This window comes from Elgaria multicarinata, chromosome 20, assembly GCF_023053635.1.
Source record: "Elgaria multicarinata webbii isolate HBS135686 ecotype San Diego chromosome 20, rElgMul1.1.pri, whole genome shotgun sequence".
In the NCBI taxonomy this organism is placed as follows: Eukaryota; Metazoa; Chordata; class Lepidosauria; order Squamata; family Anguidae; genus Elgaria; species Elgaria multicarinata.
This window is the reverse complement of record NC_086190.1, coordinates 17,653,428-17,723,884: the sequence shown is the minus strand read 5'-3', so window position 1 is coordinate 17,723,884 and position 70,457 is coordinate 17,653,428. Positions and strand designations below refer to the sequence as shown.

The 70,457-nt window shown below is 48.5% G+C and overlaps 3 protein-coding genes across 3 annotated transcripts in view; 2 read left to right on the top strand and 1 right to left on the bottom strand.

The window, feature by feature from the left end:
• The window catches only part of LOC134411622 (natriuretic peptides A-like), a 4,936-nt gene extending 2,089 nt beyond the window's left edge, over window positions 1–2,847 (top strand). Inside the window, exons 2-3 of the mRNA XM_063145491.1 lie at window positions 1,821–2,109; window positions 2,762–2,847. Of these exons, the coding sequence (XP_063001561.1) occupies window positions 1,821–2,109; window positions 2,762–2,778 (306 nt within the window). The 3' untranslated portion in view covers window positions 2,779–2,847. The remainder of the gene's footprint in view (window positions 1–1,820; window positions 2,110–2,761) is intronic.
• Window positions 2,848–9,264: 6,417 nt separating this feature from the next.
• LOC134411599 (natriuretic peptides A-like) lies at window positions 9,265–12,835 on the top strand. Its single transcript, XM_063145463.1, has 3 exons — window positions 9,265–9,369; window positions 11,866–12,113; window positions 12,757–12,835. The coding sequence occupies exons 1-3, from the start codon at window positions 9,265–9,267 to the stop codon at window positions 12,833–12,835; spliced, it is 432 nt and encodes a 143-aa protein (XP_063001533.1).
• A 5,471-nt stretch (window positions 12,836–18,306) lies between these two features.
• Window positions 18,307–53,672, bottom strand: CLCN6 (chloride voltage-gated channel 6). Its single transcript, XM_063145461.1, has 24 exons — window positions 53,623–53,672; window positions 53,259–53,478; window positions 50,644–50,703; window positions 49,285–49,350; window positions 48,147–48,212; window positions 46,378–46,444; window positions 45,909–46,015; window positions 45,297–45,423; window positions 44,608–44,675; window positions 43,770–43,828; window positions 42,148–42,280; window positions 40,567–40,680; window positions 38,238–38,404; window positions 37,180–37,306; window positions 36,453–36,585; window positions 35,391–35,544; window positions 35,117–35,276; window positions 33,049–33,155; window positions 31,913–32,099; window positions 30,958–31,115; window positions 29,581–29,737; window positions 28,285–28,392; window positions 27,537–27,662; window positions 18,307–24,733 (listed from the first exon to the last, which is right to left on the bottom strand). The coding sequence occupies exons 1-24, from the start codon at window positions 53,670–53,672 to the stop codon at window positions 24,653–24,655; spliced, it is 2,802 nt and encodes a 933-aa protein (XP_063001531.1). The 3' UTR covers window positions 18,307–24,652.
• Window positions 53,673–70,457: the final 16,785 nt, after the last annotated feature.

Below are 70,457 nucleotides of genomic sequence, written 5' to 3'. Positions count from 1 at the left end.
GCTCCTGGGAAGGTGTTGGGTATGAGCAGGGAGAAACTTCTGTGAGATGCTGAAGCCTCCATCTCTCTCTCTCTCTCTCTCTCTCTCTCTCACACACACACACACACACACCCTAGGAACACAATGGCCATGGACCATATTAGGAAAAAGAAAACGTGAAAACTGCAACGGCATTTTCTTGCAGTACTGAGAACTCCGTTGAAAATTCCACTCTACCAGCAAAACCCAGTTTTCAATTACCCTTCCCCACTACCAACCAGTCTATATCCTGCGTCCTTTGAGCATGCTCAGGAACACCCGGGGCTGTATTTTGGTGATGGTGGTGTGGCCGTTGCTCCTTCTGTTTTGATCTTTTTCCTAAAGAATTTTTGCACTACTGCTTACAGTTCTCTCGTGCATGGATGGTGGTGCTGCTTCAGTGCCTTGAACACCGGCTCTTGGAGGTTTGGACATCAGGTCTGGCTTCAGCCCTTAGATCTCACCCCAAAATGAGATTAAGCTTGTGTGCACCCACTTACCCGTTGAACTCAATGGGACTCACTTCTGATGTATAGGATTGCACTCTTAGTGCCAATAGCTGCATTTCTGCTAATTCATCCTCTTACAGCATTTCTTTCTTTCCTTCCTTTCATTTCTGCATTTATTTATCCTTCCATTTCTGCATATTCATCTTCTCTCATATGTCTTTTTTGTTCCTTCCTTCCCTCCTTTCTAATAGAATCATAGAATCATAGAATAGCAGAGTTGGAAGGGGCCTACAAGGCCATCGAGTCCAACCCCCTGCTCAATGCAGGAATCCACCCTAAAGCAGCCCTGACAGATGGTTGTCCAGCTGCCTCTTGAATGCCTCTAGTGTGGGAGAGCCCACAACTTCCCTAGGTAGCTGATTCCATTGTCGTACTGCTCTAACAGTCAGGACGTTTTTCCTGATGTCCAGCTGGAATCTGGCTTCCTGTAACTTGAGCCCGTTATTCCGTGTCCTGCACTCTGGGAGGATGGAGAAGAGATCCTGGCCCTCCTCTGTGTGACAACCTTTTAAGTCTTTGAAGAGTGCTCTCATGTCTCCCCTCAATCTTCTCTTCTCCAGGCTAAACATGCCCAGTTCTTTCAGTCTCTCTTCATAGGGCTTCGTTTCCAGACCCCTGATCATCCTGGTTGCCCTCCTCTGAACACGCTCCAGCTTGTCTGCGTCCTTCTTGAATTGTGGAGCCCAGAACTGGACGCAATACTCTTTTCTTCCATTAATCTATTATTCTCTATTTAAAACATTTATAATATATGGCACTTTGTTGCTGTAGCCTCTAAAGCTGGTCATTGTGGTTTGAAACTGCTGTTTAATACATATTATGATTCGTTATAACTATTTTTTTATTTCAAAGTATTTATATTCTGTCTGTCTTCCCATTTTTTTTTTTAAAAAAACACACACCCTTAAGGCAAAGTTTGCAACAGTGTAGTGTAGTGGTTAGAGTGTTGGACTGGGAGTCGGGAGATCCGAATTCTAGTCCCCACTTCGCCACGGAAACCTACTTTGAGCCAGTCACAGCCTCTCAGCTCAACCCACCTCACAGGGTTGTTGTGGTGAGGATAAAACGGCGGAGAAAGGAGGATTATGGACGCTGCCTTGGGTTCCTTGGAGGAAAAAAGGCAGGATATAAATGCAATAATAAATAAATAATAATACATATCAGGATTTCAAAAGGCAATAAAAATGCCCAGATTCAAAGGCAGGATTTGGAGAGCTGATAAAATAGCCTTAACAACATTCAAGGGATCAACGGAATCATTCTATCCTACGATGCATTTCCTTTTCATTCCAGGCTCTTCTGGAGAAGTTGGAGGAAAAAGTCTCCCTGATGGAAGACCTGCGGAACAGCGCTGAGTTCGAGGGACCCGAAACCCAGGGAGGGAGTCTGGTGGAGTTCTCCGACAACAGTGATGAACAGCAGCTGATGGATCCCAGGGTCGATTTTCCCCCTTTCCTGTCCGACAGGAGCTCTCTGCTGAAACGCATGCGGGGTCTTCAGGCTGCAAAGAGCATGCGAGACTCCGGCTGTTTCGGGAGGAGATTGGACAGGATCGGCTCCGTGAGCGGCATGGGATGCAAAGGTGAGCTCCTCTCCGGGTCATCTGGTCTGCAGAAGGCCTCCCCATGAAGGCAACAAGGCAGGATTTCCCCCAGTGCCTAATAACAGATATATATTTATTCCCCCCTGCCCCGAATTGCAATCGAAGGCACATTTCGTTCTCACTTCCTTGCAAAAGGGCCCACATAGGGAAAAGACAACCAAGGCCCACAACCCAATAGCAACATCCCCTTTCCAATTGATGGAGAGCAGAGAGCGCCAGAGTAGGGTACCAGACCAGGGATGGGCGGGGCAAAGGCAAAAGGGGAGGGCCTCAAATGCCAGTGCATTTACACTTAAAAGCTTTTAGTCGCCGGAGATGCATTTCAACCTTTCAGAACAGGGGGTGAAACGCTGTAGCAAAGACAGGAAACCACCAAATTGGTGGTTGGGAGGAAGTGGGAGGGGCCAGTGGAAGGAGGTGTGGCCATCTAGAAAACCTTGGTTGGGGGCTAGATTGACTTCACAGGGTGGTTGGATTTGGCCTGATCTTCAATGTCTCTGATCTGAGCTGATCATCAAGCAGCAAACCTTGGAGTCTCTAAAATCTATGAAACTGCGCAGCACAACTCTCAAAGTCAGGGCTTCCTCTGATTATGCTCTAATTTCCCCCCCCCTTTATTCCCCCCCCCCAGGTTCAAGAAGGCATTAAAAACCAGCTTCCTGTCGCCTCCTCCCCAAAAGGATTCTAACTTTTGATGGCACGCGGCTTCCCGAAGACACTCTGACCAACCAGCGTTTCTTCGAAATCTCTGGAACGGATGGAACGTTCCACCTATTTATTTATTTATTAATTTATTTATTACTTGACCTTTTGTTTGTTTGTGTTTGCTTTTTTTTTCTTTCTTTCTTAAAAAAACAAACCCCAAAGCCCTTTCTTACTCTCAAGCCCAGAGACCATTGCTTGAAATAATAGTAATAAAACTAATAAACAGAAACACCATAAGCTCTTTGTGTTGAGTTTACTCTTGCTGCTTTGTTTCGGGTTCTGTTGGATGAAAAAGAACGCTGATCATTCTTTTCCTGAATGATGGGGTTCATCTGCCAGCCCACGCAAGCCTCTAGTCCACATTTCAACGTTTCCCTGGGGCATGGCGGCCTGGGACCTTCACTAGCCTGGAAACAAAGTTTTAAGGTTTCCCTTGTGAAAATACTTCTGTTTCCTGAGTGGAAGAGCAGGAAGAAGAGACTGTTCAAGAAGTATCTACACATAGAATCATAGAACAGCAGAGTTGGAAGGGGCCTACAAGGCCATCGAGTCCAACCCCCTGCTCAATGCAGGAATCCACCCTAAAGCATCCCTGACAGAGGGTTGTCCAGCTGCCTCTTGAAGGCCTCTAGTGTGGGAGAGCCCACAACCTCCCTAGGTAACGGATTCCATTGTTGCACTACTCTAACAGTCAGGAAGTTTTTCCTGATGTCCAGCTGAAATCTGGCTTCCTTTAACTTGAGCCTGTTCTTCCGTGTCCTGCACTCTGGGAGGATCGAGAAGAGATCCTGGCCCTCCTCTGTGTGACAACCTTTCAAGTATTTGAAGAGTGCTCTCATGTCTCCCCTCCATCTTCTCTTCTCCAGGCTAAACCTGCCCAGTTCTTTCAGTCTCTCTTCATAGGGCTTTGTTTCCAGACCCCTGATCATCCTGGTTGCCCTCCTCTGAACACGCTCCAGCTTGTCTGCGTCCTTCTTGAATTGTGGAGCCCAGAACTGGATTGTATACAGTCCTGTTCTGTATACAAGATTGTGTACAAGTATACAAGATTGTGTACAATCTTGTATACAATCTTGTATACTGTATACAAGATTGTGTGCAATATCCTTTTCCCAAACACTTCCATAACTCCGTAACACAAACTGGCTCTCAAAACACACAAATGTGGCAATCTCCAGGGCTTTACTGCCTCATGGGGATGCTACTCTCTCAGATAAAACAGAGTGTGGTGTAGTGGCTAGAGTGTCTGCGAGTCGGGAGATCCGGGTTCTAGTCCCCACTTGTCCATGGAAACCCACTGGGTGACTTTGGGCCAGTCACAGCCCAACACACCTCACAGGGCTGTTGTGAGAATAAAGTGGGGAGGAGGAGGATTATGTATGCCGCTTTGAGTTCCTTGCAGGAAGAAAGGCGGGCTATAAATGCAATGAATAAATAATAATAAATATAATAATAAGGCAGGGGATAGGTTTTACTCAAATTAGCTAGCACAAAAACATTTACGATCATGTGTACATTCTCCTAGTTTAAATAGGAAATTGCCTTAAAGTAAGTCAGACCATTCCTCCAAATAGCTCAGTATTGCATGCACAGACTGGCAGCAACTGTAGGAGGTTTAAAACCCTACCAGGAGATGCCAGAAATCGTACCCGGGTCCTCTTGCATGCAAAGCAGGTGCCGTGCCATTGAAATATGTCAAGTAAGATTCCAGTCCTCGTGGTCCTGAATAAAAGGGCATATTTAAGCAGGAACGTAAGACGGTGCATTAGTCTTAGCTGAATATTGTCTCCAGCATGGGTGTGTATTTCATTATTTACAATATTTATATATGGCTCCATATCTAAAATAGATTCCAGAGCAGTGGACATAAAAAGTAAAACAGAAACAAAAATTAAAAGATGCATATTAAAATTATTCAATTTCAAAACAGGATACCAATAAAAAACATGGTTGTCAGTTAAGGGAGGCTTCCTGGAAAAGAGTTGTTTTCAGGAAGTGCCGGAAGCAGCACAATGTTGGCACCTGCCTGACCTCCAGTGGCGGGGAGTTCCACAGAGAAGGGGCCACCATGCTGAAGGCTCTTCTGGTGGGCTCCAATCAGGCCATGTGGAACCCCCAGCAGCATCTTGGACCATTTTCATCCCATTAGGAGAGGCATTTCAACTTCTCAGAAAAGGGGAAAAACTGCACATTAGCTGAGGATCCACCAAACGGTCAGTGGGTGTGGTGAAAGGGGTGTGGCCAGAGTCAAGGGGGTGGGGCCAGGGAAAAGTGGGCGGGGCCAGGGCATGACCATCTGAGAAATGCAGGATGTCAAAGTGGTAACCCAGGTCAGCTAGGTTTGGCCTCCAATACTATTCCCTTGATTTAAACTGACCAGCAGATGCTCTCCAGTGTTTCAGTAGGGGTCTTTCGCAGTCCTACTTGGAAATAATAATAATAATAATAATAATAATAATAATAATAATAATAATAGTAATAATAATTATTTCTTACCCGCCTCTCCACTTTGATCAAGACGGGGAACAACTATAAACAATAAAATACATAATACTCAATTAAAACATAATAGACATTGTTAAAAACATCCTAAAAAAATCCTAAAAACATTTTAAATACGTCTTAAAATTCCACTGGATAGGCCTGCCGGAAGAGCTTTCTTGAATGCTAGTAGACTGTCAAGCTGACGAGTCTCCTCCGGCCGGCCATTCCACAGTCTGGGAGCAGCAGAAGAGAAGGTCCTCTGGGTAACGTTTGTCAATCTAGTTTTTGCTAGCTGAAGTAGATTCTTCCCAGTGGACCTGAGTGTGCAGGGCGGATTGTACAGGAGAAGGCGATCCCGCAGGTAGCCCGGACCCAAACCATGTAGGGCTTTAAAGGTGCTCACCAACACTTTATACTTTGCCTGGAAACTAATCGGCAGCCAGTGAAGAGATTTTAAAACTGGTGTAATGTGACCACCCCTAGGTGTACCAGTGACCAGCCTGGCTGCTATATTTTAAACTAGTTGACGTTTCCGGACTAGGCACGAAGGTAGCCCTATGTAGAGTGCATTGCAGAAGTCGAGCCTTGAAGTTACCAGCGCGTGCACAACCGTCTTTAGGTCTTCTAACTCTACAAAGGGGCGCAGCTGGCGTATCAGCCAGGACTTGAACCCGGCACCATCTGCATGCAAAGCAGGAGCGACAACCCTCGTTAACATGCTTGCTAAGTTCACATTGAGAGACAGAGCTGGATTGTCATGATTTTAGCTAGGGAATGCAGTGTGTAAGGTAACACCGTTGCCTACAAATTCGTCAAGAAGTCTTAGAATTTGGGTCCAAAGAGCTTTTCACACTGCAGATTTTAAAAACAGCAAAATTGTCAAAATTGCGGTCTGCCAGAGGGCACCCGTCATTATAGCAATTTATAAAAGCAAATTAAATATACAGGCTGAGCAACCTAATCCATCAGCTTTCTCCAACGTGGTGTCCTCCAGGTATTTTGGACTTCATTTCATTTCATCTATTGTATTTATACACGGCCCGATCGCGGAAGCTCTCAGGGTGGCTTATTAAAAATTTAACCCTAAAAACACAATATAATAACGCAATATACGATCGTCTGCATAGAAAAATATAAAACCATTTTCAACAGACAACAATAAGAGTCCCAGGATGGGTTTTTTTTTTTATCATATGCTGTCAAAAACCTAAGAGTGGAGGAAAGTCTTAACCTGGCATGGGAAAAATCACAGTGGTGGTGCTGAACAGACCTCACTGGGGAAAGTGTTCCACAATTTAGGGGGCCACCACTGAGAAAGCCCTCTCCTTTCTTGCCAGCTTTTAAATCTCCCTCAGAAGAGGCACTTGGTGGAGGGCGTTGACTGATGATTGTAGTCCTGGAAGGGGGGGTATGATGTTCCCAGATTGGTAGGGTCGTGTATACGTGAGAACGGGCTCTGGCAAACTAGCCTGACCGACATTCTAGGGCGCCAGACGAGATCTCACATGTTGTGCTCTCTAACCATTGGAACACACAGCCCGACAAAATGCACATTGTCCACGGATCGGTGCACGGGTTTCCTCCAGGGCCAAATCGAGATAGACACAATTTCCATGAAGGAGAAAGGAGGCTGAGGGGGAAAGCGGCACAGCGCTAGCCAAGTTGAGCAGTTCATTATTTATTTATTTAGCACCATCAGTGTATATGGTGCTGTACAGAGTAAAACAATAAAATAGCATAGCAGTTCATGAATAAACCGAACCCTGCAAGGAAAGTTCCGTGGCCACCAATATACACAGATGCACAATATACACAGGGCCTTCTCCGCGAGTCCCTGCCAAAGGAAGTGAGGCCTTCCTGCTGTGGCACCCCAGCTGTGGAACGAGCTCCCTAAGGAGGTTCGCTTGGCACCTACATGATATGCTTTTAGACGCCAGGTGAAGACCTTTTTATTCTCCCAGCATTTTAACAGTCTATAAATACATTTTAACTTGGTGTTTTAAATCTGTAATTTTGCATTGCTGCTGTTTTTATCTGGTTGAGCTTTTAAGTTGTATTTTATATCATGGTTTTATACTGTCGTTTTATACTTTGAATGTTTTTAATTTTTGTGAACCGCCCAGAGAGCTCAGGCTATTGGGCGGTATAGAAATGTAATAAATAAATAAATAAAATTTATCTTCGAGGGGGCAAGGATAGGGAGTGCCATTTTACAGAGCCGCAGCATGGCAGTAACCAACCTGGCACCCATCAGATGAGATGGATTACAACTCCCATCATTATCCTCTTTTTCCTCCTGTTCCTCCTCCTCCTCCTCTTCCCCTTCCTCCTTTTACTCCCATGTCTCCTGCTCTTTTGCTCCTCCTCCTTTTTTCAACAGCAACAATTGTAATTTATTTATTTATTTATTACATTTTTATACCGCCCAATAGCCGAAGCTCTCTGGGCGGTTCACAACAATTATTTGTTGTTGTAAGAAGTTCTGCTTCAGCAATGTGGGATATGAATCTTTGAACAAACATTATTATCATCATTATTATCATGGCTGTTGCTGCTATCATTATTATTATTATTATTATTATTATTATTATTGAAACAACTTACAATTATTTTTGCAATTTATTTTTGCAATTATTTCCAATGTGGGATATAAATCTTTGAACAAACATTATTATTATCATCATAGCTGTTGCTGCTATCATTATTACTATTATTATTATTATTATTATTATTATTATTATTATTATTATTGAAACAACATATTACAATTATTTTTGCAATTTATTTTTGCAATTATTTCCAATGTGGGATATAAATCTTTGAACAAACATTATTATTATTATTATTATTATTAGTATTATCATCATCATCATCATCATCATGGTTGTTGCTATCATTATTATTATTGAAACAACATCTTACAACTATTTTTGCAATTTATTTTTGCAAATTATTTTTGCAATTATTTCAATGTGGGATATGAATCTTAGAACAAACATTATTATTATCATTATGGTTGTTGTTGCTATCATTATTATTATTATTATTATTGGAACTACAACTTACAATTATTGTTGCAATTTACATTAGGGTCCACTCAACAACCCGTATGCGCGTGAGTGATGTTGAATAATTGTGACCCCATCCATTCATGCCTATATATCCTACTATAAAAGAAGGCTCAATTATGCCGGATAGGACGGTATAGCAACGTGGCAAAGTGGGCTTCAAAAGCACTTCTTAAAAATGCTCTTCAGTGCTCCTCGCTCGACCTGTCCGCAGAAGATCAGAAAACCTTGCAAATTCGACCGATTCCGTAGGCGTAGATGTACAGCATTCGCCTGCTGCAGCAAAACTAACAAAAAGTGTGGCAGAGTGTTACATTTTTTTTAGTCTCCAGGGTTTCCACAAGACTCGGGTCGTTGTGAAATGTGACAGAGCTTGTAAAGGTAGCTCTGAACTTTCTTCCGTCACGGGGAAAACAGGAGCACATCAGTCTGGTGGCGATTGGCCCAAGGACATGGCGCTTGACAGCCAGCGATGGGTTGGTCATGATTTTCCACTGCTGAAGCAGCCGGAGAGTCTGCCTCCGCTAGAGATAACAAGGGGATGTTCGGGAGCTTCTTTCACACCTCCGAAGTGCGAAGCTTCTCCAGATGAGTCAACAGGAATGCATGTGTCACACGGGTGCCCAGGCTTGCCATTTCTGTTAACGGACGCCGAGCGGCGCATCTCCGGCACCGGAGATCACTTTAAAAGGGCATCTTCTGCCAGCCTCTGTATCTCCGATGCCTTATCAAGGATGGGTGATGGAATGCAGTGGGGTTCCATTCTTCAGGCATGAGCTTTGCAGGTCCCGCGGGTATAAAGATGGGGGAAGTCAGGCCTGACACGACAAAGGAGCGGCGAGGAAGAACTGGGGGAAGGCGGTACGTGGACGACACCATGGGATCAACCGTTCCTCTTCTGCTTCTTCTGTGGCTTGTGGGTCAACTTCAAGGCAGAACCAAAGCCCAACCTATCGACAGGGTGGAACTGGCTGACATCAAGGTAAGGCATTATAGACGGCGTCTCGGCGTTCGGTCAACTGATTCTTGCAGGGCTTCAGGTCCAGCTTGGGAATGCAAGATATCTCAGTGGGCTTCCAACGTCATCAAGTCTGTGTTCTCCCTGCTGCTATCACCCTTGGTCCACCTCCTCCTTCTTCTCCTTGCTTGCTCAGCAGGCAGACAGCCAGGGAGCCAGCAGGCCATGGGTCTCCTGACCCTTCTTCTCACCATCAACGTTCTCTGGGCCAGGGGAAGGAGCAGGTTGCAATGGTGAAGAGTCAGAGCTTTGTCCAAGGGGATCTTGACGCTTGGCCTGCATGGACAAATCTCTCAATTCCCATTTCTCCCCATTCTTCATTTCCCCTATTTGAATGGTGGAGGCTGGTGTGTGTTTTTTTTAATGCAAATCCGCACCCATTTTTGTGAACGTTTCAGCTGATACAGCCTTCCCCAATCCGGGGCCACCCAGATGTGTTGGATGACAACTCCCATGAGGCACAACTGGCATGGCCAATGGTTAGGAAAGCTGAGGGTTGTCACACAAAACATCAAAATTGTACCAGGTTGGGAGAGGTTATGAAATCATGGGCTCAAGTTACAGGAAGCCAGATTCTGGCTGGAGAGCAGGAAAAACTTCCTGACTGTTAGAGCAGTACGACAATGGAACCAGTTACCTAGGGAGGTTGTGGAGACCTCCCTAGGTAACTAGAGACCTTCAAGAGGTAGCTGGACAAGCATCTGTCAGGGATGCTTTAGGGTGGATTCCTGCACTGAGCAGGGGGTTGGACTCGATGGCCTTGTAGGCCCCTTCCAACTCTACTGTTCTATGATTCTAGGATTCCATCCTGTCCTCTCTTACTCGCCTCTTTGTAATTAAAAAATAAAACTTAGAGGAGCTTTAAAGCATGGATGGGGACCTTCTTGCTGTGGGACTAATATGGCCAGCTTTCCTGTCTTATTTCTGATCAGTGACAGGAGAGGTAATGGCTTCCCCGCCCCATGCTGCATTACGACTTTTTAAAAAGCCTTCGTTAGTGCCAACGGAGGTTTGTTGTCCTGTGAGATGTTAGTTTCACAGGTCGACAACGTGGTGCTCTCCGGAGTTCTTTGACTACAAACCCCCATGATCCCCGATCACGGGCCGGTTTGGCTGTGGCTTTTGGGACTTGTAGTCCAAACTATCTGCAGGGCGCCAGGTTCCCTACTGCTCCATCCATGCCCACCTGGTTCAAAGCTTGGACTCATTTAATTCACAGCACTTGTTCGATTCTCCCTCACACTGAAATGAATGAAAAAAGAAATCCTTAACCTGGCCTAGATCACGTTCTGTACGCGAATCTCTTTCAACAAGGGGGATGGGATTTTAACTCTGGAGAAGCTCTTGTGTGATGCATTCCAGGGATGGGTGGAGCCAAAAAGGCAATTTTTTTAAAAATACTAGCATATTTGAGCTTATACCTCTTAGTATTATTATTATTATTATTTATTTATATAGCAGTGGTCATTAAGCCCTAAAACAGACATTTCAACCTTTTGGATGCACAAAAGATCAGGAAACCAACCAAGGATTGATGTTTGGACATGTGGTGAACCTCGGTGCACCGGATTGGGACCTTAAGCGGGCTGAATTTGGCCCACAAAACCCATCATAGAATCATAGAATCATAGAATAGCAGAGTTGGAAGGGGTCCACAAGGCCATCAAGTCCAACCCCCTGCTCAATGCAGGAATCCACCCTAAAGCATCCCTGACAGATGCTTGTCCAGCTGCCTCTTGAAGGCCTCTAGGGTGGGAGAGCCCACAACCTCCCTAGGTAACGGATTCCACCGTCGCACTGCTCTAACAGTCAGGAAGTTTTTCCTGATGTCCAGCTGGAATCTGGCTTCCTTTAACTTGAGCCCGTTATTCCGTGTCCTGCACTCTGGGAGGATCGAGAAGAGATCCTGGCCCTCCTCTGTGGGACAACCTTTCAAGGATTTGAAGAGTGCTCTCATGTCTCCCCTCAATCTTCTCTTCTCCAGGCTAAACATGCCCAGTTCTTTCAGTCTCTCTTCATAGGGCTTTGTTTCCAGACCCCTGATCATCCTGGTTGCCCTCCTCTGAACCCGCTCCAGCTTTTCTGCGTCCTTCTTGAATTGTGGCGCCCAGAACTGGACGCAATACTCTAGATGAGGCCTAACCAGAGCCGAATAGAGAGGAACCATACCTCATGTGATTTGGAAGCTATACTTCAAAATATATCAAACTATATATCAAATACATAAACACACACACACACACACACACACAGAGGAGCTGACCTTCAGTGCTTTTTACAAATGCCAAATCTGCACTAAATCAACAGTGTTCTGTTTTTTTAATAGCCCAATACTTCATCGCATTTGTTTTACATTAATGGACGTCGGCTATAAGAAGACTTCCTCCCATGCAAACAAGCAGAGGGTGGGGCCCTCTCTCTTGCTGATCCCGTGACTTGGGTTCTCTCCCTCTGTCTCAGGCACTTCTGGAGCGTTTGGAAGAAAAACTCCAGCCGGAAGAAAGCGACACAGGGCTTGGCCGAGGCTTCGATGAACCGAATGGCGAAACGGCGGAAGACGCTTACGAAACTCTGCCTTCCTGGGAAGACGAATACGCACAGCCCCAAAGCGAAGGTGGCTTCGGCCATGGCAGGCGGCAGCCACCAGAGAGGATGCCGGCAGCCACGAGGAACAAATTGAGGGCACTTTTCAGTGCCCCCCGCAACAGGCAACAGTCCTCGAGTTGCTTCGGTCAACGGCTGGACAGAATAGGGACGACAAGTGGGATGGGCTGTAAGAAAAGGGTAAGAACTGGAGGAAATTCGGCAAGGGGAATGGGGCGAAAAGCAGGGGTGCAAAACCAGGGTGACTTTGTGGCATAAGAGCCGGAAAGCTGCTTTGCTTGAAAACCAGCAGAGAGGAAAGAACGGGACAGATTCCTAGTGGAATTTCTATCCTGCAATGTCGTTTCTTTAGGTTGTAGGGAGCAAAATGGTATTGGGCTGGATTCTGGTTCTGGACTCATATGGCAGGCTGGATGATATTGGGGGTGGGGTCCTCCCACTCCCTGCCAGGACCCCCTTCCCATTTCACCTCTCTTCATGCAGCGAGAGTGTGGAGAGGCATAAGGCCTGAAGGTTGGGCAGGGTTTATTTATTTATTTATTTATTCATTACATTTTTATACTGCCCAATAGCTGAAGCTTCAGTGGGGCGGATGACGAACCACAGAGGGCCACACGGTCCCCAATCCCTGCTTTCAATCCAAAACCACCAACCCTCCACAAATACCCCCTGGCAATAGACACCTTGAATGTAGCCCTGAGACCTCTACATCGTAACGCATCACATTTGTGCTTTCACCTTTTGCAGAACTGAAGCGAAACCTGAAATTAGCAACGATCTCCGTCTCCAGCAAGTAACCTCCAAGCCTTTCTTCGAAACCCCCTGATCCCTTTAAAGACCCTTACTGATAGACTCTTCAGCTGAAGAAGAAAACACAGCCCCCTGGGCGTGTGGAGGATTTGCTTCCGTATCCCGCTCAGCTACCTCACGCAGTCATCGTGAGGATAAAAGGAGATTCGGGATGCTTCTCTCCTGCTGGGATCTCTCGGAATGGGGTGGGGGGAGAGAGAGCTGCTATTTTCCCCAATGTAACATAAATGTAAAAGGCAAGAGTAAATGAATAAAGTTCCCTCCGTGGCACAAACGGTCATAGTACTCCTTTTTGCTGCAATCCCCAATCCTTTGCCTGCATCAGAAGTCTAATAGAGATTCAGCACCAGGGACAGAGACAGAACTCAATTCTGGCTCCCAGCGCATGGAACTTACTCCAGAATGCTCCCAATGAAAGAGGTTCTATATCAGGATCTTGAATATCCTTCCCCTTTAAACCACCATCCCCCCCCCAATGTAGATGTCAGGGTTTGAAGACCACAAATAACCCACCTTCTGGGGTATCTCCCAACAGAAAGTGCAATCCGCAATCTGGATTTGGGGCGGGGGGTGGTTTAGAGAGAAAAAGGGTGCAACCCCATGGACGTTAAGACGGAAAGAAGTTGTACAGTTCCTGGCGTTCCTGGAAGTTGTAGGACTTTTTTCCCCATCCGAACAGGTGTAGGATTGCGCCTTGAATGAAGAAAAGCTTCAGTGGTTAGCTGAAATGAGTGGTGTTGTAGAGGGAGAGACAGGGTTAAAGCCACAGAACCCATGAGAGGTCCGGAATATTTTGATCCTCGATTGCCGAAAGCCCCTGCCAGCATGCCCAATGGTCATGGCCCCATCATGGACCTAGCCATGCCCAGCATAGATGGATATTGCCAAACAGGGGAATAATTGTCTGTGACCATTGAGGTCACAACTTACCAAAGCGATGAAAAATACACCACACGCCTGTCCACCCTGGTGGATCATTGCCTTGTTCCGTTCCTTGTCCTTAGGAGGGGGAGAGAAATCTCGGTCTAATGAGGCATGTCACGTCCACTGCACAAAATAACTCCTGCCTGGTGCTTCTCAAAAGAAGGTCCTGTGCCTATTATAAAGAGGCATTGAGCTTATCAAAGCGATGTGGTTGGGAGGAACGACCAGGAAAGTTCACGCAAGCGTTACCTGGAACATTGAGCCAATGGCCTGGCAAGTGGTGGCCCTGCAGATGTTGTGATCCATGCTGGATCAGCCCAAGGGTCCATCTAGTCATAGAATCATAGTAGAGTTGGAAGGGGCCTATAAGGCCATCGAGTCCAACCCCCTGCTCAATGCAGGAATCCACCCTACAGCATCACCGACAGATGCTTGTCCAGCTGCCTCTTGAAGGCCTCTAGGGTGGGAGAGCCCACAACCTCCCTTGGTAACTGGTTCCATTGTCGTACTGCTCTAACAGTCAGGAAGTTTTCCCTGATGTCCAGCTGGAATCTGGCTTCCTTTAACTTGAGCCCGTTATTCCGTGTCCTGCACTCTGGGAGGACCGAGAAGAGATCCTGGCCCTCCTCTGTGTGACAACCTTTCAAGTATTTGAAGAATGCTCTCATGTCTTCTCTTCTCCAGGCTAAACATGCCCAGTTCTTTCAGCCTCTCCTCTTAGGGCTTCGTCCAGCAGTCGGATCACCCAGTGGCCGACCAGCTGCTGACGGAGAAGCCACAAGCAGGACATGAGTCCTTCACAAGCAGCACCCTCCCGCCCATGTTCCCCAGCACCATAAGAATCCTGCCTCTGATCCTGGACGTAGCATGTAGCTGTCAGGCCTCCCAAGGAGCTACCCAGGGGGCTGAGTCCTATCCCCAAAATAGATCCAAGCTCCCTGGAAAGCTGCTTTAGAGTTCTAGCTGGTTCTAACAAAAGCCCAGGACGGATTCACAGCCCCACTCAAACCAGAGCCACCAGCCTCCACTGGCCTTTCCTCCAAGGAGCCCAAAGCCGCTTACATGATCGTCCTCCTCGCCGTGTAATCCTGACGACAACCCTGTGAGGTGGGTTAGGCTGAGAATCCGTCCCCGGCCCGAACTCAACCAAGGAGCTCCAGGGGCCAAGTGGGGGGTTAGAACTCGGGTCTCCCCAGTCCCAGTCTCTGTAATCACTGCACCAGAACTGCCTCTAAGGAGAACATGAGGACCCTAATCTTCCTTCATCACAGCTGAGTGGAGATCAATGGGGCTGACAGGAGACGTGGCTGATTTGCTCCATTAATCATGAGCAAAGGCAGATATAAAGGGGGCGGCCAGAGCCCAATGGATTACTGCAGCCCCGGGGAGCCACACAGCCTCTCAGCCGGCCCAGGAAGGACGTCTAGTTTGGGATCCGTCATGAAACGGGCGGCGTTGCTTGCTCTAACGCTGCTGCTGTGGACCGTGGCAGCTGTGGAGGTGGAAGGAACAGGGGACACAGCTAGAAGATTGCTGGTGAGTGGAAGGGATGTTCCTTGTTCCAGGCACTGGGGACATCAGAGCCTGATTTGGACAGAGCCCAATAATGTTGACACTGACTGGCAGCAAGGGCTCTCCAGGGCTTTTTCTGGCCTCCTTGGAGATGCCAGGATTCGAACCTTTGGCCTCCTGGGTGCAAAGGCCTGTGGTTCTACAGGGAGTTGGGGGTGCACATGGCATGGAAAGGCCAGGCGTTGCCCAACAGAGGAGGCCACCCTGAGCGAGACGGACACGTCCCCTACGTGGACCTCTTTCAACGAGGGGGCGGATTTTAATTCTGGAGAAGCTCTTGCGTGGGGCATTCCAGGCATGGGTGGAGTCAAAAGCAAGACAGGGCGAAGCCAAAAAGGAGGGGAAAATACTAGCATATTTGAGCTCTTAGTAGTGGTCACGAAGCCTTAGAAGAGACATTCCAATCTTTCGGAGGCACAAAAGGTCAGGAGACCCACAAAGGATTGGTAGTTGGACATGTGAACCCAACGCACTGGATTGGGACCTCAAATGGGCTGAATTTGGCAAGCAATACCCATTCAATATCATAACCACACCCAGAAGAGCTGACGCTCAGTGCCTTTGACCAATGCCAAATCTGCACCAAATCAGCCGTGTTCTGTTTTTTAAAAGCCTAATGCTCTATCGAGCCTCGCGTGGCGCAGAGCAGTAAAGCAGCAGTTTCTGCAGCTGAAACTCTCCCCACGGCCTGAGTTCGATCCCAGCAGAAGCTGGTTCTCAGGCAGCCGGCTCGGGTCGACTCAGCCTTCCATCCTCCCAAGGTCGATAAAATGAGTACCCAGTTAGCTGGGGGAAAGGTAATCACGGCCGGGGAAGGCAACGGCAAACCACCCCGCTATAAGGCCTGCCAAGAAAACATCAGCGAAAGCTGGCGTCCCTCCAAGAGTCAGTAATGACTCAGTGCTGGCACGAGAGGTTCCTTTCCTTCCAATGCTTTATCGCGTTAGTTTCACATTAATGGACGTCGACCACAAGAGGACTTCCTCCTGTGCAAACAGGCAGAGGGTCAGACGCTTTCTCTCCCTCCGTCTCAGGGGCTTCGGAAGCGTTTGGAAGACGGATACGCACGGCCCCAAAGGGAAGCCGGCAGCCGGCAGAGGCCACCACCGGCAGCCAGGAGGACCAGACTGAGTGAACGTCTCAGGCACCCCACCCCACCCCCGACACTGGAGGCGACTTGTGTCGGTGGACGGCTGGACAAAATAGGGACGACAAGTGGGATGGGCTGCAGGACAAGGGTAAGAACTGGAGGAAATTCGGCAAAGAGAACCAAGCGAAAAGCCGGGGTGCAAAAACCAGGGTGACTTTGTGGCGTAAGAGCCGGAAAACGAGCAGAGAGGAAAGAACGGGACAGATTCCCAGCGGAATTTCTATCCTACAATGTCGTTTCTTTAGGTTGGAGGGAGCAAAATGGTACTGGGCTGGATTCTGGTTCTGGACCCATATGGCAGGCTGGTTGAGATTGGGGGTGGGGGTCCTCCCACTCCCCCCCCCAAAAACCCTACCCATTTCACCTTTCCTCATGCAGAGAGAGTTTGGAGAGGCAGAAGGCCTTTAGGAAGGAAATTTCAGTGGGGCGGATGACGAACCACAGTGGGCCACACGGTCCCCAAACCCTGCTTTCAATCCCAAACCGCCCCCCTCCACAACCACCCCTACGCAATAGACTCCTTGAATGTAGCACTGAGAACTCTTCATTGTAACACATCGCATTTGTTCTACAGCCGTTTGTAGAACTGAAGCGGCACCTGAAATTAGCAACGATCTCCGTCTCCAACGAGTAACCCCCAAGCCTTTCTCTGAAACCCCCTGATCCCTTTAAAGACCCTTACTGATAGACTCTTCGGCTGAAGATGAAAACACAACCTCCTGGGCATGTGGAGGATTCACTTCCGTTTCCCAGCTCGGCTACCTCACACGGTCATCGTGAGGATAAAAAGAACTTCAGGGTGCTGGGATCTCTCAGGGTGGGGAGAGAGAGCTGCTATTTTCCCCGATGTAACATGAAAGTAAAAGGCAAGAATAAATGAATAAAGTTCCCTCCTGTCATAAATAGTACTCCTTTTTGCATCTCTCCCGCTGGGATCTCTCGGAATGGGGTGGGGAGAGAGAGCTGCTATTTTTCCCAATGTAACATAAATGTAAAAGGCAAGAGTAAATGAATAAAGTTCCCTCCGGTCATAAATAGTACTCCTTTTTGCTGCAATGCCCAATCCTTTGCCTGCATCAGGAGTCTAATAAAGATTCAGCACCAGGGACAGAGACAGAACTCAATTCTGGCTCCCAGTGCATGGAACTTACTCCAGAATGCTCCCAATGAAAGAGATTCTATATCAGGATCCTGAATATCCTTCCCCTTTAAACCACCATCCCCCCAATGGGAGATGTCAGGGTTTGAAGACCACAAACAACCCACCTTCTGGGGTGTCTCCCAACAGAGGCATTGAGCAGGGGGTTGGACTCGATGGCCTTGCAAGCCCCTTCCAACTCTACTATTCTATGATTCTAAGGTCTCCAAAATGTGGCTGGTAAGATCAGGGACAAGGCGGGCGTGTTTGGGCATCAGCTCAGGGCCCAAATCCCAGCAGGCACCACTGGTGAAGGTCAGGTGCAGGAGAGGCCACGGTCTCCTTGCCCCCCGGCTCTCTGCCCATCAAGCCACCAAGTGGGAGCCATGATGAGGAAGAGGAGGAGGATGAAGAGCAGCTGGAGACCATGGCAGTGAGAAGAGAGGCCCAATGCGGGAGTGGGGCCCTTAGAGCAGCCTTTCTCAACCTGGGGTGCTCCAGATGTGTTGGACTACAACTCCCAGAATGCCCCAGCCAGCTCTGGAGCGCCCCAGGTTGAGAAAGGCTGCCTTAGAGGGTGATGAAACAACCTCATGAGACCCCCAATGTTGGGAAGTCCTGAGAAAGGGAGGAAAGAAGGAGACATCGCAAAAACGCAACGGACGAAAGAAGTCCACCGAGACACACGGGAGGAATTTATTTATTTTAAAGAGGACGATCGTGGCCATACCAACGCAAGGGGCTCGAATACAAATAAAAACCATTATCAACACGGGATTTTAAAAATAAAAAATGATAGACACAGCAGAGTTACTTTCCATGATCTGGGAACAGCAGAAAGTGCAATCCAGATTTTTTTTTGGGGGGGGGGAGATTAGAGAGATAAAGGGCACGACCCCATGCACGTTAAGACAGAAAGAAGTCTGGCTTTCCTGGGAGTTGCAGGACTTTTTTCCATCCAAACAGGCATAGGATTGTGCCTTGAATGAAGAAAAGTTCCAGTGGTTAATGGGAATAAATGGTGTTGTGGAGGGAGAGACAGGGATCTAGACACAGAACCCATGACAGCTCCAGATGATGTTGGACTACAATTCCCATCAGCCCAGTCACCATGGCCAAATGTCAGGCCGATGGGAGTTGGAGTATAACAATTTGGAGGGACACGGGTTCCCATATTATAGCATCGTATCACACGTTAACACTGCGTAAGAGAAGAGAGTCGGCATCTCAGGAACACCCTTCCCATGTTCCCCAAGGCTTCATTGAATACTGATGCGGGAATGTAGTGCGTATGCCGCCCATTCGAATCTCAAGCTAGCACCGAGCGCTCTGGTCAAACTGCCTTCACCTGGAGCAGGCCGGGACGACCACTTTGCAGAAATGGGGAAAAAACAAGGAAATGGGTTGAGTCAAGAGGGGAACGAGGATTGGCAGAAGGTCCCACCGCTGTGGACAGAGGGACACGGGCCTCGAGAAGTTTAATATCTCGCAACGTGAGAGATCAGCGCTGCATTCCAAGTGAACCCTTCCCCAGGCTCTGAGCGCTTGTTTTAAACTCCGCAAAACGAAGCGGTTGAGAAGGTCCGTCACTGCCCGTTTTTAGAAAGAGAACCACCAGCGGGATTACAAATTCTTGGAGATACACGTTGCAGAAAAACAGGAGCTTTCTGGTGCTAGGTTTGGGATAAGAGGCATGGGTGTGGGTGGGTGGAACGCCAAGTGTGCAGGTTGGCCTTTGCACGCTTAAAAGGCGAGGCTGTTCACACAAGGGGCAGGTTGCACCAGGAGCCAGAATGCCGCATCCCACAAGCAGGGTTTGGCAGAAGGCCCGTCTCCAGACGTTGAGGGCTTCAACCTCCAGAAGTCCCCACCATCATGGATGATAATCAGGAACGCTCAGCTTTGAACTCCAAAACATCTGGAGATCTGCCCACCCCCTGCTCTACAGCAGCGATTAAGAACCTTGAGTTTCTGGTGGACTGCAATCCCTGTAAGCCCTGACCACTGCGGACAATGGGAGTTGGAGTCCAGCAACACCAAGAGAGGCACAGTTTCCAAAACCCAGCGCCATCTGGAGCGCACGGAACTTGTGGCAGATAAAATCCATCGGGCCTCTCGCTAATCTCTTACACACAGACATCGATGGTCCTAAAACATAAAAAGAAGTTCAGGATGGCCCTCCAGGAGGGAAAAGGTAATGAAGGCAAGTGTCTTATCAGAGGAAAGCAAGGTGTGATCGATTCAAAGTCCTTTCCCCAAGTGTCAGCTTCGAAGATCGGTCGCTGTACGCTGCAACTGTCACGGTGTCGGGAATTTTAAAACCCCAGAGGTAACACACACACACAGAGCACCCAATCAAAGCATTGCAAGATGCAGTCCTTCTAAAAGAAAAAACTCAGTCGCCTCTGCAGGAACTGTCAAGGCAGGGGAAGGAGATTTGAGTCACGCTAATGAGGACCAGCTAGCTTACAGCTAGAGAGTCGTCGTTTCCCCCCCACACCCCCAGACAAAATAAAATAAAATAAAATAAATAACATCGCACGGGCGCAGCGACTAAGTGCCGTGTCAGCTGCCTCCTCTTAACAAGCCCCAGGTCGGTTTGAGCAAGGAAGGAGTTTGTCATTGTGAAGGGGAAGGAGGAAGATCGCGCACGGCACAGCGACAGCTTTGTCAACACAATTGACACCTGGTGACAGCCCTTCTTCGTGTTTTAATAAAGTGGAACTATTTGAGCTGGGTGGCACGGGGGGGAGGGGGGACGACACACACGAAACCTGGGCCTTCAAATTGGCTCAAGGCAAAAATAAATAAATGTTGCTTCCCTACAGCTCTGGAGAGGAAGGGCAGCAGGGAAAGGAGATGCCCCTTCATTTGGTTCAGCACCTTACAAGACGGCGGAAACCGGTCTGCGACGCTTTCCCGCCCACTGCTGAGGGATGTGCAGAAACAAGCCGGCTCATCTGGACGTGTCAGGTGGCAAAAGTTGTCGTTCCATGGCAAGGTGCTGGAATGCTGGGGAGAGAGCAGAAGCCTCCTCTTCGGGTTCAAACCCCTCTCAGACACAAATGCGCAAACAGAGACAGGCACAGAGAGAGAGACAGGCACAGAGAGAGAGAGACACAGGCAGACACACACACAGAGAAACAGGCACAGAGAAAGACAGAGACAGGCACACAGAGAGAGAGGGAGGGGGGAGGGAGGGAGACAGGTACACAGAGAGAGAGAAAGACAGGCAGACACATACACACAGAGACAGGCACAGAGAGAGACAGAGACAGGCACACAGAGAGAGGGAGGGAGGGAGGGAGACAGGTACACACACAGAGAGAAAGACAGGCAGACACATACACACAGAGAGACAGAGACAGGCACAGAGAAAGAGAGAGAGAGAGAGAGACAGACAGACAGACAGGGACACACACACACATGGAGACATAGAATGGCAACACAGACACAAGGAGTCGAAGAACCCTGGTTCGCATTTCATGACAGCCCGCCATGGCTTAATTTAGCCACGGGGGTACAAGCGGCCATTATTTTTCCGTGGCACCTGACTTAACCATGGTTTGTCGTGTTGTGTGAACCTGTACAGCGTGGCTTGCTGGAAGCAGACAGCAATCCAGCAACAGCTCAGGCGTCTTGGAAGGCTGCTGTTCACGCCAACGAGCCGGGCCACCTGAGTTCGTCCGACAAAGCAAGCCACGCTTAAACCAGGTTCTTGTGACAGCGCCCACAGCTAAATTAAGCCACGGTGGGTTATTGTGCCGTGCAAACACAAGGCGCTTACACAAAATGTGGATGACACCCCAATTACGCTCCTTCAGTGCAGAAATCTGGAAATCTACAGCATTAACCAGGGGTCCACATTTCAAGACCTCTCAGCCACTTTCAACAAGGTGCCAGAACAGGAGAGTGCTGATGGCAGGAAAATGGGCGGATTAAGAGGGGAGAGAAGAGACAGAGTTCTGGTCTGAATGCACCAGCCGGCCTCGAGAAAGACAGCTGTCAAAGTGATCAAGCCAGGCCAAGACAGGACCTGCTGCAACCAGAAACAGCCAGGCTTCAAGGAGGTTTGAGGCCGTCGATACCTCTGGAAGGGCTGCCCCCTCCCTATTTTTTTAAAGGGGGGGGGGTAAGAGCAGGCAAAGAAATAGCTGCAACCTGATAAAGAGAGGAAGGAAGGAAGGAAGGGGGAGGGGGAAAGGAGGAAGCTCAACTTTCGAAAAACAACAGCATCACAGTATCAGGGAGGTGAGCAAAGCATTCCTGCCTCAAGTAGATGAAACCAGAATTCAGAACTGCCCGCCTTTTTCCATTCCTGTCTCCCCCACCCTTAGGGGAAAAAAGTCTAAGCGAAGTGTTATTAGAAAACACAAAAGCCGAAGTTCACACTACAACCGAAACGGTGTGAGCCGCTGAGATCGTCAATGTTTTCTCTGCCTCCTTTTGGGTAGGGGCTCCATTTGAAAAGCGGGGCTGTCGTCGTCGTCCCCCCTCCTCTGTGCCCACGCATTGGATTCATCGTGAATGGGGGGGGGGGTTCTCGACCCATTTGTCCTAAATGAGATCCTGTCAGCCCTAGATTTTGCTTCCGCCTACGGAGAATCCCCTTCCCCCCCGTTGCCTCGCTTGGAACGTCACGACCAAACCGATGTGCGTCGTGCCTTCTGCCACACCCACGACCCACACGCGCCCCCCGCCCCGAGCGCAGGCGAGATCTGGGCGCTGGTGATTCGGACGTCACGGTATTAGGAAGACCGGAGCGCATGTCTGAACCAACCCTCGGCTGGGTCAAGCAAGACTCGTTGGTTTCTATGGGACAAGACAGTCGAAATAAGGGGAAAACTGACTGTAAGGTCTTAGAATCAATAAGATCAGGATTATAGGACATGGGGGGGGATCAATTCCTGGACGCCACAGCTGCTGTCTGTAGCACAGGATAGGTTGAAAGGCAGCCTGCTAGAGAAAGCGGAGGAGAGGACCCTGCAAGGACCCTTTCCTGGAATGCATCCCCTAATTGAGAAAACGCAAATCCTGTGCTGTGCTTTATCAAGCCCATCAGCATTACAGTTCATGCCCTTCGTAAGCACGGGCCTGACTTCCCCGGGGAGCGATTTATGCGAAGGCCAAAACCTACGACCGCAGGAGCCTGCCGGAATATTGCCAGGATGGGTCTTGTTAGAAACACCAGACCGGCTGCAGCCGGCTTGAGCCTTCAGAGGGGAGCTGGTGATTATTATGAGAAAGCTCCGAGTCTCTGCGGGCGGCCCCCTCCCTCCCCAGGCCCGGAATTATTCCAGTTCTGCCTGGGTACCCCATCGCAACTGCTAAACGATTCCCCCCCTCTGGCGAGATTGGTTCTAGTTAAAGGCTTTCTATGAAAACTGGAGTTCAGGGTTTGAGTGTCAAAGGATAGCGGCCGAACCGGCAACAGGTACGCGGTTTCAAGGCAAAAGGAGTCAGAGGGGTTATGCAAGGACAGGGAGACATACAGGGAGAAGGGTAATTCCTTCGTGCACTTCTGAGTGAGCGCCTGGGAACGGTTAAGGGAAAAGGCCCTGACTGGGCGTGTCTTGCTCAGAGCAGGACTCCCAACGGTTGTGCAGGGGATTCTCGTTACCGCCGGCGGAAGGAACAGCCATGTCAGATCAGAAGATCCAGCTGTCCTGTGCAGAAAGAGGAAGAGGAAGGCAGCAAGAGCACACTTAAAAAGTTAGAGAGGTGGGGAGAAAGCATGCAGGTAGATTTCGGGAGAAAGGACACACCTGGCTGCAAGCTTCTATTTTGCTCCACGCCGAGAAATCAAAGGCCCAATCCGTGCAACTGCTAAACTCGAGGCAGGAACGGCTGCTGGTTGCCAACAGCGGGACGTTGCCATGAAAGGTGACGTTTTTAACGCCCCGCTGCAGGCCACCCAAAATATTCTTTAAAAGCGATCAAGCTTAATTCTGCACAGAGCATCGGCTGTATGCTGTGACCAGCCGGCCTCGGGCAAAGGGCGGACAAAGGAAGGGGACACCAGAAGGTCCGTAGTGGAGAAACTTTTTCCATTCAAAGGACCACAACAGGATGGGGACCGCCAAGCCACTCCCCCAGGGGAAAGCGAGATTCACCTCTAAACGCTTGACCATCGCTAGATAGTGAGAGAAATCTGCGTGCATTCATTCCCTCTGGACAAACCTGTTCGAATCAATTCCAAACATCCAGTGGTCAACATAAAACTGGTGGGAAAATGATATGTATGAACCCTAACTCCCTAAATCCATATAAGGCGATTCTCCAGAACACTATTACTTCATCATCTTCTACACACACACACACATAATGTTCAATGATTGTTCACTTTCTCGCACATGCAACTTTTTTTGCCGCTGATAATCCCGGAAGGCCACAGGGACCAAGCCCTCGATCCGAATTCCTCTCGAGCAGAGATCTTTCGGCATTGAGGGCCCCAAGGCCTTTTTCGAAACCGGAGTTCAAGAGCGGAAGGGGGAAGGGGGGGAAATAAATTAATGTGAAGCGCAGGGATTCCCTCCCAAAGGGGAAAAAAACGGTGCGCTTCTTTCTCAGCCTTACCAAAGAAGGGAAATGTGAATCGGAGGAATGCTTGGCGACGTTTGGAATTAGCGGGAAACGGGGCCAGCCCTTGAGACCGGTTTATGGTAAGGCAAGATACGCGGAAGGAAGTCAGGGAGAGAACCAAGAAAGAGCGCTCCTTCCATCTGGAATACGGCTGAGTTTCTTCTCAAATGCGTCGGCAGGGCCGTGAAATGGTGGGACTATAATCGAAAGCCAGTTGGGAAGAGGGACGAACAACTGTCGTAAAAAGCAGGGAGTGGACCCCTGAAAACAGCCAGCGGGTGTGAAAATCACGGCTCCTCGCTCGTTTCCTGGCCCCAGAGGGTTTTTTTGGGGGGGGGGGGCTCCCATGAGAAAAACCGGTTGGTCCTTTCTTTTTTTTAAAGTGCACAAAGCCGGCCCCACGGGCCAAGCGGAAACCGAAGCGGTGGCTCAGAAGTTGGGAAGGGACGGAGAGGCGGCGGAAGAGGTCAGTTGGTCTGGTAGTGTTGCCGCAGCCTGGCCTGCAGGAACTCGTGGGTCAGGTTGTGCCGGGTGATGATGCCGACGATCTGGAAGAAACAGGAGGAGAGAAGACGGCGACAGCAGCGTCAACGTAACGGATCAGAGGCAACTTAATCCAGAATCTGGTTTGGGTCCAGGCTACCTGCGGGATCGCCTTCTCCTGCACAATCCGGTCCTCTGGGAAGGGTTGACTTCAGCCAGCCAAGATTAGGCTGACGGGTATTACCCAGAGGACCTTCTCTTCTGCTGCTCCCAGACTGTGGAACGGCCTGCCGGAGGAGATTCGTCAACTTCACACTCTTTCAGCATTTAAGGAAGCTATAGAGACTGATCTCTTCCGGCAGGCCTGTCCAGTGGAATTTTAGGATGCTTTTAGGATGTTTTTTTAGGAAGTTTGAACAACGTATACTATGTTTTTAATCAGGATTTTATGTATTACTGTTGTTCCCGGCCTCGATCAAGATGGAGAGGCGGGTAAGAAATAAAATTGTTATTATTTACCGGGAAGCGCACATGCAGGGCATAAAGTCAGCACACACACACCTCTGCTCTGGCTATCAGGCAACTGGGTTTTTCCCCCCTGCTTTGGAATATGGGAGATTCATTTCCTTTTTAATTATTATTACACTCAGATCGCGTCGTTAATCCTCCTCGACTCTATTTTATCCTCACAGCAACCCTGAGAGGTAGGTTAGGCCGAGGATCAGTGACTGCCCCAAAGTCTCATGAGGTTTATTTCACTGGTGACATCTCTATTATCAGCTCTCTGGGCGGTTTACCAAGACGGAAACCCTTAAAAATACAGCGTTGTGCATAATATAAAAACGGTTTAACGACAACCATAAACAGAGCAAACACACACACACGCACACCCCTATCCAAACAATCTCCCATGACTTGATTAAAAGGTAGATAAACTGTAGATAAAGTTTAATACCAAAACAAAAACCATTTGCCGCAAATTCCATTTTTTCCCCCCAAATCTTGATTATATAAGCAACAAACCTCTGTTTAAAAGTTTGACTTGATAAAGGCGTTATGCTCCTTGTCTGTTTGTTTTTTTAAATATATTTTAAACTGTATACTGTAGCTCCTGAGGAAGGATTACAACTAATCCAAAATGTTGAGCATTTTGCATACGGACAAGTATTATTAAAGATTTTAACTATTTTCAACAGCACCAGAGCTAGGCAACCATATGCTGTCAAACGCCGGAGAGTAGAAGAATGTCTTAGCCTGGCATGAATAAATGTTGGTGCCAGGCGGGCCTCACCGGGGAGTTTATTCCACAATTGGGGAGCCACCACTGAGAAGGCCCTGTCCCTTGTTGCCAGCTTCCAAGCCTCCCTCGGAGTAAGCACCTGGAGGACGCCCTTAGATGATGAGAGTAGAGTATAGGTAGGTTCATGGCTGAGTGGGGACTAGAACCCAGATCTTCCAAACCCCATTCCACCACTACACGCCAGTGGTTCACATCAAATCATTGTGTGTCATCACCGTGGACAGACTGACTGTAAGCTTCCTTATGTGGGTGTTTTGCTAGCATAGAAATTCAGTAATACAAAAAAAAAAAGTCTGATTTAATGTGTTGCGTTACAGGCTTTCTACGCTCACTCAAGCTTCAAAACACCTGGAAATCCTGGCTGTTCAAAGCCAAGGTGTGTTTATTTATACAATGTGCATATGAGTAAAACATTACATGCACATTTTAACAAATGCTGCACTTTTTAAAATGCACGTGTTTTTTTAAAAATGTCGATAGCGACTACAAGTTTGGGGAACTGGGAACATTTTCGGAGATGTTGTCCTGCTTGCATTTTGGGCTGCAAACGAGAGATGTTTGCATAATTTGTTAAGGAAATCTTCAAACGTCTCCTAGTTCCTTCACTTTAGGAGTTTTTGCTGAAGTCCAGTGACATCTAGTGGCGGATATTTAAGTAGGCAAATTTAGCTCAGGGCTCTGTTTAGCAACACCTAGGCCTCTTAGCAGTGATTTTAACCCTGGCCCGAATTTAATCAAAGGGTGTGGTGGAACAGTTGAAGTCCAAAAACATGGGATTATTTAGCCTGGAGAAGAGAAGATTGAGGGGAGACATGAGAGCACTCTTCAAATACTTGAAAGGTTGTCACACAGAGGAGGGCCAGGATCTCTTCTCGATCCTCCCAGGGTGCAGGACACGGAATAACGGGCTCAAGTGACAGGAAGCCGGATTCCGGCTGGACATCAGGAAAAACTTCCTGACTGTTAGAGCAGTACGACAGTGGAACCAAGGACCTAGGGAGGTGGTGGGCTCTCCCACACTAGAGGCCTTCAAGAGGCAGCTGGACAAGCATCTGTCAGGTATGCTGTAGGGTGGATTCCTGCATTGAGCAGGGGGTTGGACTCGATGGCCTCATAGGCCCCTTCCAACTCTACTGTTCTATGATAATCTATTTCTTAGCTGCTTTTCAAGACAGTAGTCTTCCCAAAACAGCTTGCAGCACAAACAATGCAAAGATGATTAAATGCGTTTTCAAAATAAACAGAATAGTTTTCAATCAAATATCATGTCAAAGTATCCATCAACACCAACTGCCCCCTGCCCCCCAAAAGTTACGATTAAAAGCCAGGGAGAACAGGGGAGATTTTAAAAACCTGCTGAAGGCAGCCAGAAGAGGGCCAGCAATGTGTGTCTTGGGAACCACTTCCATAAGACAGGGGCCATTCCTAAGAAGTCCCTATCTCTAGTTCCCGCTGAGCTTAACGATCTTGGCAGCACAACAACGAAGGTGATCTTAAAACACAAGAGTATACAGGGCTCCAAATCACCACCATAAAATTCTCCCTAAAGGGAGTGTTGACACACTTACCTCACCAACGGCGTTCACCACCGGCAAATGCCTGAGCCCCATGGTCCGGAAGAGGTTGAAGACTTGTGAGACGTGGGTGTTGGGCGAGACGGTGAAAGGGGATGGATTCATGTAGGGCGTGACGTCCTGTCAAAAGATGCACAGGATGCAATTCAATGCGGTTAACGACCTGCGTAGCATTTACGTGCACAACGCACAATGAGTACTGATGCACTTCATACACATCAACATCTTCTGGGCTGCAATGACCCAGGAAAGGTTTTTGATCGTATTGAAGCAGGCGAGAACACTGGAGCCCTTTTCGTCCCCAAGCTCTTCCTCCTGGCCTGAAGGCTACCGGGGTCAGAGCTTGGCAAGAGGAGAGGAATGTCTTTGTTATCTCCAATCGGTCATTGGAGATAACAAGAGGATTCTCCTGTGTGATGCTGCCCTTCCCAATGGGACTGAAGCTTTTGCCTGCCCTGTGTCCTCTGCACAAGAACCCCACGGAAGGCTGTGTGGGGAGGGGATCATTCAGCCCCCTAATGAATTATGGTTACTAGAAGGCTCAGTAAAAGGCAGGTGAGATCTACCTGGTTTGCCCTATCTCTCTCTCTCTCTCTCTCTCACACACACACACACACACACACTGCAGTCCTGGGGAAGGCGCAGAAAAGAAGCATCTAAAACCACTCAGCGACGGACAAGGGTCACCTTCCATACGAAGCAAGGCCGGCACGCAAGCAGAGATGTGAGAACGCACCCTTACCACTATCATCCTGGGGTTCAGTAAGGTGAGGTCCAAGTCGTGGATGTCCGGGTAGCGAGGGTAATCTTCCGCCATCTCTGCATACGAGAGACGGGGCTGGTTGGCACTCTGCGAGGAAGGAAAGGACGCTCGGTTGGGTAAACGCACGTCATCTCCTAGGACACGTTGAACCGCTCAAGACGGTCAAAAAAGCAGTGGGAAGAAAAGGAAATTTGGGTCCTAAACCTGGGGATTTCAGAGGGCAGGTTTTATGGAGAAAGATTCCCCCTTCTTCTGGGACTAGAACGACAGTTTCCAATCAGGTGAGGAGGCCTCCAACACGTCCAGGTCTCGTCTAAAGCAAGAGAGGTGTATGAATCCTCCCAGGGGATATTCCCAACGTGGAAAAAGAATACATTTATTCAGGCACCAGGAGAGTTATTTATTTATTACATTTATATACCGCCCCATAGCCGAAGCGCTCTGGGTGGTTTACAAAGGTTAAAAACAGTTAAGGGCTCAGTTACTGCACTCATCAGGAGATATACCCTCCTGGTGGGACCCAAATTTTCAGAGGTTTGAAGGTAAGAGCGGCTGTGCTGGATTGGACCAATGGCCCATCTAGTCCAGCATTCTGTTCAAACATTGGCCAAGCAACTGCCTGCAGGAAACCCATAGAGGCCATGGTGCAACAGCACCCTCCCACCCATGTTCCCCAGCAACTGCTGCACATAGGCATACTGCTTCTGATACTGGAGGTATCACACAGCCATCAGGACCTTGGTCCTTCGTGGCTTGAAATAGGGCTTTTGGGGTCATAGCATCAACCCTCTGGAACTCCCCACCACTAGAAATTAGGTGCCAATTTTCCTGGGTTCTCAGCGCCCAGTAAAAGCAGACTTTTCCCAACAGATGTTTCCAGGGAGATCATCTTGTCCTCTTAAGAGATTTATTTATGGAAGCCATTCATCAATGAATGTTTGACACTGGTGCGGTTTTTACTGTGCTTTTATCGTTTTTAAGGCTGCGTTGGTTGTGCGTTTTATTGTTGTATGATGCCTCCTGCTCTGGCAGGCAGCCGAGAAATATTTTAAATGAAAGTTAAAGAAAATAGTGCTAAATAAATGGGCATCTTTCTCCTTCTCGCAAGACTCAAACAGACAGGAACAGCAAATCCATCCAACTTCCTTTTCTCGTGGCTGCCCAGAGAATCAAGAACTTCTGGCCACCCAGTTGTCCCTCCAGACCACGGCCAGACAACAGCAGCAGAGACTTAAGCCATTGACGGGTCCGAGTGACCCACCCCTCCCAACTCACCGACTGGTTCTCCGCGTAACAGACGCCTCGCACGAGCAAGGTGACCAGCTGCGAGCGCAGGATCAGGCCGTGAAAGGTGAGGGGACGGAAGCGTTCCTCCATGGTCCACTCTTCGCTGGGGGATTGGTCCGGGTAAAGGTTCGGGTATGGGGTATATCTGGAAGAGATCGAACAACTGGCGTTAATCGAGGGGGCTGTTCTGGAGAGGAAAGGGCAGGTACGAACTTTGGGCGGACTCCAACAGTCCCTGGATAAATTCCTGGAGGAGAAGGCTGTCCACGGCTACTAGCCCTGATGGTTGTGTGCTACCTCCGGTATCCGAGGCAGTAAGCCTGTGTGCATTCGTTGCTGGGGAACATGGGTGGGAGGGTGCTGTTGCACCATATCCTACTTGTGGGTCCCTAGTCAACAGCTGGTTGGCCCCTGTGTGAACAGAGTGCTGGACCAGATGGACCCTGGGTCTGATCCAGCATCAGGGCACTTCTGATGTTCTTTCGTTCCCTTTGAGCTCAACATGCCGGCCTGAGGTTTCCAACATGGACCCTCTTGCCGTGTGCCATGCTCCCTGCCCCCTGATTTTTAGTTTGTTTCTTAAGATTTTTTCATTAGGAGGCTGACATGCTCAGAGCAAACAGCTGCCCTCCAGCACCATCTTAAATTGGGTTCAAAAGAGTGGTTTTATGTTTTAAGAGTCTCTGCCTCATGCAAAGATTCGTGGGTCAAGATACCGTTCTTTGAGCCTCACCCATTTGGCTTCTGGCAAATGAGTGTTGGAAGACAATAACGAGGCCTGCTAAATAATCCACAAAGCTCTATTCAAGCAATAAACATCTCTTCCCACCTGAAGAGAGTCCAACCTCTCGGAACTTACCCCTAGGCAAAACTATGCAAACTAAATGAGACCGTTGTCCTTTCAAGAAGAATGGAAAGCCCTTTCCCAAGACGCGTTAACTTCAGAGAGACTAGTTCTGAGGCAGCTTCTGCCGGGACACCAGCCAGGCTGACTTTCTCTCGCCTTCCTTTAGCTCTGCCCATTTTAGTTGGTGGCGTACTCTAGGATCGGCTAACTTCTCCCCCTCAGAAGAATAATGGCTTCCCACTGACTGTGTATTGTTTGCCCTTGAGGAGATAAGCTCTGGAGAGGGTTCATTCTCAGCTGGTGAAGAGCCCGTGAGAGCTTCCTCCTCCACTGGTACAGGGTGGCCTGTGTCTGGCGCCGACTCCTCTATTTCAGAGTCTGATTGATCACCTGAAACACCTTCTTCCAACCCAGGGGGAGCAGGGCTAGACACAACAGGCCCCAAGCTAGCCAGATGACCAAGCAAAAAGAGTTTGCACCCTCGTTAGGCGGGCGCGGGCACACACTCAAGAGCTCACCTCCGTTCCAGCATTTGCTGCAGCATGTCCTCCGTCTCCGACGGCTCTTCGGTCGCGATGTGGTCATCACACATATTGCGCAATTCGCTGGATGGATAGGATTTCATGGACTGGCTGCGTTTGCGCTGTTCGCTGGCTCGGGTGAGGATGCTAGATTTCTGGGAGGGCGGGAAGGGAAGACTCAATTTAGGTCAAGGAACCAGCATCCCACATCTCCTCTGAAGTGTCAGGAGACCCAGCTGATCTGCAGCACGAACTTCTGTGAACGGAGCCCTTCTTCTCGCGGAAAGCAGATCCTGGATCTGTCCGCAGGTTTTTAGTATCTTCGATGCAACAATATCGTTAGCTATTGGGTGGATTAGAAATTGAAATTATGTACAACTGTAAAGAACTGGGCATGTTTAGCGTGGAGAAGAAAAGACCGTGGAGGAGACATGATAGCACTCTTCAAATACTTAAAAGGTTGTCACACAGAGGAGGAACAGGATCTCTTCTTGATCCTCCCAGAGTGCAGGACACGGAATAACGGGCTCAAGTTAAAGGAAGTCTGATTCCGGCTGGACAGCAGGAAAAACATTCTGGCTGTTAGCGTGGCATGACAATGGAACCCATGACCTAGGGAGGACGTGGGCTCTACCACACTAGAGGCCTTCAAGAGGCAGCTGGACAACCATCTGTCACAGATGCTTTATAAGGTGGATTCCTGCACCGAGCAGGGGGTTGGACTCGCTGGCCTTAGAGGCCCCTTCCAACTCTATGATTCTATGATAGTGAGATTGTAAGCCACTTGGGGACAGAGGCCTGATGTTGCATATTGTTTCTTTGTAAAGCACTCAGTTCATTTGCAGGTGCCATATTAAAAAATGCTCCAAGTAAAGGGGGAGTTAAGACATTTTTTGGCCCCTGTGACAAATAAACCCCTGATTCCGGGTGAGTAACTGGCGTCCGACCTCACCTTGAATTTAATGTTATTGCTGATCAGCTGGTCCCACTTCATGAACTCCTTCTCGTAGGCCCGGTTTTCGGTCACCACCGGGAAGGCGTGATGGACCGTTGTGCGCAGAATGCTCACCAGGGACTGGATCCGGGTGTGCGGGTAGACGTACATCAGGTTGGGCTCCATGATGTCGCTGGCCCTCAGCCTGGGACGTAAGGGAAGAAACGGGTGGAGGGGGCAATTCTCTAGCCCCGAGACAGAGGGGGAGGGTGGATATTCGGGTTCCTGGAACCGGTCAGAGACAGCGCTCCGACCTTGGACCCAGGAATCCAACCTCCTCACCCCCTCACAGCCGGCCTGGAGAGATCCACACTGGCTGCCTTTCCAAGGCCGCAAAAGCAACGTCTGAGAGGTGGGAAAGTAGGTGTTCCCGTGAGCGGAGAGGGTAGGAGATCGGAGAGGTTGGGCTACACTGTATCTTGAGGCCTTTCCAGCCCTCCTTCCCTTCCCAGGGGCTTGGACTCGATGGCTTTATAGGCCCCCTTTCCAACTCTATTCTATGATTTTGTGATGATTCAGCTAGATGGGCAAAAAGCCCGTCTAGCTGAAATGCCGAGTGGGAAATGAGGCGGTGCACTCTGCCCTGGATGCTCGTAAACCTCAGCATCAAGGAGGACTTCTGGAGAACCCAAGCAGGCTGGATGCGGCTTGCGGATCTGAGGTTCTCCCCTCCTGTTGCAGGGGGCCCATTTTACAATCAAACCCAGCTGACTGAAAGGTTGTCCCACAGAGGAGGGCCAGGAACTCTTCTCGATCCTCCCAGAGTGCAGGACACGGAACCATGGGCTCAAGTGACAGGAAGCCAAATTCCGGCTGGACAGCAGGAAAAACTTCCTGACTGTAAGAGCGGTTCGACAAAACATCAGGAAAAATGTCCTGACTGGTAGAGCAGTACGACAATGGAACAAGTTACCTAGGGAGGTGGTGGGCTCTCCCACACTAGAGGCCTTCAAGAGGCAGCTGGACAAGCATCTGTCAGGGATGCTTTAAGGTGGATTCATGCATTGAGCAGGGGGCTGGACTCGATGGCCTTGTAGGCCCCTTCCAACTCTACCATTCTAGGATTCTAAATTGGATGAAGCTTGCAGCCTTACTTGTCCATTTCCGCCTTGGTTTCCCACTCCAGCAGCGGCACCCCACGCAAGTTCACGTAGATGTCGTAGATGCCCTTGTTGAAGAAATCGCCCGTCCATTTGGCCACCTGGAAAAGGGGAAGGTGCAGGTGGCTCCAACAAGCTTCTATACCAACAGTGGCGCCACAAGGGTTGGGACTTCAGGGCCAAAGCCCGGGGACCTATAGCCAAGGGGGGGGGGCGCCCCTCAAACGACCACGTGGAGAGCGGCAGGCGGTCAGAGCCACAGAAGCCAGCTCATTGTGATTTCTAGAGCCCTGAAGACGCTACGATTTGAGTGAGTTTAAAATGCAAAACTAAACGTGCTCCCATCGGGGCGGGTGCGCAGCTGCGTTGCTGCTTTTAACATAGCAGGAACGGGGAAGCCGTTTCAAAGCTTGGCTTTTTAACAAAGCTTTTCATGGTTGAATTCACTAAGATGGCACATTGTTTTAACTGTTTTAATAGTTTTACTGCTTTTAAATTACATATTGTTTTAACTTGGTTTATGGTTGTTTTTAGCTGTGTATATTTACTGTTTTTATTTATTTTAATTTATTTATTTATTACATTTTTATACCGGCCAATAGCCGAAGCTCTCTGGGGGGGTTCACAAAAAATTAAAACCATAATAAAACAACCAACAGGTTAAAAGCACAAATACAAAATACAATATAAAAAAGCACAACCAGGATAAAACCACGCAGCAAAATTGGTATAAGATTAAAATACAGAGTTAAAACAGTAAGATTTAAAGTTAAGTTAAAATTAAGTGTTAAAATACTGAGAGAATAAAAAGGTCTTCAGCTGGCGACGAAAGGAGTACAGTGTAGGCGCCAGACGGACCTCTCTGGGGAGCTCATTCCACAATTGGGGTGCCACAGCGGAGAAAGCCCTCCTCCTAGTAGCCACCTGCCTCACTTTCTTTGGCAGGGGCTCATGGAGAAGGGCCCCTGTAGATGATCTTAAGGTCCGGGCAGGTACATATGGTACATATACTGTATGCTTTTATCTGTACGCTGCCCTGAGATCTTATTGATATAGGGCGGGATATAAATGTTTTAAATAAATAAATAAAGCTTGGTGTGGCAGCAGGAGCGGCGAAAAGAGGACTGTAAAGTCATACATGTGGGCCTATCTAAACTGGGTTTAGCAAGACAATAAAATTCCAAATTCCCTAGCTGCAAATTAAAGATTAAATTCCAAATTCCCGGTTCTGGATGGGGTTCACTCCTCCTGAAAGACTGTGTCCACAGCTCGGGGGTGCTTCTAGATCCGTCGCTCCAAATGACAGCCCAGAAAGATGCGACGGCCAGGAGTGCCTACTATCAGCTTTGGCTGATACACCAGCTGTGCCCCTTCCTGGAGTCGGAAGACCTAAAGACAGTCGTGCATATGCTGGTAAACTCAAGGCTTGACTTCTGCAATGCGCTCTATATAGGGCTACCTGTGTGCCTAGTCCAGAAACATCAACTAGTTCAAAATATCGCAGCCAGGCTGGTCACCAGTACACCTAGGGGTGACCACATTACACCAGTTTTAAAATCTCTTCACTGGCTGCCAATTAGTTTCCGGGTGAAGTACAAAGTGTTGGTTATCACCTGTAAAGCCCTACATAGTTTGGGTCCAGGCTACCTGCGGGATCGCCTTCTCCCGTACAATCCACTCCGCAAACTCAGGTCCTCTGGGAAGAATCTACTTCAGTCAACCAAAACTAGATTGACAACTGTTACCCAGAGGGCCTTCTCTTCTGCTGCTCCCAGACTGTGGACGGGCCTGCCGGAGGAGACGCGTCAACTTAACAGTCTACCAGCATTCAAGAAAGCTATAAAGCCTGATCTCTTCCGGCAGGCCTATCCAGTGGAATTTTAGGATGTTTTTAGGATGTCTTTTAGGATGTTTTTAACCATGTATATTATGTTTTAATTGAGTGTTATGTATTTTATCGTTTATTGTTGTTCCTCGCCTCGATCAGAATGGAGAGGCGGGTAAGAAATAAATTGATGATGAGGATGATGCAAAGGAAGACTGAGCTGAACTGAGGACTCACCATCAGCGTGACCATAATGGGAAGCCCGTAGGAGATCTCGTTCGTGGACTCAATCAGGATCACGGTGAGGCTGATCGTCATGCGGACGACACCGCCTAGGAAGGCGGCCGCTCCGATGAGCGCAAAGGTCCCCGAATAGATGTGGTCCAGACCGATGTAGCTAGGGGCAGAGAGGAGACGGGAGGCGGGGCGTTAGGACCCGGTGGGGAGAAAGAGGGCCGGGAGGCAGAGGCTCCGCCTCCGCGCGACAACCCCCACAAAGGAAAGGAGGCACCTTTTGAGGAGGTTGGCCACCAGGCGTCCGAAAGCGGCCCCGCAGAGCAGCGACGGGACAAAGAGGCCGCTGGGCACAGAAATCCCATACGTCCAGCAGGAGAGTAAGAAATAGAGAAGGAAAAACAGGGAGAGCGTGACTGGGCTGAAGGTACCTGGAAAGACAACGAGGGGGGAAGAGGAGAAGGGTTGAGCCACGGCTCCGCCCCTGAAGTGAGAGGCCCCGCCCTCCCGGGAAGAGCTCCGCCCCCAAAGAAAGCGCCGGAAGGTCTTTGAACCATGGAAGGTACAAACGGATGTTGGTTGCAGTGTAGCGGCCTCCTGCAACTTGACGTCTTCCAGATGTTTTGGACAACAGCTCCCAGCATACCATGTTAGCTGGGGCTGATGGGAACTGAAGTGATAAACATCTGGAAGGCTCATTGTTGAGGGAGCTGCTCTGTAGGCGTACAAACAAACCGGATATGTTGTGGTTTTATGTGTGTCCCCTTTGCGTGGAGGTGAGCGGTCGTGACACATATCAACAGAAATCCTAGGTTTGGACTCGATGGCCTTGTAGGCCCCTTCCAACTCTACTATTCTATGATTCTATGAAAGGGTCCAATACCAGCTCTGGGACGCATTTAATCACTAGGAAGTCTGATATGTGTGGACTGCAACAAAATGTTGCAGCGTTGAGTACTCCCGTTTCATGCCATGGTCTTTTCCCATAGTACTACATTTCCCCTGCTCCCTGGCTTCACCCACCCCACGTCCTCCCCACAAAGAATCAGCATTCTGTGTACATGGAACAAGCTCAGACCACACTGAACTCGTTTTTGGGGGTTCCTGCCCCTTTTAAGGGTTTTTCATTCCCTAAATTCTTTTGTCTCTTCTGCAAACCTTGGGGTCCCTTGAACCCACGGATACCTCTCTCTTTCTCTCTCTCTTTCTCTCTCTCTCATGCACAGATGCCTCGGTTCTGCCTAGGCAAGGGTGCATACTAGGAGAACAGAGCTCCTTAAAATATATAAGTTCAACCGGCCCCACACCAATACGAGCCCAGCCCAGCTCACGCACTCACCCTCCTGGTGAAAAAGCTGCAAGATGGCCGACTCCTGCGGGTTAAAGAAAAGCGTTGCCATGTCGTTGTACGTGTCGTTGGGACAGAAGAACGTCTTGATGCTGGAATTCACTTCGTCGGAGGACGAGGAGCCCTAATTCAACAAGCGACAAAGCGCCACATTGGAGCAGAGCTTTCATAAATCCAGCGCTATCCTCGACCAACCTGGGGCCGACTAGATGTCTTGGACTTCGGCTCCCATCCTCCCCAGAAAGCATGCCTCCCCCTCCCCAGGTTCATTTTTTGTCTCCCTAAAGGTGACACTCCTGCAAAATCTTTGAGGTTCCTCCGAGTCTGTTGCCAACTCCCCACTCGTGCACAGGCAGTGCTATTTTGACTAGCTACTTATCGGCACTCCGGCTTGAACACTGGGAATAGAGGAAACGATATAGAATGCATGTTGAACCACAGCTAGAAGAAACTGGTTTGGAGAGGCAGTGTGGTGTAGTGGCTAGAGTGTCGGACTGGGAGTCGGGAGATCTGGGTTCTAGTCCCCCACCCATCCCTGGGGGACTTTGGGCCAGTCAGACTCTACCTCACAGGGCTGTTGTGAGGACAAAATAGAGAGGAGGAGGGTTATGTCTGCCACCTTGGAGGAAAACCGGTGGGATAGAAATGTAATATATAAAATAAAGGGAGCTGGTTTTAGCTCTCTTTCTCTTCGGGCACGGGACCGTCCGTCCATTACCTGCAGGCTGAGAGAGCTGTTGTCTCCGTGGTTGGCGGACGACAGTGGCCGGCACTCGCCTAGAACCATGGAAGCGACGAAGACCACCAGGGTGGTCGTTAGACCCACCAACAAGCTCTCCAAGACTCTGCAAGAAAGACGAGACGAGAGCGCGTGGAAGGAAAAGCCATGGCTGAGGACAGCTTGCTACCCTGAAGGTAGAAGCAGAGGAGATGGGGATACACACATACATACACACACACACACTGCAACAACCAATACAGCCATGAAGTCAACCTGAAATCCGTACACCAAAGCCCTTCATCCTACGGGGGCCAAAAGAAACCTTGGGACAATGGGAGAAGAACGGCCATGATGAATGAAGACCGGGGGAGACAAAGCTCAGAAGCAGGACCACTGTTTACCTGCTCCCACCCCCTACCCTGCCGGAGAAACCCCTATCTGAATCAGTGCCAAAATGCACCTGGGAGATCAGAAATCCTTAAAAGAGACCGTGTATTTTCACACAGGAAAGGAAAGGAACCTCTCGTGCAAGCACTGAGTCATTGCTGACTCTTGGAGGGACACCAGTTTTCGCTGACGTTTTCTTGGCAGGCCTTATAGCGGGGTGGTTTGCCGTTGCCTTCCCCGGCCGTTATTACCTTTCCCCCAGCTAACTGGGTACTCATTTTACCGACCTCGGGAGGATGGAAGGCTGAGTCGACCCGAGCCGGCTGCCTGAAACCAGCTTCCGCTGGGATCGAACTCAGGCCGTGGGGAGAGTTTCAGCTGCAGAAACTGCTGCTTTACTGCTCTGCGCCACACGAGGCTCACACAACACCTCTACTATTTTGCGTCTTAGTATTTTTAACCTCACTACACAGGGTTCACTCTTTATGACGGGGGTGGGGAACGTCCGGCCCGCGTGCCCAATCCGGCCCTCTGCGATGCCTCGCACGGCCCCACCCCCTTTCCCTCCCGACCACCGGTCATTGGGTAGTTTTCCCGCCAAGCAAAAAAACAACCACCACCCCACAGACATCGCCAAAGAGCAGGGCCGGAGACAGGGAGGGAGTTACCTGACTAGCTTGGGTTTGGGGTGCACGTTCCGCATGCGGTATTTCGCCAGCCTCTTGTTGATGCAGTTGAAGGTGGCCCCCAGGAAGCCCCCCACGACCCCCATCAGGATGAAGAAGCCCAAGTCCACGACCGTCCACAGGTGGCATTTTTTATCGGATTCCAAGCACTGGAAGGAGGAAGGGTTGAAGGCACCGAAAACACAACCGCCGATGCAGAGAACGGCGGTTTTGTTTCAGTGTCTGAATCGCCATCGTGTTCAAGGGGTGAAATTGGAGGTGGAAGTAAAGGGAAAGGAGACCACGCGGGCCTAAAGCCTGATTGAAGTCCACCAGGAGCAGAGCCTTCAGCGTGGTGGCCCCCTTTCTGTGGAACTCCTTGCCCCTGGAGGCCAGGCAGGCACCAACGCTACGTCGTTTCCGGCACCTCCTGGACACAGCCTTATTCCAGGGAGCATTCCTTGACTGACAGCCACGGCTTTATGGACACTCTGCATTTTTTACCGTGCAATAATGGAGTTTTAGCGTTTTGTATCTTTGGCTGTTTTAATTCTTACGTTCGCCGCTCCACAATCTGTTTCGGATATGGAGCCGGTATACAACTTTTGTAAACAAAAAAACCCCAGGCATAATCCAGGGCCCTACATCTTGCTTTCTCTATTCACCCTGGGAAAGATCAACGAAAGCAAAATTCTGCCACGTTGGTGCCCAGAATGGACAGCAGCCGGAAAGAAAGAGGTCAACGTTTCTCTGATTATTATTATTATTATTATTATTATTATTATTATTATTATTATTAGTATCCCGCCTTTTGCCCAATGCTGGGCCTTAAGGCGGCCTTACATAAAATATACATGGGGGGTGGGGTGGGGAAACAAAACCATAAACATTTAAAATACCCAACAAAATTATAAGACATTAACATAGATGGAGGGCTGGATTATTCTCCAAAGGCCCGCTGGAACAAAAAAGTTTTAGCCTGCTTCCAAAAGCCCATCCAGGAGGGAGCCAGCCTAGCTTCCCCGGGAAGAGAGTTCCAGAGCACCGGAGCAGCCACCGAGAAGGCCCTCTCCCATGTTCCCACCAAGCGTGCCTGTGAAGAAGGTGGGACTGAAAGAAGGGCTTCTCCAGAAGATCTCAAAGCACGGGCAGGCTCATAAGGGAGAATACGGCCTTTCAAATAACCTGGACCCGAACCATATAGAGCTTTATAGGTCATAACCAGCACTTTGAATTGTGCCCGGAAACAGACTGGAAGCCAGTGGAGCTGTTTTAACAGGGGAGTTGTGTGCTCCCTGTAACCAGCCCCGGTCAACACTCTGGCTGCAGCTCTTTGGACCAGCTGGAGTTTCCGAACACTCTTCAAAGGCAGCCCCACGTAGAGCGCGTTACAGTAATCCAATCGGGATGTGACTGAGGCATGTGTCACCGTGGCCAGGTCCGACATCTCTAGGAACGGGCATAGCTTGAACTGTGCAAATGAACTCCTGGCCACCGCCGAAACCTGGGCATCCAGGCTCAGGGCTGAATCCACAAGTACTCCCAAGCCGCTATTTCTGTGATGTGACTCTGCTTTTCCACCAAGAAAAATGGTACCCCAAAGAGGCTTACTAGCATAAATAAAACTTGACTAAAACAGTAATACGTTCTTGGCTGTACGACGCCTTACGTCTTTAGATTCTGCTCTCGTCTTAGCAGAAAAGTGAAGGACCAGCCTCATGACCTCTTCTATTGTCCTATCTACTCTCAAATTCGCTCTAAGCATTAGATCTATTCCTTGAAAAGAAAATCTATTTGATCCAACATGGAAAGAATACCATTTTTGTTTATCTGTCTTAATGAGACAATTCTCCTGGCGTTGGCCAAATTCACTCCCGCAGCCTCAAAGCGTAAAGCAAACTTTCGGAGCTCGCAGAACGTAAAGAACTTGTAATATGTGTTTTATCTGATCTTGGATCAATGTATGTCTCTTTCTTTGCTTGTTGTAACCATTGATTGAAACTGTAAAAGCTTTGCCGCCATCGTATCGGCTCAAGAAAGAGAAGAAACAGCACATGGCGCAAAATATCCTACATTTCCTTATTCACACAGGCAGGAGCCTGTCATTTTGAACACCTCAGGATAGTAGCCTTAACCTGGATTGCGTTTTTTCGCCTCCCTATTTCAAGGCATCTCTTCCCCCATTTTCTCGTACGGAGCTTCCGGACAAGGTAACCTCGCTGCAAATCAGAGGGGGATATCTCTTTTGGGGTGGGTCATAACAATTTAAATACGTCGTTCGCGACGAGCAAAGCAAAGGAACGTAAGCGGGTGTACGTGACAGAACACCCACCTTGAACTCTCCAAAATTCAGCAGTCCCGGGAGCTGGAAAGACCCCCAGCTTCCAAACTGAATCCCGGAGCGGAAGAAGTTCAGAGTGAAGGTGGCCGCCATGGAACAGAAAAGCTGGAAGGAGAAAGAAAAGAGGAAAAAAAGAGGAAAATGTGCATTCAGAAAGTTGATTCCTGTATTCTTTTACAGTGCACCTGAGTCCTCGCTCACGGTGTTTGCTACCGTCTTTCTCAAGCTGACATCCTCCAGATGTGTCTGACTACAATTCCCATCATCCATTTAGGAGTTGCATTCAGACACATCCGGAGGACGGCAGCTTGGGGAAGCCTGCTCAATTATGTCATTTTCTACTAGTAGTTGCGTTAAAAAACCCCCAACTCTTAGGTGTGGGGGGAAATGTGAGAATTAGTATATGCCAGAAGTGGGGAGGGGGGAGAAGGTTTTGGGACTCCATCTCTTGCACCACCTGGATTTGGATTCTTGCAGACTAAGCTGCAAGGACAGCAGACTGAGCACTTCATCAATTGGCCTCTGCTCCCTCAGGCTCCAACCTTGCTCTAAAAAGCCCCGCAGGTCTCCGGCCTCACAGGTCCATCTTCCATGTGAAAACCTTCCTCACCTGCAGGAAATCCTGGAGTCTCCTGCACTGCTGCCAATGTAGCCTTCTCTCCTGCCTACGCTGGATGACTCTACTTACTTTTGGGCTTAATGGCCTTCATGCTCTGACACTTGCCCTCAAGACTGACTCATGCTATATTTTGGGCTGCATTAATAGAAGTATAGCTCCCAAATCCCGTGAGGTACTGGTTCCTCTCTATTCGGCCCTGGTTAGGCCTCATCTAGAGTATTGCGTCCAGTTCTGGGCGCCACAATTCAAGAAGGACGCAGAAAAGCTGGAGCATGTTCAGAGGAGGGCAACTGGGATGATCAGGGGTCTGGAAACAAAGCCCCATGAAGAGAGACTGAAAGGACTGGGCATGTTTAGCCTGGAGAAGAGAAGATTGAGGGGAGACATGATAGCACTCTTCAAATACTTAAAAGGTTGTCACACAGAGGAGGGCCAGAATCTCTTCGCAATCCTCCCAGAGTGCAGGACACGGAATAACGGGCTCAAGATAAAGGAAGCCAGATTCCAGCTGGACATCAGGAAAAACTTCCGGACTGTTAGAGCAGTACGACAATGGAACCAGTGACCTAGGGAGGTTGTGGGCTCTCCCACACTGGAGGCCTTCAAGAGGTAGCTGGACAAGCATCTGTCGGGGATGCTTTAGGGTGGATTCCTGCCTTGAGCAGGGGGTTGGACTCGATGGCCTTATAGGCCCCTTCCAACTCTACTATTCTATGATTCTATGATAGATGATAAAGGAAAAATAATTAGAGAACTTGCAGGCCATATCGAAAAGACAGCCCATGTCCCAATTCAACATTGGGAAGGTTTTGGTCTTTTGGTCTTGGTTGACATCATGGTTTGGTAACTTGTCCTGGATTTGGAAAAGTTTAGGAATCATACTTGCTATTTTCTGTTTTCGTATCTGCGCCGGTTGCTGTCAATACGAAGTGAAACCTCAATTTGGTGCTCACCACTTTCCACGTCAGTCCCTGGTTCCAGAAAGAGGATCCTTCTTCCAGGCTGAAGAGAGTGCCCCCAATGGGCGCCCCGAAGGCTGCCGCCACCCCTGCGGCAGCTCCTGCAGATACAAAATCCCGTTTGTCCCTAGGCGAAGAGAAACAGGGAGAGAAAAGCCAGGAGGGATTTATCGATGACAGCAACGAGCAGCGTGATGGCTTTGGGGTGGATTAGGTGTGCCTGTGTGCGGTATTTATGTGCCCAGCAGTTTTCGTGAGTGTTGTTAATTCACTCAAATGAGAAATTTGCTGCCGTAGGCTGATGGCAGCAAACCGGAACGGCTTTGAAGGAGGATTAGAAAAACCCGACAAGGCTAAAGCTATCAGTGACTGCTATTCATGATTATATGCTACCTCCAGTATACAAGGTCACAGAGGATAGGTGTTGTAGTCCAAGTTGGGGCACCAGAATGGAGATGGCTGTATTTTAGCCATCAAGGAGACTAATTGATTCAATTTTTTTTCTTATTTTAAAAACACATTCAAGGCTCTCGCGAAAGACTGGTCTTAAGTGGAGCCACGGGGCAGAGCTAAAAACATTTGTGGGAAGGCAACGGTGAGACCACATCACGCCAGTCCTTTTACAACTTCATTGGCTGCCAGTCCAGGTCCAGGTGATTCAAAGTGCTGGTATTGACATTCAAAGCCCTAAACAGTTTGGGGCCAGGTTATTTGAAGGAATGCCTCCTCCCATATGTGCCTGCCCGGACCTTAAGATCATCCACAGGGGCTCTTCTCCGTGAGCCCCTGCCAAAGGAAGTGAGGCAGGTGGCTACTAGGAGCAGGGCCTTCTCTGCTGTGGCACCTCGACTGTGGAACGAGCTCCCCAGAGAGGTCCGCCTGGCGCCTACACTGTACTCTTTCCATCACCAGCTGAAGACCTTTTTATTTTCTCAGTATTTTAACACCTAACTCAAACTTAAACCTTGTTCTAATTCCATATTTTAACCCATATCAATTTTTGCTGTGCGGTTTTATCCTAGTTGTGCTTTTTATATTGTATTTTGTATTTGTGTTTTTAGATTGTTGGTTGTTTTATTATGCTCTTCATGGTTTTAATTTTTGTGAACCGTCCAGAGAGCTTTGGCTATTGGGACGGTCTAAAAATGTAATAAATAAATAAATATAGCCATGAGGACTAGAAGCCATGGATAGCCTTCTCCCTCCAGGAATTTGTCCAATCCCCTTTCATGGAGGAGAAGGCTACCAATGGCCAATGTGCTACCTCCAGTATCACAGAGGCAGTACGCCCAAGTACACCTGTTGCTGGGGAACATGGGTGGGAGGGTGCTGTTGCATTAATGTGGGTTTACTTTTGGAGTGTAGGAACTGAAGAACCGCTGTGCTGGACGGGGACAGAGGCCTTCTGCTCCCACCGCGGCCAACTACAGTCAGAAACCCACAAGCAGGACACGAACCCAACAGCAGCCCATCTCATGGGCCGAAAGCCGGCTAGCGATCCACTACTGGGCTGCAGTCTGCCGCCAGCCCATCTCTGGAGTAAATCACACGAAAGAGAAAAGCCAACGCAGCACAACCTTCTCTGTGCCTCTCCCTACCTGGATACGGTACCTTACCTGTCGCTGCGGAAATAGGGGAAGTTAAACCGGATCTTCTTTAAAGAAATGCTCTGGAACTGGAGAGGAGAAACAGAGAAGAATCTTTGTTACCAAACAGAATGCTAAAAAGGCCCTTTCCCATTCCATAAGCAGGATTATCGGTATATTCTGTGATTCCATGGCAGCACACACAATGGATGTCGTACTAGGCACAGCTGTCCCCCCTCCCCACAAAACCAAAACATTAATTGGTATAGAAAATAAGTTTCTAGCCCCTATGATTGTGGCGCTACTCAAAGGCGCAAGACCAAGGCACGTAAGAGACAGGAGCTACTGAATAAGGTTCTTAAAGATCGGAGGAAGCAACCTTCGTACCTGGCAAAGCTCCTGCCAAACCTCCCAAGCACTGGCAAAAGCAAAATAAACGCAAAATTCACTGCTTTTACCGCGTTTAAATTATATATTGTTTTAACTTGGTTCATGGTTTAATTTGTTTTTAACCGTGCATATTTATTGTTTTATACTGTATGCTTTTAGCGGTACGCCTCTCTGAGATCTTAATGATATAGGGCGGGATAGAAATGTTTTTAAAAAATACATAAATAAATAAAGTAAGAAATTCTGCCAGATTGCGTCATTCACACAGGTGAAAGAACTGAACTTTTCTGGGCATGGAAAACTTCTATTATAAAGGCGGCCTATAGATATCGAAAATAAATAAATAGAAGTGGAATTTCCATTTCGGGGCACAGAATACACAAAGCTCAGACAGGGACAATGAAACACTCGCTCAAGAAGGCGTCGCCAGCAATGTGGACTAGCTAGGATGAAGCAACCTTCTCTCTCTCATACTCACCTGAGGTAAGCCAGCTCCTACTATGGCACCGCTGTGGATCATGGGCCCTTCTTTCCCGACGAAGAGACCTGGAAAAAAGACACACATCAGTGGTCTTCTCAATCACCCAGAGCTGGAAGGGTTAGAGACACCAGAAAATCATAGAATCATAGAATAGCAGAGTTGGAAGGGACCTACAAGGTAATCTAGTCCAACCCCCTGCTCAATGTAGGAATCCACCTTAAAGCATCCCTGACAGATGGTTGTCCAGCTGCCTCTTGAAGGCCTCCAGGGTGGGAGAGCCCACAACCTCCCTAGGTAACTGATTCCACCGTCGCACTGCTCTAACAGTCAGGAAGTTTTTCCTGATGTCCAGCCAGATTCTGGCTTCCTTTAACTTGAGCCCGTTATTCCGTGTCCTGCACTCTGGGAGGATCAAGAAGAGATCCTGGCCCTCCTCTATGTGACAACCTTTTAAGTATTTGAAGAGTGCTCTCATGTCTCCCCTCAATCTTCTCTTCTCCAGGCTAAACACACCCAGTTCTTTCAGTCTCTCTTCATAGGGCTTTGTTTCTAGACCCCTGATCATCCTGGTTGCCCTCCTCTGAACACGCTCCAGCTTGTCTGCATCCTTCTTGAATTGTGGAGCCCAGAAGTGGTCGCAAAGGTTTTCACGGAGACAGAGAAAAATCCCACGGAGATGCTCTTACCTCCAGCAACGCTGAACAGCACTCCCAGGGCTTTGCACACCAGAGTCCGGAGACGAACAATTCCCGGCACCTTCACACCGTTCAGGTAGCATTTGATCTCCGGAATGCCGGAACCGGCCGCCACAGGCTGCAATGAGAGAAGAGTTGAATGCTGAGAAGGAATCAGGGGGGAAAAACAACGAAAGGGCCTCTGTGAATTCTTTGATGCAAAGTAAGGGTGAACATACGACTGAAGCTTTTCCCACACTCCACACATTGGTATGGTTTCTCTCCTGTGTGGGTTCTTTGATGTCTAGTCAAGGTCCCACTACGGCTAAAGCTTTCCCCACATTCCATACATTTATATGGTTTCTCTCCTGCGTGAAGAGAGTTCATAATGTTTTCCAGAGAGAGAAGCAGTGAAAGAGGCTATTAGCCCCAAGTTTCTAACCACTTCCCTAGTCACCTGGGGCGAACAAACATCAATGAGAGGTGATTAGCCAGGAAAACTGTCATAAACGAGGAGAAAATGGCTTTTCTCTCTTTGTTCTCTTGGATTATCAACATCCCACATCGAATTAACACTGGCACAGGCTAGCAACAAGTTAAGAGAATTCACCGGCCAAGCATTACCTGGATCAAGACAAGGAGGCTGGCCAAGAAGATGAAAGTCAGGTTAAAGCCCAGCAGCTCCAGCAGGGATACGGCAAGGCAGCCTTTCTCGCTGCACTCCTCCACTGCTGCACGGACGGAGTCAAGGAACTGGGCACGGGCAGACGTCAACACAGACCACCGTTCTGCCTTATTCCCAACTACCCGCATGCCCGAAGCTCCTAGACTAAACATTTCTAAAATATTTACTTATTTCAGAGATTTGTAACCCGCCTCTCAGGCACCCTGCCCTCACAAGGGAGCTCACAATATTACAATCCCGGCCTCCTCCCCTGAGCCCAGGGAATAAGGCAGGCTACATAAGCCAAATGTCCCCAGGGAAACTGGAAACACTTCTCTGGTTCTTTCTTTGATTTTCCCATTCACCCGGCCTGTAGCTGTTGCAGTGTGAGTGTGGCCTCTGAAGCTAGGAAAAACTTAGAGAGGATACAGCTCTGTACGATGTGGAACTTGAGTTTGGAAAAGAGACGCACGAAGAAGTCGACGAAGAGGCCCACCTGGGAAAGGAGAGAGAGAAGAGGAGTTAAACAACTGGGCATGTTTAGAGAGACTGAAAGAACTGGGCAGGTTTAGCCTGGAGAAAAGAAGATTGAAGGGAGACATGAGAGCACTCTTCAAATACTTGAAAGGTTGCCACACAGAGGAGGGCCAGGATCTCTTCTTGATCTTCCCAGAGTGCAGGACACGGAATAACGGGCTCAAGTTAAAGGAAGCCTGATTCCAGCTGGACATCAGGAAAAACTTCCTGAGTATTAGAGCAGTACGACAATGGAATCAGTTGCCTGGTGAGGTTGTGGGCTCTCCCACATTAGAGGCATTCAAGAGGCAGCTGGACAGCCATCTGTCACGGATGCTTTAGGGTAGATCCCTGCATTGAGCAGGGGGTTGGACTCGATGGCCTTGTAGGCCCCTTCCAACTCAGCTATTCTATGATTCTAATGCAACTAGAACGTTGTTAACCACCCACAGAGCTCCAGCTATGGGGCAGCATAGAAATGTAATTTTTATTTATTTATTTATTGCATTTATATACCGCTCCATAGCCGAAGCTCTCTGGGCGGTTTACAAAGATTTAAAAGTTGAGATTAAAAAGACTAAACCTTAAAAATCAATATACAAAATTTAAAAACATAAAAGCAGCTAACATTTAAAACAAAATTTAAACACTCAGCCAGGCCAAAGCTAGTTCTGGAGTCAGTTAAACTCAATATATGCTGTTAAACGCCTGGGAGAAAAGGAAAGTCTTAACCTGGCGCCAAGAAGATAACAATGTTGGCACCAGGTGGGCCTCATCGGGGAGATCATTCCAGAATTGAGGGGCCACCACCGAAAAGGCCCTCTCCCTTGTTGCCATCCTCCGAGCTTCCCTCGGAGTAGGCAAGGGCCTTAGATGTTGAGCGTTGTGTACAGGTAGGGTCCATATCAGGAGAGGCACTCCATTGTTGGAAAAGTGCCCAGCTCTGAACCAAAGTTGCTAAGAAGCCAAGAAATTCCTAGATAAGCAAAATCAAGTAAATGTTCTCTTAAAGAACAGTCAGTACCTATCTCTTTTAGTAGATGCTTGCCAAAAGAACAGGCCATGTATTCTCTTTTCAGCTAGAAATTTCCTGTTAGATGGTGTCTACATATGTAGCACCAGAGAAGGTAGCATATAAACACCTAGCTACCGCCCTTGCAAGGTAGGGACATGCTTTGCAGCAATTAGCCCCAGTGCTGCTTTATCCTGCAGAATAAACGTTGTTTGACCCATATTTCATCTCCTCTCCTCCTTGTGTGCTGAATTGGACTTGGTACACCAGGGAACAAGCTATTTTTGCAACACCGTGAGGTCTTCCGGTCCCAAGCCGTGTAAGGCTTTATAGGTTAAAACCAGTACCTTGAACCAGACTCGGAAACATACAGGCAGCCAAAGCAAGCAGGGCAGAGTCGGGTTTTTAAAATAAATAATAAATCATGATAATGATACATCAGCCTTCCCCAGCCTAGTGTCCTCCAAGTGTGTTGGAATACAACTCCCATCATCTCTAGCCAGGCTGGGAATGATGGCTGCTGCAGTCCAGGAAATGTGGAAGGCACTGAGATGGCTGAATTTGAGAATAACAAGCCGTCATTATATGCCACACCTCGCCTAATGGAAATGTAAGGAACGCAGGAAAACGTCGGTCCGTCACCCAAGATGCCAGCCAGCAAGTGCCTTACCATGCCTGTGCAAACTCCAATGGCAAAAACCATCATCCACTTCACTGCCTCATACCGCCGGCCTTTCTGCAAGGGAAAAAGAGAAACGCGGCGATGGGGGTTAGTGTACCAACAGAACCGGAAGCGTATATTTTTATATTTCTCCGTGCAATGAGAAGCATGGGGAAATTGCTTTTTCTCTGGACGGAGAAACTCTGCTATGAGGTCAGGGGGATAGAGTTTCAGGCCCCTTCCTAGAGGCGGAAGACCTAAAGACGATCGTGCATGCACTGGTAACTTTGAGGCTCGACTTCTGCAATGCGCTCTACATAGGGCTACCTGTGTACCTAGTCCGGAAACGTCAACTAGTTCAAAATATAGCAGCCAGGCTGGTCACTGGTACACCTAGGGGTGGTCACATTACACCAGTTTTAAAATCTCTTCTCTGGCTGCCAATTAGTTTCTGAGCAAAGTATAAAGTGTTGGTGATCACCTTTAAAGCCCTACATGGTTTGGGTCCAGGCTACCTGCGGGATCGCCTTCTCCCATACAGTCCGCCCCGCACACTCAGGTCCTCTGGGAAGAATCTACTCCAGCCAACAAAAACAAGGCTGACAACTATTACCCAGAGGACCTTTTCTTCTGCTGCTCCCAGATTATGGAATGACCTACCGGGAGAAATTCGTCAACTTAACAGTCTTCCGGAGTTTAAGAAAGCTATAAAGACTGATCTCTTCCGGCAGGCCTACCCAGTTGAATTTTAAGATGCCTTTTAATAATGTGCTGCTTTTAATAATGTATTAGTTTTAAATGTTTTAATTAGCTATATGATGTTTGCATTTGTGCTGTACCCCACCTCGATCCAGAGGGAGAGGCGGGTAACAAATAATTTTTTATTATTATTATTATTATTATTATTATTATTATTATTATTATTAAATATCCACAACGTCAATCCGGCCTCCAGGAGCTAGAGTTCCCCAACGCTGCTGTATTACACACACCTTTGTGGCTTCTCATTCTGTGACGGCTGAACCGCAATGCAAAGTGTCCTATATAAAGCGTTCAACATCACTCCCAGATTAACACACTGTTCAAGTTGAAAACAATCGCTGCGGTTTGTTTCCATGATCTCAGCTCTCCCATGACCTCGGCTTACCTTGTTGTCCAGACTTTCTAGGACTTCCAAGTAGGGTTCATTGATGCAACGGTCATAGTCCAAACTCTGGAGGGGGGAAAGGCAAGAATATGAGAAAAAGGTACCAGGAGGAGAAACATCCGAGATAGAGAGAGTAGGCAGCAGACATATTCACATCAGCATTTTCAAAAAGAAGTTGTGTACCCTTCACACGTTTCAGCAGGTAAGGGTTCTCTTCCCTCAAGAGAAAGAGACTGAGCTTAGGTAGGAAGAATCCAACAGCTCTTCAGCAGGTTTGAAAACAGCTGCTCACCTAGGGCGAGTGAAAATTGGCCCCAGGTGACAAGGCAGGGAAGGTTTTGAGGCTGGATGAGAGTTGGGGAGCGCTGTTTCTTTCTTTCATGCAAGGGGGAGCGGTGACTAAACAGAGATGGACAAACTACCTAATAAAATATTGTGCACTAGCAACATGGAATAATGGGCTTAAGCTACAGGAAACCAGATTCTGGCTGGACACCAGGAAAAACTTCCTGTTAGAGCAGTACGACAGTGGAATCAGTTCCCTAGGGAGGCTGTGGGCTCTCCCACACTCGAGGCCTTCAAGAGGCAGCTGGACAACCATCTGTCAGGGATGCTTTAAGTTGGATTCCTGCATTGAGCAGGGGGTTGGACTCGATGGCCTTGTAGGCCACTTCCAACTCTAAATTTTATGATTTTAATGGGCCATTATGGTTTTTCTGGATTTATTTGCAAGGCTGCAGAAGAAAGCAAACAAAGGGATCTGGGAGATAGGAAACATTCCTTACTAGGAATACCAACATTTGGGGCCTTTTAGTTTAGAAATAAAAAAAGGTCGAGTAAGGAGAGACAGGATGGAAGTTTATAAAATTACGCATGGTCTGAAGAGAAAAGCTTGTTTCCCCCTCATATAATACAAAGAAGCCAGGGTTCATCCAACCAAACTGAATGGTGGGAGATTCAGGACTGACAAAACGAAGAACTTCTTTATAGAGCAAACAGTTAAACTGTGGAACTCACTGCCACAGGATATGACGACGGCCACCAACTTTAGTTGGATTTAAAGAGAGATTACACCATTTTAAGGAGGAGAAGTTATGAACGACTACTAGTCACGATGGCTATATGCTACAGGATCAGAGGGAGCTACTTACCAGTGGCTTGCTAAGGACTGTAACACAACATTTCTCAAAACACGCCTTCCATTTCAAGGCAAGCAGAGGGCAGCTAGTTGACAGTGAGGGTTTCCACAAGATGACAACTACCTGACTAGTTAACTGCAATTTCTTAAGTGTTAACTGCAAGGGGACACAGCCTCTTGTTCTTTCAGCACTCATTTGACAAAAACCCGGAGTTTCTCACCTCATAATCCTTGCGTGGGAGAATCTCGTCGTCTTCGTCCTCTGTTTCACCCAGAATAGTCTGGAACAAGCAAATAAAACCTTAGCGCAAATTTATTTATTTACTGATTCCTTTTCTATACTGCCCCACAGACGGGCTCTCTGGACGGTTCACAACTGAAACCATACAATGCAGCGCAACAAAACATAATGTAAAAGATTAAAACCACAAATATAAAAGCAAAGTAAAAGCAAGCAGCAGTGCATCAATTTAAAAATACAACCACGGATTTAAAAACAGAAATCGGCAGACTAAAACACCTGGGAAAGTAAAGGTCTTCACCTGGTGCCGAATTGACCACAATTCGGTTGCTGGTTGAAGAGTTGTTGTGGTCCCTTATAAAGTTGTAACTGTATGGTTTTTACATGGGATTGGGTTTTTGTGCTCTTTAAAAACACTTTCATACGCCACCCTGGGGTCCCTTGTGGATAAAGTTTTAAAAATGAAATAAATTAATAGTAAAGTGGACTTTTGCTCTGTTTCAGCAGGATTGAATTATGTTCCTAGAATTCTGGATCATTAATCCAGCGATTTCCAACTTTGAGGGACCTCACTTTTGCCCTTCATGAACTCAAGAGCGCACTTGATAACCCATCCAACACTCCCCTGGGACTGAGCAAGGGATGACCACTAAGGATGTCCTGGTGGTCGTTCGGAGATGTTTCTCTGCCATTACTGATCTTTTCATCAAGGGCTCAGTAAAAAAAGGCTTCGATGCACTCCAGGGTCCCCCAGAAGGTGTTTTGAAAACGGCTGGGACGAAATGTGGTGTTTTGCTATGAAGAGACGCTGGAATTAGCTTCTGCCACGTTCGTACAAAAGCGAAAAAGCAAGCAACACACCACGCTCCGGCACACACAGGGAGAGCAAAGGTAAACAGACTTGTGTGTAGACCAGCCTTCCCCAACCTGGTGCCCACGCTGGGTGGGGAAGATGGGAGTTGTAGTCTAACACACCTGGAGAAGGGCACCACGTTGGGGGAATGTCTGGTGTGGCGCTTGAATGGCATCAAAGGTGGGAAAGGCGGACATGAGCCAATTTCTGAGAAAGTGGGGAAATTATGCACGGGGGGACAAAAGGTCTGAATGCAAATGACTCTGGGAAGCTGAGGAGGAGGAGGAGAGGCTGACGACAGGGCGCGCAGAAGGAAAAGAAGGCAAGGCCGGCGGGAACACAACTCCACCAGACACACCCCAAGAGCTCCATCCGCATGATAACAAAAAGTCCTATTTCAATGAGAATCTTTGAGCTACAGATTTGGGGTCTAATGCATGTCTCTGGGACTTCACCTTGGTCTGTTGCTTGTCGCAACCCCAGCTGTCTGTCCCATGAGTCAATGCCAAAAAAAACCTCACACACACTTGAAAGAGACAATCTCTGATACATAAATAAACGCACACACACACAGGGGAGAGGAGATAGTTGCAGCAACTCATTGGGAAAGAAACTCTGTACATGCTCAGAAGCACCCCCATAGATTCCTCTCCCAGGAAAGAATACACACACACAGGCATATATATTATATACATAGAAATGTGCATGCACACATATAAGGATTGCAGAGGGCGCGTCTGAGCATGTACAGAGTCAATGCAACACCCCCCTCCACACTTAACTTGAAAGAGACAATCTCTGATACATAAACACACACACAGGGGAGAGGAGATAGTTGCAGTGACTCATTGGAAAAGTAACTCTGTACATGTTCAGAAGCACCCCCATAGATTCCTCTCCCAGGAAAGAATACACACACACAGGTGTATATATAATATACATGGAAATGTGCATGCACACATATAGGGATTGCAGAGGGTGCCTTTGAGCATGTACAGAGTTGCCTTTCCCATGAGTCAATGCAACACCCCCACTTAGCTTGAAAGAGACCATCTCTGATATGGGGGAGAGGAGATAGTTGCAGTGACTCATTGGAAAAGTAACTCTGTACATGTTCAGAAGCACCCCCATAGATTCCTTTCCCAGGAAAGAATACACACACACAGGTATATATATTATATACATGGAAATGTGCATGCACACATATAGGGATTGCAGAGGGTGCCTTTGAGCATGTACAGAGTTGCCTTTCCCATGAGTCAATGCAACACCCCCACTTAGCTTGAAAGAGACCATCTCTGATATGGGGGAGAGGAGATAGTTGCAGTGACTCATTGGAAAAGTAACTCTGTACATGTTCAGAAGCACCCCCATAGATTCCTCTCCCAGGAAAGAATACACACACACAGCCATATATATTATATACATGGAAATGTGCATGCACACATATAGGGATTGCAGAGGGCGCCTTTGAGCATGTACAGAGTTGCCTTTCCCATGAGTCAATGCAACACCCCCACTTAACTTGAATGAAACCATCTCTGATATGGGGGAGAGGAGATAGTCGCAGTGACTCATTGGAGAAGGAACTCTGCACATGCTCAGGGAGGACCCCCACCCACCCACCCTGCTAGTGTCCCACAGTCTATCCCAAGCCCTGTCGGCACTGAGACTGGCGAGCTCAGCCCTTGGGAGCGGGGTGGGCTAGAAGACCCCCGGGTGCCCCCTCCTCCCCTCCTTACCAGCTCCTCCGGGGTGCGGCTCTCCCTCTCCCCACAGCAGCAGCAGCTGCAGCAGCCCGCCCCACACGCCCCCGCCGCTGCCATCTTCTCTCCCTCCTCGAAGCCCCCGCCCGGCTCCCCGCACCCGAGCCCGGCTCCAGCTGCTGCTGCCGCTGCTGCTACGGCTGACGCTCGCGCATGCGCCTCAGGCCAGCCGCGCCTCCGCGGCTCAGGCAGGCCCCTAGGCGGAGGAAGAGGAAGAGGCGGGCAAAACGGGAGGAAAGGAAGGAAGTCCCATTGATTGGCAGCGGTGCGGAGAAGGGCGGAAGTGCTGTTTTGGTCATTTTAGAAGTGGGCAACGCGTCCCTCGAGGGAGATAGGAAACCTGTGCCTCTCGCGGCGTTCCCCAAAGCTCCCATCATCCCCGGCGGCCATGTTGGTTGTGGATAATGGGAGATGGGGTCCAATGTATCTGGAGGGCAAGCCCAGGATGAGGGAGGCCGAGCCCAGGCGCTCTCCTGATGGCATGGACTACAGGTCCCATCGCTCCTTGGCATCATGTCCAGCTGGTGTGATGGGAGCTGTAGTCCAATGTGTCTGGAGGACGAGCCCAGGCACTCTCCTGATGGCATGGACTACAGGTCCCATCACTCCCGGTCATCATGTCCACCTGGTGTGATGGGAGCCGTAGTCCAATGTGTCTGGAGGACGAGCCCAGGCGCTCTCCTGATGGCATGGACTACAGGTCCCATCGCTCCCGGTCATCATGTCCAGCTGGTGCGATGGGAGCTGTAGTCCAATGTGTCTGGAGGACGAGCCCAGGCACTCTCCTGATGGCATGGACTACAGGTCCCATCGCTCCAGGTCATCATGTCCAGCTGGTGCGATGGGAGCTGTAGTCCAATGTGTCTGGAGGATGAGCCCAGGCACTCTCCTGATGGCATGGACTACAGGTCCCATCGCTCCAGGTCATCATGTCCACCTGGTGTGATGGGAGCTGTAGTCCAATGTGTCTGGAGGATGAGCCCAGGCACTCTCCTGATGGCATGGACTACAGGTCCCATCGCTCCAGGTCATCATGTCCAGCTGGTGCGATGGGAATTGTAGTCCAATGCATCTGGATTTGGTTAACTTTTAAAACTATCTTAATAGGCTGACCATATTTTGGAAACCAAAAAGGAGGACAACATGGTTGGAGGCTGGGCCCACCAACATGTCCGGCCCCAGGGGCCATGACCAGGGCCAGGGGTACGCGCCCACCCAAAACATGGCCTTGGAAAGCAGTATTTTAGGCAGTGCCTCCTTTAAAATGCTTTGAATGTGAAGTACGAAGCCATTTATATCCATGGTGCAAGGACTGTCCAAGGTGCTGAAGTAATTGCTTTCTCTATTTTTCTCCTCGTATCTGCTATCCATAGTCCTACTTCTGAGCACACAGGTTCTGTTTTAAGTGCTGTATGCTAAGATACTAGGGGAAAAGAGCTAGCAATGGGGCGTCCTCCTCATGTGTGAAGTGAGATGTTCTTGTGGCGCTATATTTGCACTATCAATGCATTCATATACTGGCTGTTTTTTATTTTTCATCTCTTTCTTAAGCCAGTTTAACCAGTCAAAAAAGCATTGAGGGTTTTTTAGGTAACTAAAATGAGTTGGTATTTTCATTGTTCTATCCACCATGATCCTAGTAAATTTTCCTAATAAAGTATATTTTCATGGGTAGGGTCTTCTCACAGCCTGTTCACATCCTCCCCATGTATATCTGTTTACAGTGATGAACGGAGGAACTTAAGTCTTTGACATGCTAATGGTCTTCTAACGGAGTCCTGTTTCTAAATAAAATGTTTACTTTTAGATTAAATATCAAATTGTACAGAAGGTATCTGAGCCTTTCTGTTGTCTTTGCGACCTTCTCTGTTTAAATTGTCAGCTTACAAAATGTTCCAAAGTTTGTTATACCACATTACTATTCACAGGTCTATAGATTCCTTCCAATTCTTTGCTATTACTTGAGAGGATGCTACCACCATAAAACTCAGCATTTCTTTGTCTGGTAAATATTCATTAGGGCCTCTAAAGACAGCAATGTCAATTTAGGATCCCTGTGTACCTCCTATTGTATAAATACAGTGATGTCATATCTATATGACTTAAAAGTGATCAGGGTTAAGTATTACCTTCAAGCTATTTCCCCTGAAACTGACATTTTTCATTATATTTCTTCTCCTTCCTGTATGTCACATTCCCATATTTCTTTCAGCCCTATGTTGCCCCTTGATTCCATGACTAATACCCTATGTATGTTGGATATGAGGCCTTTGCCTAGCAGTTCAGGTACAAGTATCAATTGTTCAAATGCCATTAATGGCTTTTTTAAAACTGTAGGGTTGGTACTTAGTGGAGGAACTGGTGTAATTGTAACATTTACCATTTATCTCACTGGTCTTTCAGTGAGGACTTGTTTTCGAGGTAATTCTCACAAATAAAACCATTATCCTAAATAATCTGGGCCTGTATGTACCAACTTGAGAACATTCATCACAAAAATTCAGTTGTAGTAAGACTGCTAGAAGGGGTGGAAATGTTACCATTTTCTTTATATTTTGAGTGTGTTACATGTAAGAATGGATTTCAAAAGTCTTTTGCTTTTGAAATTGTTAAGAGGGGAGGCCTTGAATTTTATTTTTGCTCATTCTTATACATTCCATTATCTAGTTTTGTTCAAATTAATTAGATTTATCACCTGTCTAATTTGAAATCCCTCAGTATAGTTGTACATTTGATATACTTATTCTGCCACTTCACAGTGCCTGTAAATGTTTTTAAAAAACCACACCCGTTCTATATTTTTATTGTTTATTTACAACATTTGCATATCACTCCACATCTAAAACAGATTCCAGAGCAATGAATGTAACAGTAAATCAGAACAAAGATTTAAATACTGTATTAAAATTATTTAAAACACATCATCAGAGAAGCCAACACTTTAACTAAAGTACAAATGAGATCTGACAATCTTTCCCACTTTCACAGTTCATTATTAATTGGAGTCTATTGGAGTCTCATTGAGGCTTCCTTGAGGCCTTCTTCAGTTCTATCAGACCTCTTCCCTCTCTCTCCACGTTCTCTGGGGTTTATAAACCTGCTTTCTTTCCTGCTCATTCGGCTTCTCCACATCCTTAGCCCTTCTGTGATCTGTCTCAGCTGTATTTAATGTCATCCAACAAGAATGCGCTGTAATCCAACTCCATTCATTCATGTTCTGGAGCTTAGTACACTTGTGTTACCTTTAGAAAAGACCTTTCATGACAAGCTCCACCAGTAGTTTTGCTTGCTGTCTGCATTATTTCAATCTCTTGCAAAACACTGGTTTTAAACTGAGTGATGCCATGAAGGGGCTGCTTGACACACATGTCTGAATTCACTGAGGGGATGTTTCCCAAGCACTGGATCCCAAATTTGAACACGACCAAAGCCGAGGATGGAGAGTCATGATTTCCACACATGTTTTAAGCCTACTCTAGTATCAATCAGCCCCGTGAAAGGGAGACTTGCCAGGCACAAGGGAAGGACAGCAATAAGCTACAGATTCTAATTGAGCAGGTGTGTTACTCTGTAGTATGACAACCAAAAAGTGGCTGTAGCAATTTAAAGACTAACCATGTTTTATGACGTAGGCATGAGTTTTTGTGAGCCGAACCCACTTTGTCAAGTGTAGGAATGAATAGAAGCAAGATACAAAATCAGTTCCAGGTAGGTAGAAAGCAAAGACTTTCCATTCCAATTTCAAGCGTCACCTACGATATGAAAGGAAGTGAATTGCAAGATGGGACAGGGGCTTTACACACTGTAAGGAGGAGCCGGTCAGACCAAGCGTTCAAACTGTGTTCCAAGGTGTGGAAATGAACAATGTATGTCAAGTCTGAAGTCTCACACTGCATTCTGTCTCTCAAGTTTCCCTGTGGCAGGACAGCCATTTTGAGGAGTGTTACCCAATGACCTGAAATGGGGAAATGCTCCCCCAAAAGTCTGTCGGTGGCACAACTGGACACCACTGTCCATAACAGGCAGGTGAACGCCTCACTGTACCAAACACCGACAGACCGCTCTCCATCACGACACGCCTCAACCTAGCAGCCTCAACACACCAAATGATCCATCACTACTGCTAAGCCAGGCAATACCACCGTATCTGTTCCTGCCCCTCACAGAGGCTCAGCCCTATAGGAACGCTCCAAACAGGCAACACCAGGGGAACCACTGCCAGCTCTGTCCCCACATCTCCCCAGAGAACACAATCCCTGGACCAAAGGGCTGCAACAAACACCGACAAACCTGTGGGAGAGCATCTCCCCATTCCAGGTCATTCGGTAACAGACCCCAAAGTGGCCGGCTTGCAACGGAGAGACTAGAGAGACAGAATGCAGCGTGAGAGCTCAGAGATGACATGAATTGTTCAGTCCAACGCGTTGGAACTGGGCTTGAACAGATCGTCTGAATGGCTCACTCCTTACAGTGTGTAGAGCCCCAGTCCCATCCACAGTGCGCTTCCTTAAATAGTGCAGATGGAGTGTTTAAATTGGAAATGGAGGGTTTGCTCAGGACATATGTCCTATCCATCCCTGCATTGGATAAGGTGGGCTCATGCCTTTGAAATAAACTTTTTCTTCAATCCCTCCACGAGGCGGTGAGCAGAGTAAACTGTCCATGTAGTCTTCAGCCAACCCAGCCGAGGCAGCATCCTGCGTCCATATCTGGTGCCGAAGGGGCTGGGGAGTGAAAATGCACAATTACAGACAGGAAGGAATCAAACACCAGCACTAACACAACATAAAACTTACTCTTCTCCATATCCAGAAATGCACCTTCTATTCCAGAAATGACACAATCTGTCCCATGAAGGCAAGTCCCCGTAAAGAGAACACTTGCCAGGCCTGTCTGAACCCCTCTTCCTATGAAGAGGAAGATTTCCACGCATGTGTGAACGCCATCCCTGAATTAAGCTACTCCTATTGAGGGCAGCTTTGCATAATGCCAGGACTAAGATACAAAAATCCCGTGAAGTGGTTGTGAGTCTGTTGTGTGTTTGCAGCAAAGTTTCCCAACATTTCACCTTTTCTTCAATCCCTCCACGAGGCGGTGAGCAGAGTAAACTGTCCATGTAGTCTTCAGCCGAACCAGCCGAGGCAGCATCCTGCGTCCATATCTGGTGCCGAAGGAGCTGGGGAGTGAAAATGCACAATTACAGACAGGAAGGAATCAAGCACCAACACTAACACAACATGAAACTTACTCTTCTCCACATCCAGAGACGCACCTTCTATTCCAGGTGTTCTTCAAAATGAACCGGGCCTTCCATAAGTGTTGTTGGCTCATTTGCCAGTGCTGGGGAGGGAAAGGGAAAAAATCAATGGCCATGCTCCCCTTTGGCCTCCCCAGCTGAAGAAGTCCCTTGAGCTGGGGGAGAAGAGCTCGCAGAAACTCCCCAACCAGCGAAGGAATGGGCTAGACCGAGAGCTCCTGGACATGACGAGGCTTCTGTAGCTGGATTCGGGATGGTTCATTCGTACTCACAGCAGCTTCATCCAGATGCCTCTAGCTTTCGGCCTTGTGTTGCTCCGTGGCACCGGGGCCACTCCGACGCTCGGTAGCAGAAAAAATTATAAGAAAAAAAGACACAAAATCCATTAGCAATTTCAACACATCTAGTTCTGCCTCATGACAAGACTCTTCTGTCTAAGTAGACCCTTTGAGCCAGGCTTTGGTGAATCCCAGAAGTAAGCCTACTTTTTCCCATGAATGGGAGGCCCCATAAAGAGGCCTCTTGCCAGGCTTTTTCCCATGAATGGGAGGCCCCATAAAGACGCCTCTTCCCAGGCTTTTTCCCATGAATTGGAGGCCCCATAAAGACGCCTCTTCCCAGGCTTTTTCCCATGAATGGGAGGCCCCATAAAGAGGCCTCTTCCCAGGCTTTTCCCCATGAATGGGAGGCCCCATAAAGAGGCCTTTTCCCAGGCTTTTTCCCATGAATGGGAGGCCCCATAAAGACGCCTCTTGCCAGGCTTTTTCCCATGAATGGGAGGCCCCATAAAGAGGCCTCTTCCCAGGCTTTTTCCCATGAATGGGAGGCCCCATAAAGAGGCCTCTTCCCAGGCTTTTCCCCATGAATGGGAGGCCCCATAAAGAGGCCTCTTCCCAGGCTTTTCCCCATGAATGGGAGGACCCTTGCCAGGCCTGGCTGTACCCCAAGAATAAGATTATTTTCCCATGAAGGGGAGACCTCATAAAGAGGACGTTTGCCTGGGATGCCTGAACCCCAGAAAAAAGCCTAGTTAACTCGATGAAGGAGAGACTTGCCAGGCACAAGGGAAGGCCAGCAATAAGCTACAGATTCTAAATGGGCAGGTGTGTTAGACTGTGGCATGACCACCAAAAAGTGGCTGTAGCAATTTAAAGACTAACCGTGTTTTATGACTTAGGCATGGGCTTTTGTGGGCCAAACCCACATTGTCAGGTGTAGGAATGGATGGGAACAAGATAGAAAAGTCAGTCCCAGGTAGATAGAAAGCAAAGACTTTCCATTCCAAGTTCAAGCATCATCTACAGTATGAAAGGAAGTGAGTTGCAAGATGGGACAGGGGCTTTACACACTGTAAGGAGGAGCCGGTCAGACCAAGTGTTCAAACTGTGTTCCAAGGTGTGGAAATGAACAATGTATGTCAAGTGTGAAGTCTCACGCTGCATTCTGTCTCTCAAGTTTCTCTGTGGCAGGACAGCCATTTTGAGGTGTGTCACCCAATGACCTGAAATGGGGAAATGCTCCCCCAAAGGTCTGTCGGTGGCACAACTGGACACCACTGTCCATAACAGGCAGGTGAACGCCTCACTGTACCAAACACCGACAGACCGCTCTCCATCACGACACGCCTCAACCTAGCAGCCTCAACACACCAAATGATCCATCACTACTGCTAAGCCAGGCAATACCACCGTATCTGTTCCTGCCCCTCACAGAGGCTCAGCCCTATAGGAACGCTCCAAACAGGCAACACCAGGGGAACCACTGCCAGCTCTGTCCCCACATCTCCCCAGAGAACACAATCCCTGGACCAAAGGGCTGCAACAAACACCGACAAACCTGTGGGAGAGCATCTCCCCATTCCAGGTCATTCGGTAACAGACCCCAAAGTGGCCGGCTTGCAACAGAGAGACTAGAGAGACAGAATTCAGCGTGAGAGCTCAGAGATGACATGAATTGTTCAGTCCAACGCGTTGGAACTGGGCTTGAACAGATCGTCTGAATGGCTCACTCCTTACAGTGTGTAGAGCCCCAGTCCCATCCACAGTGCGCTTCCTTAAATAGTGCAGATGGAGTGTTTAAATTGAAAATGGAGGGTTTGCTCACGACCTCTGTGTCACTGACTCTTCCATCTCGTTCCTATCTATCCCTGCATCGGACAAGGTGGGTTTGACCAAAATTAAAACTAGTTTTCCATATGGAGGGGAGACCCCGTAAAGAGGACTCTTGCCAGGCCTGGCTGAACCCCAGAAATAAGGTTATTTTCTAATAAAGGGGAGACCCCGTAAAGAGGACTCTTGCCAGGCCCGGCTGAACCCCAGAAATAAGGTTATTTTCCAATAAAGGGGAGACCCCGTAAAGAGGACTCTTGCCAGGCCTGGCTGAACCCCAGAAATAAGGTTATTTTCCAATAAAGGGGAGACCCCGTAAAGAGGACTCTTGCCAGGCCTGGCTGAACCCCAGAAATAAGGTTATTTTCCAATAAAGGGGAGACCCCGTAAAGAGGACTCTTGCCAGGCCTGGTTGAACCCCAGAAATAAGGTTATTTTCCAATAAAGGGGAGACCCCGTAAAGAGGACTCTTGCCAGGCCTGGCTGAACCCCAGAAATAAGGTTATTTTCCAATAAAGGGGAGACCCCGTAAAGAGGACTCTTGCCAGGCCTGGCTTAACCCCTCTTCCTATGAAGAGGAAGATTTCCACGCATGTGTGAACGCCATCCCTGAATTAAGCTACTCCTATTGAGGGCAGCTTTGCATAATGCCAGGACTAAGATACAAAAATCCCGTGAAGTGGTTGTGAGTCTGTTGTGTGTTTGCAGCAAAGTTTCCCAACATTTCACCTTTTCTTCAATCCCTCCAAGAGGCGGTGAGCAGAGTAAACTGTCCATGTAGTCTTCAGCCGAACCAGCCGAGGCAGCATCCTGCGTCCATATCTGGTGCCGAAGGAGCTGGGGAGTGAAAACGCACAATTACAGACAGGAAGGAATCAAGCACCAACACGGCCTTCCATAAGTGTTGTTGGCTCATTCACCATTGCTGGGGAGGGAAAGGGAAAAAATCAATGGCCATGCTCCCCTTTGGCCTCCCCAGCTGAAGAAGTCCCTTGAGCTGGGGGAGAAGAGCTCGCAGAAACTCCCCAACCAGCGAAGGAATGGGCTAGACCGAGAGCTCCTGGACATGACGAGGCTTCTGTAGCTGGATTCGGGATGGCTCATTCGTACTCACAGCAGCTTCATCCAGATGCCTCTAGCTTTCGGCCTTGTGTTGCTCCGTGGCACCAGGGTCACTCCGACGCTCGGTAGCAGAAAAAATTATAAGAAAAAAGACACGAAATCCATTAGCAATTTCAACACATCTAGTTCTGCCTCATGACAAGACTCTTCTGTCTAAGTAGACCCTTTGAGCCAGGCTTTGGTGAATCCCAGAAGTAAGCCTACTTTTTCCCATAAAGGGGAGACCCCATAAAGAGGCCTCTTCCCAGGCTTTTTCCCATGAATGGGAGGCCCCATAAAGACGCCTCTTCCCAGGCTTTTTTCCATGAATGGGAGGCCCCATAAAGACGCCTCTTCCCAGGCTTTTCCCCATGAATGGGAGGCCCCATAAAGAGGCCTTTTCCCAGGCTTTTCCCCATGAATGGGAGGCCCCATAAAGACGCCTCTTCCCAGGCTTTTTCCCATGAATGGGAGGCCCCATAAAGACGCCTCTTCCCAAGCTTTTCCCCATGAATGGGAGGCCCCATAAAGAGGCCTCTTCCCAGGCCTGGCTGAACCCCAGAAATAAGGTTATTTTCCAATAAAGGGGAGACCCCGTAAAGAGGACTCTTGCCAGGCCTGGCTGAACCCCAGAAATAAAGTTATTTTCCAATAAAGGGGAGACCCCGTAAAGAGGACTCTTCCCAGGCCTGGCTGAACCCCAGAAATAAGGTTATTTTCCAATAAAGGGGAGACCCCGTAAAGAGGACTCTTCCCAGGCCTGGCTGAACCCCAGAAATAAGGTTATTTTCCAATAAAGGGGAGACCCCGTAAAGAGGACTCTTCCCAGGCCTGGATGAACCCCAGAAATAAGGTTATTTTCCAATAAAGGGGAGACCCCGTAAAGAGGACTCTTGCAAGGCCTGGCTGAACCCCAGAAATAAGGTTATTTTCCAATAAAGGGGAGACCCCGTAAAGAGGACTCTTGCCAGGCCTGGCTGAACCCCAGAAATAAGGTTATTTTCCAATAAAGGGGAGACCCCGTAAAGAGGACTCTTGCCAGGCCTGGCTGAACCCCAGAAATAAGGTTATTTTCCAATAAAGGGGAGACCCCGTAAAGAGGACTCTTGCCAGGCCTGGCTTAACCCCTCTTCCTATGAAGAGGAAGATTTCCACGCATGTGTGAACGCCATCCCTGAATTAAGCTACTCCTATTGAGGGCAGCTTTGCATAATGCCAGGACTAAGATACAAAAATCCCGTGAAGTGGTTGTGAGTCTGTTGTGTGTTTGCAGCAAAGTTTCCCAACATTTCACCTTTTCTTCAATCCCTCCAAGAGGCGGTGAGCAGAGTAAACTGTCCATGTAGTCTTCAGCCGAACCAGCCGAGGCAGCATCCTGCGTCCATATCTGGTGCCGAAGGAGCTGGGGAGTGAAAACGCACAATTACAGACAGGAAGGAATCAAGCACCAACACGGCCTTCCATAAGTGTTGTTGGCTCATTCACCATTGCTGGGGAGGGAAAGGGAAAAAATCAATGGCCATGCTCCCCTTTGGCCTCCCCAGCTGAAGAAGTCCCTTGAGCTGGGGGAGAAGAGCTCGCAGAAACTCCCCAACCAGCGAAGGAATGGGCTAGACCGAGAGCTCCTGGACATGACGAGGCTTCTGTAGCTGGATTCGGGATGGCTCATTCGTACTCACAGCAGCTTCATCCAGATGCCTCTAGCTTTCGGCCTTGTGTTGCTCCGTGGCACCAGGGTCACTCCGACGCTCGGTAGCAGAAAAAATTATAAGAAAAAAGACACGAAATCCATTAGCAATTTCAACACATCTAGTTCTGCCTCATGACAAGACTCTTCTGTCTAAGTAGACCCTTTGAGCCAGGCTTTGGTGAATCCCAGAAGTAAGCCTACTTTTTCCCATAAAGGGGAGACCCCATAAAGAGGCCTCTTCCCAGGCTTTTTCCCATGAATGGGAGGCCCCATAAAGACGCCTCTTCCCAGGCTTTTTTCCATGAATGGGAGGCCCCATAAAGAGGCCTCTTCCCAGGCTTTTTCCCATGAATGGGAGGACCCTTGCCAGGCCTGGCTGTACCCCAAGAATAAGATTATTTTCCCATGAAGGGGAGACCTCATAAAGAGGACGTTTGCCTGGGATGCCTGAACCCCAGAAAAAAGCCTAGTTAACTCGATGAAGGAGAGACTTGCCAGGCACAAGGGAAGGCCAGCAATAAGCTACAGATTCTAAATGGGCAGGTGTGTTAGACTGTGGCATGACCACCAAAAAGTGGCTGTAGCAATTTAAAGACTAACCGTGTTTTATGACTTAGGCATGGGCTTTTGTGGGCCAAACCCACATTGTCAGGTGTAGGAATGGATGGGAACAAGATAGAAAAGTCAGTCCCAGGTAGATAGAAAGCAAAGACTTTCCATTCCAAGTTCAAGCATCATCTACAGTATGAAAGGAAGTGAGTTGCAAGATGGGACAGGGGCTTTACACACTGTAAGGAGGAGCCGGTCAGACCAAGTGTTCAAACTGTGTTCCAAGGTGTGGAAATGAACAATGTATGTCAAGTGTGAAGTCTCACGCTGCATTCTGTCTCTCAAGTTTCTCTGTGGCAGGACAGCCATTTTGAGGTGTGTCACCCAATGACCTGAAATGGGGAAATGCTCCCCCAAAGGTCTGTCGGTGGCACAACTGGACACCACTGTCCATAACAGGCAGGTGAACGCCTCACTGTACCAAACACCGACAGACCGCTCTCCATCACGACACGCCTCAACCTAGCAGCCTCAACACACCAAATGATCCATCACTACTGCTAAGCCAGGCAATACCACCGTATCTGTTCCTGCCCCTCACAGAGGCTCAGCCCTATAGGAACGCTCCAAACAGGCAACACCAGGGGAACCACTGCCAGCTCTGTCCCCACATCTCCCCAGAGAACACAATCCCTGGACCAAAGGGCTGCAACAAACACCGACAAACCTGTGGGAGAGCATCTCCCCATTCCAGGTCATTCGGTAACAGACCCCAAAGTGGCCGGCTTGCAACAGAGAGACTAGAGAGACAGAATTCAGCGTGAGAGCTCAGAGATGACATGAATTGTTCAGTCCAACGCGTTGGAACTGGGCTTGAACAGATCGTCTGAATGGCTCACTCCTTACAGTGTGTAGAGCCCCAGTCCCATCCACAGTGCGCTTCCTTAAATAGTGCAGATGGAGTGTTTAAATTGAAAATGGAGGGTTTGCTCACGACCTCTGTGTCACTGACTCTTCCATCTCGTTCCTATCTATCCCTGCATCGGACAAGGTGGGTTTGACCAAAATTAAAACTAGTTTTCCATATGGAGGGGAGACCCCGTAAAGAGGACTCTTGCCAGGCCTGGCTGAACCCCAGAAATAAGGTTATTTTCTAATAAAGGGGAGACCCCGTAAAGAGGACTCTTGCCAGGCCCGGCTGAACCCCAGAAATAAGGTTATTTTCCAATAAAGGGGAGACCCCGTAAAGAGGACTCTTGCCAGGCCTGGCTGAACCCCAGAAATAAGGTTATTTTCCAATAAAGGGGAGACCCCGTAAAGAGGACTCTTGCCAGGCCTGGCTGAACCCCAGAAATAAGGTTATTTTCCAATAAAGGGGAGACCCCGTAAAGAGGACTCTTGCCAGGCCTGGTTGAACCCCAGAAATAAGGTTATTTTCCAATAAAGGGGAGACCCCGTAAAGAGGACTCTTGCCAGGCCTGGCTGAACCCCAGAAATAAGGTTATTTTCCAATAAAGGGGAGACCCCGTAAAGAGGACTCTTGCCAGGCCTGGCTTAACCCCTCTTCCTATGAAGAGGAAGATTTCCACGCATGTGTGAACGCCATCCCTGAATTAAGCTACTCCTATTGAGGGCAGCTTTGCATAATGCCAGGACTAAGATACAAAAATCCCGTGAAGTGGTTGTGAGTCTGTTGTGTGTTTGCAGCAAAGTTTCCCAACATTTCACCTTTTCTTCAATCCCTCCAAGAGGCGGTGAGCAGAGTAAACTGTCCATGTAGTCTTCAGCCGAACCAGCCGAGGCAGCATCCTGCGTCCATATCTGGTGCCGAAGGAGCTGGGGAGTGAAAACGCACAATTACAGACAGGAAGGAATCAAGCACCAACACGGCCTTCCATAAGTGTTGTTGGCTCATTCACCATTGCTGGGGAGGGAAAGGGAAAAAATCAATGGCCATGCTCCCCTTTGGCCTCCCCAGCTGAAGAAGTCCCTTGAGCTGGGGGAGAAGAGCTCGCAGAAACTCCCCAACCAGCGAAGGAATGGGCTAGACCGAGAGCTCCTGGACATGACGAGGCTTCTGTAGCTGGATTCGGGATGGCTCATTCGTACTCACAGCAGCTTCATCCAGATGCCTCTAGCTTTCGGCCTTGTGTTGCTCCGTGGCACCAGGGTCACTCCGACGCTCGGTAGCAGAAAAAATTATAAGAAAAAAGACACGAAATCCATTAGCAATTTCAACACATCTAGTTCTGCCTCATGACAAGACTCTTCTGTCTAAGTAGACCCTTTGAGCCAGGCTTTGGTGAATCCCAGAAGTAAGCCTACTTTTTCCCATAAAGGGGAGACCCCATAAAGAGGCCTCTTCCCAGGCTTTTTCCCATGAATGGGAGGCCCCATAAAGACGCCTCTTCCCAGGCTTTTTTCCATGAATGGGAGGCCCCATAAAGACGCCTCTTCCCAGGCTTTTCCCCATGAATGGGAGGCCCCATAAAGAGGCCTTTTCCCAGGCTTTTCCCCATGAATGGGAGGCCCCATAAAGACGCCTCTTCCCAGGCTTTTTCCCATGAATGGGAGGCCCCATAAAGACGCCTCTTCCCAAGCTTTTCCCCATGAATGGGAGGCCCCATAAAGAGGCCTCTTCCCAGGCCTGGCTGAACCCCAGAAATAAGGTTATTTTCCAATAAAGGGGAGACCCCGTAAAGAGGACTCTTGCCAGGCCTGGCTGAACCCCAGAAATAAAGTTATTTTCCAATAAAGGGGAGACCCCGTAAAGAGGACTCTTCCCAGGCCTGGCTGAACCCCAGAAATAAGGTTATTTTCCAATAAAGGGGAGACCCCGTAAAGAGGACTCTTCCCAGGCCTGGCTGAACCCCAGAAATAAGGTTATTTTCCAATAAAGGGGAGACCCCGTAAAGAGGACTCTTCCCAGGCCTGGATGAACCCCAGAAATAAGGTTATTTTCCAATAAAGGGGAGACCCCGTAAAGAGGACTCTTGCAAGGCCTGGCTGAACCCCAGAAATAAGGTTATTTTCCAATAAAGGGGAGACCCCGTAAAGAGGACTCTTCCCAGGCCTGGCTGAACCCCAGAAATAAGGTTATTTTCCAATAAAGGGGAGTCCCCGTAAAGAGAACACTTGCCAGGCCTGGCTGAACCCCAGAAATAAGGTTATTTTCCAATAAAGGGGAGACCCCGTAAAGAGGACTCTTGCCAGGCCTGGCTGAACCCCAGAAATAAGGTTATTTTCCAATAAAGGGGAGACCCCGTAAAGAGGACTCTTTCCAGGCCTGGCTTAACCCCTCTTCCTATGAAGAGGAAGATTTCCACGCATGTGTGAACGCCATCCCTGAATTAAGCTACTCCTATTGAGGGCAGCTTTGCATAATGCCAGGACTAAGATACAAAAATCCCGTGAAGTGGTTGTGAGTCTGTTGTGTGTTTGCAGCAAAGTTTCCCAACATTTCACCTTTTCTTCAATCCCTCCACGAGGCGGTGAGCAGAGTAAACTGTCCATGTAGTCTTCAGCCGAACCAGCCGAGGCAGCATCCTGCGTCCATATCTGGTGCCAAAGGAGCTGGGGAGTGAAAATGCACAATTACAGACAGGAAGGAATCAAGCACCAACACTAACACAACATGAAACTTACTCTTCTCCACATCCAGAGACGCACCTTCTATTCCAGGTGTTCTTCAAAATGAACCGGGCCTTCCATAAGTGTTGTTGGCTCATTTGCCAGTGCTGGGGAGGGAAAGGGAAAAAATCAATGCCCATGCTCCCCTTTGGCCTCCCCAGCTGAAGAAGTCCCTTGAGCTAGGGGAGAAGAGCTCGCAGAAACTCCCCAACCAGCGAAGGAATGGGCTAGACCGAGAGCTCCTGGACATGACGAGGCTTCTGTAGCTGGATTCGGGATGGCTCATTCGTACTCACAGCAGCTTCATCCAGATGCCTCTAGCTTTCGGCCTTGTGTTGCTCCGTGGCACCGGGGCCACTCCGACGCTCGGTAGCAGAAAAAATTATAAGAAAAAAAGACACGAAATCCATTAGCAATTTCAACACATCTAGTTCTGCCTCATGACAAGACTCTTCTGTCTAAGTAGACCCTTTGAGCCAGGCTTTGGTGAATCCCAGAAGTAAGCCTACTTTTTCCCATGAATGGGAGGCCCCATAAAGAGGCCTCTTCCCAGGCTTTTCCCCATGAATGGGAGGCCCCATAAAGAGGCCTCTTGCCAGGCTTTTTCCCATGAATGGGAGGCCCCATAAAGAGGCCTCTTCCCAGGCTTTTCCCCATGAATGGGAGGCCCCATAAAGAGGCCTCTTGCCAGGCTTTTTCCCATGAATGGGAGGCCCCATAAAGACGCCTCTTCCCAGGCTTTTTCCCATGAATGGGGGCCCCATAAAGAGGCCTCTTGCCAGGCTTTTTCCAATGAATGGGAGCCCCCATAAAGACGCCTCTTCCCAGGCTTTTCCCCATGAATGGGAGGCCCCATAAAGAGGCCTCTTCCCAGGCTTTTTCCCATGAATGGGAGGCCCCATAAAGAGGCCTCTTGCCAGGCTTTTTCCCATGAATGGGAGGCCCCATAAAGACGCCTCTTCCCAGGCTTTTTCCCATGAATGGGAGGCCCCATAAAGACGCCTCTTCCCAGGCTTTTTCCCATGAATGGGAGGCCCCATAAAGAGGCCTCTTCCCAGGCTTTTCCCCATGAATGGGAGGCCCCATAAAGACGCCTCTTCCCAGGCTTTTTCCCATGAATGGGAGGCCCCATAAAGAGGCCTCTTCCCAGGCTTTTTCCCATGAATGGGAGGCCCCATAAAGAGGCCTCTTGCCAGGCTTTTCCCCATGAATGGGAGGCCCCATAAAGAGGCCTCTTCCCAGGCTTTTTCCCATGAATAGGAGGCCCCATAAAGAGGACCCTTGCCAGGCCTGGCTGTACCCCAAGAATAAGATTATTTTCCCATGAAGGGGAGACCTCATAAAGAGGACGCTTGCCTGGGATGCCTGAACCCCAGAAAAAAGCCTAGTTAATGAAGGAGAGACTTGCCAGGCACAAGGGAAGGCCAGCTATAAGCTACAGATTCTAAATGGGCAGGTGTGTTAGATTGTGGCATGACCACCAAAAAGTGGCTGTAGCAATTTAAAGACTAACCATGTTTTATGACTTAGGCATGGGCTTTTGTGGGCCAAACCCACATTGTCAGGTGTAGGAATGGATGGGAACAAGATAGAAAAGTCAGTCCCAGGTAGATAGAAAGCAAAGACTTTCCATTCCAAGTTCAAGCATCATCTACAGTATGAAAGGAAGTGAGTTGCAAGATGGGACAGGGGCTTTACACACTGTAAGGAGGAGCCGGTCAGACCAAGTGTTCAAACTGTGTTCCAAGGTGTGGAAATGAACAATGTATGTCAAGTGTGAAGTCTCACGCTGCATTCTGTCTCTCAAGTTTCTCTGTGGCAGGACAGCCATTTTGAGGTGTGTCACCCAATGACCTGAAATGGGGAAATGCTCCCCCAAAGGTCTGTCGGTGGCACAACTGGACACCACTGTCCATAACAGGCAGGTGAACGCCTCACTGTACCAAACACCGACAGACCGCTCTCCATCACGACACGCCTCAACCTAGCAGCCTCAACACACCAAATGATCCATCACTACTGCTAAGCCCGGCAATACCACCGTATCTGTTCCTGCCCCTCACAGAGACTCAGCCCTATAGGAACGCTCCAAACAGGCAACACCAGGGGAACCACTGCCAGCTCTGTCCCCACATCTCCCCAGAGAACACAATCCCTGGACCAAAGGGCTGCAACAAACACCGACAAACCTGTGGGAGAGCATCTCCCCATTCCAGGTCATTCGGTAACAGACCCCAAAGTGGCCGGCTTGCAACAGAGAGACTAGAGAGACAGAATTCAGCGTGAGAGCTCAGAGATGACATGAATTGTTCAGTCCAACGCGTTGGAACTGGGCTTGAACAGATCGTCTGAATGGCTCACTCCTTACAGTGTGTAGAGCCCCAGTCCCATCCACAGTGTGCTTCCTTAAATAGTGCAGATGGAGTGTTTAAATTGGAAATGGAGGGTTTGTTCACGATTAAGTAAAGCTCAGGTTTAACCAAAGCATTTCTATAATGGGCAGACTTTTTATTTATGTATAAAATGTGGCAGGTTTTCAAGTCATATGTGAACCCAGGACTTAGATACTCTATTCCCCTGAAGGGAGGTGAGGTTGTCATGTGCTAACAGCAAAGTTTCTCCACATCCCTAGAAAATAAGCTGCATGTTACCCTTTTTTCAATTCCTCCATGAGGCAGCAAGCAGAGTAGTCCAGCCAACCCAGCCAAGGGTAGCATCCTGAGTCCATATCTGGAGCAGATGAAGCTGCGGCTGAGGAGTGAAAATGAATAATTACATAACTGAAAGAATAAAACACAAAAATAATGCAATGTAAAACTTACTGATTTCCAAATGCAGAT

Excerpts from the sequence above, each read along its gene's own strand:
- LOC134411599 (XM_063145463.1), top strand. The coding sequence starts at position 9,265 with ATGGGATCAACCGTTCCTCTTCTGCTTCTTCTGTGGCTTGTGGGTCAA. Across the intron at positions 9,370-11,865 it reads TGGAACTGGCTGACATCAAG|GCACTTCTGGAGCGTTTGGA; the intron begins GTAAGGCATTAT and ends CCTCTGTCTCAG. Across the intron at positions 12,114-12,756 it reads TTCAGTGCCCCCCGCAACAG|AACTGAAGCGAAACCTGAAA; the intron begins GCAACAGTCCTC and ends CACCTTTTGCAG.
- CLCN6 (XM_063145461.1), bottom strand. The coding sequence starts at position 53,672 with ATGGCCGCCGGGGATGATGGGAGCTTTGGGGAACGCCGCGAGAGGCAC. Across the intron at positions 50,704-53,258 it reads GCCGCACCCCGGAGGAGCTG|ACTATTCTGGGTGAAACAGA; the intron begins GTAAGGAGGGGA and ends TGCTTGTTCCAG. Across the intron at positions 28,393-29,580 it reads GTTACGCGGAGAACCAGTCG|AGTGCCAACCAGCCCCGTCT; the intron begins GTGAGTTGGGAG and ends CCTTCCTCGCAG.